At 35.8% G+C, this 72,089-nt stretch overlaps 1 protein-coding gene across 1 annotated transcript; it reads right to left on the reverse strand.

The window, feature by feature from the left end:
- Positions 1 to 29,134: 29,134 nt before the first annotated feature.
- LOC113302245 (DNA-directed RNA polymerases II, IV and V subunit 11-like) lies at positions 29,135 to 32,818 on the reverse strand. The gene is made up of 6 exons (XM_026551133.1): positions 32,691 to 32,818; positions 32,527 to 32,598; positions 32,335 to 32,424; positions 32,155 to 32,233; positions 31,772 to 31,867; positions 29,135 to 29,523 (listed from the first exon to the last, which is right to left on the reverse strand). Exons 2-6 carry the CDS (start codon positions 32,580 to 32,582, stop codon positions 29,485 to 29,487), a joined length of 360 nt encoding a protein of 119 aa, XP_026406918.1. The 5' UTR covers positions 32,583 to 32,598; positions 32,691 to 32,818; the 3' UTR covers positions 29,135 to 29,484.
- Between the last annotated feature and the right edge of the window lie 39,271 nt (positions 32,819 to 72,089).

A 72,089-nucleotide genomic window follows, 5' to 3' on the forward strand; every position in this document is an offset into this window, starting at 1 on the left:
GATGACAATAATACTGTTGAAGAGTTCGGCGTTATACTCTCCGAGATAATTAATTGCTTCTTTCTCTCTTGGAAAGACTATCTCTTTAAAAGATATAGTGTGCAAAATTCTCAGATCTTTGCTATCTAGATACGAATCTAAGAAACATGCAATCATGGAAGCAAATGATCTTTCAACTCTCTCTCGAAGCACACTTGTTGGAAATTTAAAGATCTTTGACCATGAATCACAATCTATTCAAGCTAAAGGAATCACTTTTAAAGCTGAAAATTTTCTAAAATCTCGTGTGGAGAAAAATAAATTGATAAGTGATTATGATGAATTGATTGCAGAAGATTCTGATGATGATGTTGAATTAACATTGTCACTGACAGTTTCGAGATCTTCTTCAAATATGACCTGTCACAAACTCTTGGCAACAAAAAATAAACCTCATAGAAACAATTGAATGAAGCATATACGTTCCAAAGAGATAAATCTCTAGGACAAAAATACTTAATATTCCCAAAGATCAATCATTTCAATTAATGTATTTCATAAAATATTAACATCTTTGTTCCGAAGTTTAAAACAATTGACAACCGACAATTGAACTAAATTGCAACTTTTGAATATCTCATGCAAACAAATAAGAACAAAAAGTTTCTGACAATGTGCTTATGAACTTAACATAGTAATAAAAATAATTCGTGCTTACTATATTATCGTCAATTTTTCATTTGGCGTTCACAGTTTCGACTTGGCTTCTTATATAATTGAGGAAAGAGAAGGGAGGACACTAGCATTAACATCCATAAGGTTGGATAAGTTAGATATATGAATCTCCTCGGAAGAGTTATACCTTTGAAAATATTCATTACAAACAAGATTATTGATGTCCTTTCGTCGCAATTGTGGGGTTTGAAGAGGTTTTTTGATTGTCGTTGTTGTAAATAAAGATTCGAACTCTAAGACTTGTTAAGATTAAATTTAAATATTTAATAAAAAAGGGAGAGCTATTGGGACTAGGATTCCACCGAATTCATATCATAAGGCTCAATTATTCATTCTCAACAATTATTGCTCAATAAAAATAACATCGACTCTTATTTTGCCAAAGTAGATTCTCAAAATATTAGTTATAAATCGTAAGCATGGGACATCAAACATTTAAGCAAGCATGACCCATCAAATAAAATGATAACTAATTAATCAAAATCATAATTCTAACTTAATTAGTGCAAAAGTCAAATAAAATAAATTCACCCATGTATGATATTCGGCTTCCTCCGTCGTCCCAGTGATGGGGTTTAGCTTATCATGATGAAAACACACTCAAAATTCATTTTTATTGCTCCAATGGTGTTTACAAAGAAGAAAAAAGGAGAAAATCAAATTAAACCGGAAATTTGTAACGTTTATAGTCGTTGCAAACCCACTGTTACAAAGAAAAACTGTAAACTGTCGCAGGATGACAGTCTTATCTCTTAAGCATAAACGACAATCTTTTACACCGTCTTTGTCTGTCTGTTCTTCGTGTTCTTCAATATTTTTCTGCTGCAATCTGCAGCAATTTTCTCCACTTTGTATCCTCCCCAATCACTCGATACCCTTATATGTGGTCCGAGCACCTTATTTATACTCCACTGGATCATCAAATCTCTGTCATAAATCAAGAATATTTTCTTTTACTCGGGGATGATATTCTTCCATATTTACATGATTCTTCCCTTGTTTCTTTCCTCCACGCATATGTTTTATCTCAGCACACTCCTTACACGCTGAATACAACTCCAAGACAGACTAAAACTCGTGCAAGCATGGAATATTCACGTAATCTTCTTAGCAGAACCCCATGAAAGTCTCATGCTCTGCTTTATCCAATCCACGTAACCATCCCACTTTTCTCGATTCCAACTCATATACTAGCTCTGTTTTAGTCAAACAGGATATTCTGAACTGATTTCATCGATTCAATCTCCTTCGAAAATTTCCAAATCCAAAACAGCACCTCTCGGGTCTTCAAACTCCCTGATTTGCTTCAAATAACCAATCCAGTCCGAATGGATTGAAGAAATCACCCATATCCTCTCTGTTTAGCCTTAACAGGCCCATAAAGTCCAAAACCCCGAAAGAATCCCCACAAAATCTTCCCAAACTCGATTCAGCAATTATGCAGGTGACAACATATTTCTCCCATGCACGAGCTTCCCTGTTGTGATCTCTTCTATTATCTAGCCAAATTCAGTCGAATCAATTACCCATACAAGCCCTGTTAAGTAGATTCCTGTCCATCCCAATCTAATTTGGTGATTGATTCTCAAGAAATCACGTCCAGAATTCAAACCCTAAAATTCATCCATCGTTGCAAATTTTTCCCACCAAAATTCAGATTTAAAATGTTAAAGATGGATGCCCCTTAACCACATCTCGGTTGCCAATAGTAATTTGGGTGCTACAAATTTGGTTAAACATAACCGTGGGTGCCTCTTAGCCAAATATGGGGTCCGCTTAGCAAGTGTCCTCCGTGGGTGCCTTTAGCAGTTTTTCGAGTTGATTCTTCCAAAAACGTTTATTTCTTAAAACTATATACAAACAAGTCTATTAATGATAAAATGAGTCTCAGCTAATATATTTATGGGCGAAAATGTGTCGTACTTTCGTGCTTATCAGGGTTTTTAAAGATAACTTCTCGGTGATTCAAGATCTATTGTAGGTTTGCAAAAAACAAACAAAAATTAAATTCAACACACAACTACTTATTAAATGTCTTGGGTACTATATAAAAAAGGAGAATGCAAAATATATATTTTACCTCCAAGAGCACGGGAAGAGATGAGGGACTCTTCCCAAGCATAAGACAAAGAAATCTGGAAACTATTGGGAATATATATTTTAAAACATAAATTTATTCTCAATCAAAATGTGTTTAATAGAAATTAAGTTTTTGTTAAAAGAAATTAATTATTGTTTTAACTAATTTGAACGTTCCATATTTCTGGTTTTAATGGGGTTAACTACACCATAATAACTTTAAGAGTTTGATATTGTGGAGGTGTTAAATACACCATAATAATACTTTATTAAATATGTGTTAAAATCTTTTAATATAAAATTAGATTTTGGATGGGAAAACAAAGATGAGAGAGTTGAGTGTTCTTCATATTTTGTTTTTCAAAGGAAAACGTGTTTTGTGAAAGAAAACAATGTGTGGGCATTATTTGTTTTCTATAAGACATATTCTTAGCAAGAATGAAAGTGTAGAAAATTTCATATCCTCTTGCTGTGCAAGAGTGAGAGAGATTGAACTCTGGGTTTTATCATGGGGACGAGGCGAAATGATATTCTATCTGAAAAACCAACAAAATAGATTATTGTGTCTAAAATACATGCATAATAACATGAAAGTTGAGATACAAAAAACAAATCCACTCTATATATAAAAAGGGGTGTTTTCTATGGGGGAACTAATATTAAAACATAATCATAAACAAAAACAAAACTGATTTTTATAGAAAAAAATAGGTGTACTGAAACTAATTTTTAAAAACGTCAAAAGATAATCAGCAACCCTTATTGCTTGCGGGTAAAAGAAAAAACCACACATCTGCAAAGTTAACATGAAAGACATAGCACTTAGATCTGCTTCAAATAGTAAATCTTATTGAAGTCAAATAAAGTTAAAGACTCCTTAAAATTTTGTTTACCTGCATTAAGAAGCCAACCCATTTGGGATAGCCTGATCCTCTAGAAGTGAGGTGATCTGAATGTCAACCCATTACACTCCGAAGAGCCATCCTTAGGAATCGTGGTAACCTGTAAAAACATGGAAATCAAAAAGTTAAAATTGAAGCTCATTATTTAACTATTAGAAAAGAGAAAATCAACAAATGAAAATTAAAAATAAAATAAAAATAGAAAACAGAATTACCTTATATTCAGAAATTAAATCTTTTTACAAGACCATTTAACTTGACATAATTTGAAATTAATTTTAATTTTTGTCCTTGATGATTTAGTCCAGGCCAAGCTAGGAATATAAAGTTTTTCAAGGTATAATTCGTGCTTTGCACCAGCTTGTAAAAGATTGTTGCATGACGAAAAGACAGAAAAGAGAGGAATGGTTTAAGGTTTGTTTTTTTGTTTTTTTTTGCTCAAAATCTACTTTTATGAAATAAAATTGAGCATCTCTGACTTTTTTTTCTTCTAAATAGTTATTTTGTAGGGAGATTAATAATGTAAAGGAAAAATTTAAAAGGTGTAGCGTGCAAGGATTTGAACCTAATAGCTCGTGCTCAATTTAACGCACTCTTTATCGTTGTACCATGCTCCTCCTTGTTGGTGTTATTGAACATATTTTTTTTATCTAAAGTTACTCATACCTCAAATATCAAAACTTCATACGATTTTATTCAACATAAATATTATCTTTGCGATACATGGGGTTCCCAATAAACTTTATTTATTCCACGAAAACAAAGGGGGGACAACAGGTCTACATGTCTCAAAACTCTTTGGTTTATATAATTAAATCGGTGAACCATTAAGAAGAATTGAAGTAGTGATAGTGGAGATGCACTGTCCAATCAAATCGCAATAATCATTAGAAAATCCCAGACTTTCAAAGAAGCAATCAAGAAGCTCCACTCTACTCTATCAAAAGCTTTAGACATATCAAGTTTCACAGCCGTCAATCCATTTTCTTTTTCATAGTATCAATGAGTTCATGAGATATCGTAATGTTTTCAATGATTATCGTACCAGAAAGGAATGCAGTTTAAGATGGAGATATAATTTTTTTAATCAAGGGATTGAGTCTAGTTGTCAAGAGTTTTGATATGACTTTATAGATGAAATTATATAAGCTTATTATTTTGATATCTACAAGACTAGTACGACAAGTTTTTTTTTGGTACCCAAGCAGTGAAATTATGATTGATTTATTTTAGAAGATGTTTAGAGTGAAAGAAAGATTACACAATTCTAAAAATTAATATCCTCATTAAAGTAGGTCACATTTGTTGATAAAAAATAGGGGAAAACCATATGGACCTGGAGTAGTCCATGATTGATAAACATAATATTCTTAATCTCTTCACTAGTATGCATCATGATAAGCATGCTATTATCAACATCAAAAATACAAAGAACAACAAAAGCAGAATACTCCGCGTGATTAATTGGAGAAGTAGTTCTACTCATACTAAAGAAATGGCCTTTAAAGTAGCAGCTATCTCAGCTCTCTCAGGCACCCAAAGTCTAATGAATACTGCACAGTTTTCTAAACTTAACCCTATTATAATAGTGTGCAGTGTTCATTTCTACATTCTTGAGATCCTCATCCATGTTTCTATGTTTGCAAAAATCAGCTTGAGCATCAATCCAATAACTAAGTTTACCTTCTAGTTCATCTAGACTACCAGAATTAGGCACTTGATTATTATTACTGGGAAGAGTTTCTATTTGAGTTTTAGTTTTAGCAATCCGAGTAATTGTGTTACCAAACTAGTGTTATTCCGGTCTATTGGAACTACTAGTGTTATACAAACTTTTAGTGACTCTAAAAGTATGAGATCCAGAATCTGATATAGTCAAATTGTTTTAGGGTTCACGTGTGTAGACCAGATTGGCAGTAGGTACATGAATACTGAAGGAACTAAGTAACTTGGAGTTAGTTTACTTTGTCTCAACTATACAAAGTTAGTAGTAGTCTTTGTATATCGGCTTAATTCTAAGAGTATCCAAAACTGAACTAGTTACTGGTTTTTCTGCATTTGCAGTTTCCTCGTTAAAAAATTCTTGTTGTGTACTTTTATTTTATTTTATGCATTATAGTTATTGTTTTAGTTATAAAAAATTCTTGTTGTGTACTTTTACTTTATTTTACGCATTATAGTTATTGTTTTAGTTATTGATCCCATAGTTGGTTTAGTTTCGGACTTTGACTATATCCAAGTGGACATCTTGTGGTTGCTCTTCTTGACAGTCTATATCTATATTAGATCATTCAAGGTATGTCTTGAATAGGTTGATGCGAAAAGATTATGGTGTACTTGGTACCCTCGGCATTTCAATGATGTTTCAGCTCATTGGATGTACCCAGTGGATGATTACTTTAAGTTCAATTGTGATGTTTTTTCTAATCATTTTAATTATGCCGGTATTTGAGGTGTCATTCGACGATACAACGGTAGTTTTGTAATCTTTTGCAAAACACATGTTCAAGAACGGAAACAATGTGGAGGTATTATGGGTTATTCGAGATGCAATCAAATTAGCTATCAACCTGGGGTTAATAATACTAGGGTTGAATGTGGCTCGGCATATATAATGCGACTTTGAAAATAACAAGGTCACCCTACATGCGTGGTCTTTTAGTGCACATCAATGAAATGTTGATTATCTTTTAAGATATCTCTTGCAAAGATATAGAGAAGCATCTCCGTATTGTTTGCAAACTCAATTTAAGGTGTTTGGACTCTCCAACATCGTAAGGAAATTTTACATTTGTTAAATGGTGATTTTGTTAGTAGGATTGATACTCGTGTTGTTAAAGTTAGTTTATAGCCATGTAGGCAGTGTAGGGAAGAAGAAAAAATAAGCTTTTTAATGAGATTTTGCAATAACAAAAAAATACTATTGGAATTGTTCTTAGAAACTTGTAACTCAAAAACCTTAGCTCTTCAGAGAGTTTCAAGGCATTTTCCATGTTCTTCACTGATATAATGTTCTCTTCTTAGACTTGCATTTGCACTCGTTTAGTTAGTTTATTTGTTGTTATTTTTGAATATATAATAGTAAATTCATGAATTATTAATCTATATCAAATTTTATTAAGATGTTAAAATAAAATTGGAAATATGGTAACAATTTATTTGGTGATGATTTTAGCATATATGTATAGATGTTCAAAATGATTTTTTGTATACTTTGTAAGGAGAAAAATAAGATTGTTAATCATGTATTCTTGCATTGTAAGTATTCAGGTGAAATCAGGATCATTTATTAATGATTTTAAGGTTTCTGATGCTAGAAACAGTTTATCAACACTTTCAAGTTTGGAGATTCAATGTTATAAGGGCATACGCAACTATGCAAGGAATTATTGGACAACGTGAATTATGCTATTTTGTGGCACACATGGAATGAGAGGAATAATCGTGCTTTCGGGTAGAGCTGAGCTAGTTTCTACAACGATTCTTCTCATCAAACAAACTTTAATCCTTTGGTTTTATGAGAATGATACGTTTAGATGAAGGTATGATGTAACTCTATTTTGTTTAAATGGGAGACAGTCCCTCACATCTAGTTAAGTGAAGGTTATATTCTTGATTTATATGTTTTTTTCTCGTTATATAACCTTTTATTTTTTGAAAAAAAAAAAAAGATTGACGCTAAGATGGCCTATATTCCAACAAAAATAAGGAAAAACAAAAATAGACTTCTAACACCCGACGTTAATTGTAACTATCCGATGTTTGTACACAACTTAAAAATAACCAATATCATGAAAGAATAATTGATTTTTTTTTGGGAAAAAAATCTTTTGACTTAATGTTCTTTACATAATTTTTCCACATATCTTCGATATATGATGTTGTCAGAAAAATGCAAGATTTATAAAGGAGTACCAAATCTCTGCGAGGAGCACCGATCCAGAGATACGGTAGTTAAAATTAGTTATTTTTTATGGAATAGTAATATAGTATTCTCATAGAAATAATCATGCCATAACAATTATTTCAGAAGAAAAATCAAATTTCATTTAAGAAATATCTGCATTTATTTTCTAGAAAGAGAAACGTATATGAAAAATCACGTTTTTTAATAAATCCTTTCTCTTCGCCATTTCTCTCTGCGAAAAAATCCTTATAACCGTTTCCTCCTGAATTTTGAGAATCTTTTCTAATTTTCTCATATCTTCTGGTAAGGTTTGAATATAATTGTATCTACTTTTAAATTAAATAATCGATTTTGTAAAATGACTTCCTAGCATGTATTTGTTTTATTATGTAATGGATTTTGTATGCCATCTAGATCACTTCTTAAATGTTTCAAAATAAGAATTTCATAGCCTTCATGGAAATTAGATTGCATCAATCGTCTTAGATATTTCATCAAGGGGAATCAATTTTGGCATCAAATGAGTTTCTATTTATATGAAGAGCAAAGGATTCAAAAAATGATGATGGTAACGTTATTTTACACAAATTATTCCCAACAAGAAAAGTTAAATATTATTGAACAAGAAAACAATTCAAAACGACGGATTACTAATAAATCACAAGCCATTCATTTAATTAAATCACGATCCATTCCATTGACATAAACAAATTTAGTTTTGAAATCCATGTATTTAATACTTAATAATATTTTTATTTTCTTCATGTATGTCGTTATATTTGAAGATGACATATGAATTTTTATTATTTTAATGTAGTAAAAAAGAAATCTTATTCATTCAAAGAAAAAAAATGGAAAAATAAAAGATAATCTTTTACTTCACTCAAACCGTCGGATACATTTCTTCATCGGTAAATCAACAAACTTCAAAGTTTAGCAGGAATAACATACTTGAAATTCTCAACTAATCCTAGCAATTCAAAAATCTCAGAATAAGAATTCATACCAATATCAACATAAATCTCACATTTCCACTTTTTAGATCCTATTTCTTCCCCCAATTTCAAACCAGCTTTCAACGTCTCTTCCAAATTCTCGTAAGCAGAATCAATAATCCCCAACTCCACAGCCTTTGATACTAAGTTTTTTAAATGAGCTATTTTTTAACCGGTAGAACTTCTAATAAGATTGAATGACAATAAAAAAAAGGGATGATATCAAGTAGTGGGTAAGGAGACTTCTATAAATAGCATTCACTCGGGTATTACTGGGTCACACATAATGTGTAGCAGCATAAGAAAATGAACAACAGTTTAGGCTGACCCGCACATGGGTAGTTGTGATGTGCTTCCAGAAAATGGCAACGCTACAGAAATATATGGAATTTTCATTCAAATATTTGCGCAGACGTACTACTAGCATGTGTCTCCCAATATAAAGATGGGTCCGCTGTTTGGATACATATACATCAACCTTATCCAACCCTTCCCGATAAAGTTAAAGTAAAGTTAAATAATTTTTTCTTTTTAACTAGATATATACATCAACCTTATCCTACCCTTCCAATAAAGTTCAAGTAAAGTTAAGAACTTCTCATTTTTAACTAGATATATACATTAACTTTATCCTACCCCTTCCCGATAGGTAATGTTATACTTTAATCGAGAATAGATCCTACACAAGTAGACAAGGAAGAAGTTATCTAACTTTTCCCCACCCAAAGCACCGATTGTTTGTAACCTGAGCAAATGTCCCAGCAAGTGTCTCATTCCTTTTCGTCATGGCCTGACACATGAAATTCTCTATATGTCACTGTTGCCCTAAAGAGCGAGTTTTCTATTTCTATGCAATTCATCACAATGAATGACCACGCAGTGAAATGACTACTCAAAGATTCCCATCATCATAACTTAAATGGATTGTGACCATGATGATACAATATCATTTTTTTCACATCTATTTTACTGTGTTATTAGGAGGATCATTAGATCTGTACATGGGTGAGTGGACTTCTAGAAAATGTAGGTGTGTATAAGAACCATATATGTTTAGGCATCACTTAATCTGATAAAAGTTAAAATTAAAAACGAGAAGTCACTTTACAAGATTAAAAAAAAAAAAAAGAGTACGGGGAGTAGTTTATGTAATCCATCGGCAATTATTAGTAGAGAGTTACTCTTATGTATCGACTATATATATCAAGTCCAAAACTACATTACGCGTTGAGTTAGCCGGTAAATTTGTTCATTTCTTCTTGATTTTTTCACGTGGATTGTGATATTTGGAATTCTTATTATTTTAATATATAAAATCTAAAAGAAATTTTGTTCCTTCAAAAATAAATAATGGAAAATTAAAAGATAATCTTTCACTTCATCCAAACCATTGGATACATTTCTTCATCAGTAAATCAATAAACTTCAAAGTTTAGCAGGAATAACAGACTTGAAATTGTCAACTAATCCTAGCAATTCAAAAATCTCAGATAATAATTCATTCTAACAACAACATAAATCTCACCTTTCAATTTCTTTGATCCTAATTCTTCCCCCAATTTCAAACCAGCTTTCAACGTCTCTTCCAAATTCTCATAAGCAGAATCAATAATCCCCAACTCCATAGCCTGTGATACTAAGTGTTTTAGTGAGCTACTTTTTAACTGGTGGAACCGCTAGTAAGATTGAATAACAACAAAAAAGGGGATGGATGTCAAGTAGTGGGTAAGGCGACTCCAATAAATAACATTCACTCGGGTATTAATGGGTCACACATAGTGTGTAACTGCATAAAAAAATGAACAATCGTTTAGGTTGACCTGCACATGGATAGTTGTGGTGTGCTTGCGGCAAATGGAAACGCTACATTAATATATGGAATTGTCATTCAAAGATTTGCACGGGCGTACTACTAGCATGTGTCTTCCAATATGAAGGTGGGTACGCTGTTTGGAGACATATACATCAACCTTATCCAACCCTTCGCGATAAAGTTCAAGTAAAGTTAAAGAACTTTTCATTTTTAACTAGATATATACATCAATCTTATCCCACCCCTTCCCAATAAAGTTCAAGTAAAGTTAATAACTTTTCCTTTTTAACTAGATATATACATCAACCTTATCCCAGCCCTTCCCGATAGGTAATGTTATACTTTAATCGAGAGTAGATCCTACACAAGCGTACAAGGAATAAGTTATTTAACTTTTCCCCACCCAAAGCACTGATTGTATGTAAACTGAGCGAATGTCCCAGCAAGTGTCTCATGCCTTTCCGTCATGGCCTGACACATGAAATTCACTTTATGTCATTGTTCCCATAAAGAGCGAGTTTTCTGTTTCTATGCAATTCATCACAATGAAAGACCACTCAGTAAAATGACTACTGAAAGATGCCCAACCTCATAACTTAAATGGATTCTGACCTTGATGAGACAATACCATTTTTTTCACATCTAGTTCATTGTGTTATCTGGAGGATCATTAGATATGTACATGGGTGAGTGAACTACTAGATAATGTATGTGTGTGTAAGAAACGTATGTCTTTAGGCATCACTTAATCTGACAAAAGTTAAAATAAAAAACGAGAAGTCACTTTACAAGATCAAAAAGAAAAAACAGGGTACCGGGAGTATCTCATGTAAGCCACCGACAATTATTAGTAGAGAGTTACTCTTATATATCGACTATATATATCAAGTCCAAAACTACATTATGCGTTGGGTTAGTCGGTAAGTTTGTTCATTTCTTCTTGATTTTTTCACGTGGACTGTGAAATAACATTTACTCGGGTATTACTGGGTCACACATAGTGTGTAACAACATAAAAAAATGAACAACTGTTTAGGCTGACCCACACATGGGTAGTTGTGATTGTTAGAGCACTTCTCGGTCGAACTCGCAAGCGTTGCTATCTCAAGCTTGTTTGTCAAGTTTAGTTTCCAAAGTCTTGATTTCTAGTCTACTTATATGCTATGTCTCGGATTAGGATATAATGTGTAGTTGAGCTTTAGACTTCACGACGTTCATCGATTGAAGATGAAGAACTACTAAGGGGAGTTTGTGGAACTTCATCAACAAAAGGTATGTGGAGACTTGAACTCATTTATCACTCAAAATTCTATTTTTATTCTATCTCCTATTGAGACAAAAGTCGTATAACTATATAGACTTTACTTTATACACATTTGATATTTCAAGCTGAGTTTAACTCGCTTACATATTTCTACAAATATGTGTTGGTAAGCTTTCGCTTTAACCAAGTTCATCTTTATTCTTGACGAAAGTCAAAAGATGATCATGTGAATATCGCCTGGTAACATCTTACATGATTTGTGTGAGACACTCATTTGATGTAGACTCGAAATGTTTCGTATGGATTTATTGATCACTTGAAAATTGCTTTGAAGCTGATAGTTTGTGTGAGACAGCTGGTAGGATCGGAAACCTACAATAATATACTGCAAGTGCACAACATCTAACTAGTAGACAATGGAAAGTACAGGTCGTTCCCGAGGAGTGTGAAATACTCGACCAACTAATACCAAAAATTAAGTAATCAACAAGATAATGTTTTAAGGATTTTTAGAAATTCGGAACAAAATGAAATGATAAATAATTTAAAGACAAACAAAATGAGTGTGAGTTATTAGGGTTTTCGGTTTCCACCAATTAATTATGCAAATTCTACTATTCGTTAAAAATAAATTTCATGCATTTTCAAATATTGTTTCCCCGCTATAGTTTTCTTCGCTTCATGGATAGCGATTCTAAAGCATTACCTATCAGTCCTAAAGCATATCACGTCAAAGGATTTAACCAAAGCACGCCATATCAATTGAAAAGCATAAACAATCAATGAAATCACATGAACAATAAAATACCAAGTTATATGAAGAAAAACTACTAGCCATTTAAATCATTATTGAGCATATAAATATAGAGTTTACACAATTTATTGGTTTCTACCTAAACCCTAACATAACGCTAGCTAGAAATGGCTTTCTCAAAAGCCATAAACATATTAAAATTAAACTCTAGCTAATGAAAACTGAAGAATCGAAAACAAAACTTCAAAACCCTTCCTTTGTTGCGGCACTGTGGCCGGGTGCCTCTTCTCTCAAATATTCGACATCCTTCTTATACACCTTCCCTTTCTTTTATTTCATTAAACAAAGTATCAAAATAAATTATTCCATGAAATACTTGCACATAAGTTAGATGTCGTCATCAGTATCTTTCCCCAAATAGTATTGCCACCTCGTTCTTCCAATGAAATAATAAACTTTCCTTATTTCCAAAATCTCCCAAATGAAGAAAGAATTATTTTATTTCCAAAATAATCTCACGTATAAATATTCCTCGATTAATTCTTCACATGGCAAATAAATTATCTTTCCCGGTGGAATATATTTGTAATAAAGTAAGAAAGATAAAATACTTCTCATTTTCAGTTTGCATGTGCCAACCCCATTTTGATTTCAATTCCTTTGTTGCGTCTGTGCCTCGCCTATGAAACAATTTTATGCTGCTGATATATATGGAGATACCAGGCCAGCTACATTTTGTCATTTTTTTCATTGTGGTTGCTGATATATGGAAATACCAGGCCAACCTCATTTCATCATTGTGGTTGCTGATATATGGAAATACTAGGGCAACTCCATTTCATAATTGTGGTTGCTGATACATGGAAATACCAGGCCAACCCATCTGCTGATACATGAAAATACCAGGCCAGCATAATAAGTGCTGCTGATATATAGATATACCAGGCCAACATAATTGATCATTTTGGTTGCTGATACATGGAAATACCAGGCCAACCACATTTCATCATTGTGGTTGCTGATATATGGAAGTACCAGGCCAACCACATTTTTCCATTTTCATCGCAAACACCATTAAGTCTCACATTTTGTTGTTTATTCGCTGGATGATCGAATTCACTTGTACTTTCTACAAAAGCACTAAAATAGTATTAGTAACTAAAATATTATATCATAGCTAATATAAATATGGGTATAAAATGTAGCATATGCATGCCTATCAACAGTTATTCCCGTCCTTTAAGAATTTTTCAATGATTAAAATGGAGTTTATAACAATTAACCATTGATTGTGAAAAAGCGGGGGTACAACAACCACACCCAATATTTCGATTAGCAATATGTATGGACTAACTCTAATATACTTTCAAAAGAATCAACTAGATTCAATCTTAATAAAGTATATCAAAGAGTTATATCTCACTTTCTCGATTCAATACTTACTCAAGCAAATAGAAATCTGCGAGTCTAATTGAATACAAGAGAAATCACTTGACGGTACCAAAGACCAATGTTCAAGTACCAATCAATTTCAATCAACAACCAAAGGTCGGATTTCCAATTGATTGATTTAAATGCCCAACCTGTGATATTTCAATTATATAACAAAATATAATGCGGAAAAGAAATAACACAGACACCAGAATTTTTTTAACGGGGAAACCGTAAATGCAGAAAAACCCCGGGACCTAGTCCAGATTGAACACACATTGTATTAAGCCGCTACAGACAATAGTCTACTACAAGCTAACTTCGGGTTGGACTGTAGTTGAACCACAATCAATCTCACACTGATCCAAGGTACAGTTGCGCTCCTTACGTCTCTGATACCAGCAGGATAGTACGCACTTGATTCCCTTAGCAGATCTCACCCACAACTAAGAGTTACTACGACCCAAAGTCGAAGACTTTAATAAACAAATTTGTATCACACAAAAAAGTCTATGGTAATACTTAAATATGTCTCCCACAGAAATACCTATGAATTTTATTCCGTCTTTTGATAAATCAAGGTGAACATGAACCAATTGGTAAACCATACTTATATTTCCGAAGAACAACTCAGTATTATCAATCACCTCACAATAATCTTAATCGACGCGGCGAAAGAAGATATTGTGGAATCACAAACGATGAGACGAAGATGTTTGTGGTTACTTTTATATCTTACCTCTCGGAGATATCAATCTCAAGCCAATCTTTACGATTGTACTTGTACGATAGAAAAAGCAAGATCAAATCACACAACTACGAGAAACTAGTATCAGTCTGGCTTCACAATCCCAATGAAGTATTCAAGTCGTTAACCTAAAAGGTCTCAAAGAAACCTAAGGTTAAAGGAGAATCGACTCTAGCTTATATAACTAGTATCAAACAGGAGGTGTAAGGATTAGGTTTCCCAGTTTCTAGAGTTCTCCATTATATAGTCTTTCAAATCAGGGTTTGCAATCAATGTTATCTTAGTAAAAAAGCATTCAATATTCACCATTAGATGAAAATCTAATTAGATTCAAGCTAATATCTTTCAACCGTTAGATCGAAAACTTAGCTTGTTACACACAAATGAAATGCACGATTTTAGGTTTGTGTAACCGTACCCAAACATGTACATTTGTTGGTTCCACAATAGTTAACCAAATGGTTAGCCATATGAGAACTTTCATATCAACCATATTCTTCTTCACCATAACTAGTTCAAATGGCTCAAATGAACTAGTTATAGAGTTGTTCAATTGCTTAGATCTTATAGAAGTATACAAGACACATTCGAAGCAAAAACGATTTGATTCACTCGAATCGATTCATGAACTTTATAGCCACGGTTAGCAAATTCCATTCCTTAGTTATATAAGTAAGAGTTCACAAATTATCGTCTTTAGAAATAACCAACCTAAGTACGCGGACTGAGTTCGCGGAATTGAGTTCTTGTAAGGAGTTTACAAACTCCAGCAGATTTTCTCGGGATGAGAACCTCCGACAGTTCGTGGACCGGGTTCGCGGACTCTTGTTCCGGTTTTCCTGATCAACAAAGTACGCATACTTTGGTTCAAGGAATAAGGACTTATACATATATGTGTTACCACACAATGCTTATATCCAACATTGGTTATATATTCTAAACTCTCATTTCAATCATTGAAACATTCTTAGAGGACATTATATAGTTGTTATTCACAAACCATTTTTTGTCAAAGCCATTTTCAAGTGATTGAAACAAAATATGACTTTCGTCACTAGGTAAAGATGAACTTGGCCAAAGCGAAAGCTTACCAACACATATTTCGAGAAATAGATAAGCGAGATAAACTCGGCTCGAAATAGTAAATGTGTATAATCGAAGTCTATATAGCAAATCGACTTTTGTCTCAAGATAAGAGATAGAGTAGATAGACTTTTGAGTGATAGATAGGTTAAAGTCTCTACATACCTTTTAGTCGATGAAGTTCCACCAGTTCCTTGAGTAGTTATTCGTCTTGTATGATGATCGCCATGGAGTTCTTGAGCTCAACTAAACTTTCTATCCTAGTCCGAGACTTAGCTATAGTAGACTAGAAATCAAGACCTATACTTTTGATCACTAACATTGAAAAACATGCTTGAGATAGAAACGCATGCGAGTTCGACCGAGCAGTGCTCTAACAATCTCCCTCTTTGTCAATTTTAGTGGGAAAACTATTAATACATATGGAATACAAAAATAAATAAATAAACTTTTGTATCTCCTATTCCACATGCCTAATCTTCAACATTACTCGAAATCTTCGTCACTTCCAAGTACTCCAATGATTCCAAAGGTTGTAAGTTTAGCATCATCGTTGTTGAAAATTTGTAGCTATAACAATGAGAAAACAAAATTCTCGATCATTGGTATCCAGTGTCAAAGTATCATTATGCAGCATCAAAGTTCAATTGTGTCACAACTTCGGCAACAATACTATGGTGATATGTATCACCCCCCCTTAGTCAATACTCCATCTCACATGGAAACCACTCCCCCTTACATAATGGTCCGAAAACCATATGTATTTGTAGTGTGAACTACACATTAATTCTCTCCCTTTTTGTCAATAAAATTGGCAAAGGTACAATAACGGAATCCTAATGAAAATTTCCATAAAGACATTTCATGATCAAAAGAAAGCACATATCAACTTATGTAGATGCAATCATATAGCCGAAGCTAAATGCTTTCACCAAGGAGTTTATAAAGATACAAGATAACTCCTATAATATTCCACAGTCGTACTCCTCACAAAGATTTGCCAATTAAGCACAAGTTCAATTAAGAACTCTCCCCCATAAAATGTCATTCTAGAAAGAATAACAAGAGCGACCTTAATTTCGTGAGAAAAGAAGGATTTCTTTGGACATAACAAATCACATACGAATATGAATTTGAATCCAAATAATACTCAATTAAACTAACCACAATAGACCCATGATTAATCTAATCGGAAATGCTCAACATAAGAGAACTTACGGAGCCGCACAGTATATACATAAAATATGGATCAGGGAAGAGCAATACTGCGGAATAAACAAGGATTCATTCTATTTTTCATCACTATTTGCACAATGACATACAATAGACATAATCTTCGTAAACAAAAGTTCATCCTATCTTCCATCAATAATAACATAATAGGCATCAAACTTTTGTGATGTCAAAAGTCCATTCATTCTTTTATTAATACATACATATCGACTTATAAAAGACTTAACTTTTGACAAGTATGGGACAATCATAGTTCACGGACGCAAACACACATATCCCATAACATATTGCAATATATAAAACCATAAAGATTAATACTGCAAAAATCATCTTCCAAACAATTTTTTAGAATTTAAACAAATAAACCTAAAAACACGAAGATGAAAACGTTGGACATGGCTATGTGTAATCACAATAATGGCTATTCCAAAACTCTAGACTTTCTTGTAAATAAAACAAGAAAAAATTCTCATAAGTTGATTTACTAGACGTTAAGACCTTTGAAGAATTCTTTATTGTCCCCGAACTCCTTGTCGTCAACAGCCATTGGGACATAAGGTTCATGTAGATAGGAGTTAATATCAATAAACCTATTGACTGATATCGAACTAGGGCCTTCTGATTCTCATGAGTCTTAAATACAAAAGCCTTTATTTGTTGAATCTCCTTTTGCATCTCCTTCACCACTTCAAGAATGTCAGAAAACTTATGAGAATTTGAAGGAACGGCTCTTAGCTTCCTCACATTCCTTCTTTTTCTTTTCAAAGTAGGAGATAACGGAGATTTCTCTTTTTCCTTCATGATTGATGGATTAACAATCATATTAACATCTTTTCCATCAGAAGACATGATGCTTGGAGTATCCATAATAGTATGGGTTCGTGAGAGGAAATCACAATAACTCAACAAGTAGTCTTAAGATAAAAGAGGTTTCAAAGAAGGAAAAATGAATGTAGGGTTACGCAACCTTTTAACAGGTTCGTGCACGCACAACTCTGAACCCTAGAGAGAGTAGAACTGTCGAGAATAACCCTTCTTTTATTGATAGACAGAGAACTCCTAAGAAAAGAAAAACTAAGAAAATAAGAAAACAAACTTTTCCTAAAGCCTGAAAGGTACACAATCATGTCTCTTTTGAACAGGCACATGAGACAAGATTTGCAAGTCAACACAATCAAGTTGCGTTGCGGTGAACAACAATTTGTCCACCATGTTCCTCTTGAGAGAAATCTACAGACTTCTGTCTATCAAAAAGATTTGACCATACTTTATTTTCTAATGGTCTTGTTTTATCTTTGGAAACTAACTTCTTAGACGAAGATAAAATCTTACATACCTCAGCAGTCTTCTGAGCAAGTTTGAGCTTGTTTGCTAATCGATTTGCTCTTCGTTGAAGTTTGTTGACATGCTTCAATTTATGTTTGTACTTGTAATACTTTGATAGTTCATGACCCTTGAGTTAACAATATGAGCACGTCAATCTTGGATAAAATTCAGGCATCTGAGATGTGCAAGCTGTTAGGCACATAGTAGAACCTGAAACATTATACACAGAGTTTCCAATAGAAAGGTAAATTTCATCTTCCAGATTGGTTGAGTTTTCTTCTGGAAGAATATCAAGATTGATGTATGTAGTGCTATAGTTATCAAAATTCATATTTTCACAAAGAAGTGCAACGCTTGATTTCTCGTCTTCATTAGACTCATAGCTGTCAGACATTTCATCAAGAGTTGCAGCAAGACCTTTGTTCCCAGTGTATTTCTTTCGATTTTGACACTCATTTGCAAAATGACCAAAACATTTACACTTAAAGCACTGAGGGATATCCTCGTCATCAGTTTCATCAATATCCCTATTTTTTGGAGGAACACGATTATGAGGTTTATCCGACGACTTGGATTTATCTCTTGAAAACCGTTTACTTATCTTCAAAAGAAGATCCCTAAACTGCCTTGTGATTAACGAGACTGACTTGTCAAGATCTTCATCTGATGAATCGGCCTCAAAAAGATCATCTTCAGAGATATAAACACTTTTACTTTTATCAAGTAATTTAGTGTTCTTTTGTGCTTTGAAAGCAACATCCTTACTAGATTGGACGTATGCTCATGATCAAAGATCTTTAGCTTCCCAACCTGAGTATTTCTGGAAAGCGTTGCGAGATTATTTCCTTTAACTATGGCATGCTTCTTAGAATCGTATCTAGATGGCAGTGATCTGGGAATTTTCATCACAATGTCCTTTTCAGGAATAGTCTTACTCAATGCAAAAGATGCATTAATAATTTCAAACACTTTGTGATTAAACTCATCAAATGTTTCTTCATCTGCCATACGAAGGTTTTCCCATTCAGAACATAGGTTTTGAAGTCTAGTTTTTTTCTCATTGGTATTTCCTTCAAATACGGTTTCTAATATATCACAGACTTCTTTAGACTGTGTGCACATAGTTACATGGTGTTGAAGATCTGGGGTAATGGCATGTATGATAGCATTTAAGCCGTCAGAATTTTTCTTTGCAACAAGAACTTCTTCTGCGCTATATCTACCAATATCCTTCGGTATAGTTACATCGCCTTCTGTAATAACCGGAGGTTCATAGCCATTAACAACATGTACCCACGTTTGAAAATCACGAGCTTGAAGAAAAGCACGCATAGAAATTTTCCACCATATGTAGTTTGAGCCATCGAAGACTTGTGGTACGTTTATGGGGATAAAATCTCTGTCCGTAGAGTCAGATCGCTACAAACACAAACTTGTAAGGTCTTTAAACGTGTTTGCCTGCTCTGATACCAATGAAAAAGTGGGGGTACAACAACTACACCCAATATTTCGATTAGCAATCTGTATGGACTAACTCCAATACACTTTCAAGAGAATCAACTACACTCAATCTTAATAAAGTATATCAAAGAGTTATATCTCACTTTATCGATTCAATACTTACTCAAGCAAATAGAAATATGCGAGTCTAATTGAATACAAGAGAAATCACTTGAACGGTACCAAAAACCAATGTTTAAGTATCAATCAATTTCAATCAACAACCAAAGGTCGGATTTCCGATTGATTGATTCAAACGCACAACCTGTGATATTTCAATTATATAACAAAATATAATGCGGAAAAGAAACAACACAGACACCAGAATTTTGTTAACGAGGAAACCGAAAATGCAGAAAAACCCCGGGACCTAGTCCAGATTGAACACACACACTGTATTAAGCCGTTACATACACTAGCCCACTACAAGCTAACTTCGGTCTGGACTGTAGTTGAACCCCAATCAATCTCACGTTGATCCAAGGTACAGTTGCGCTCCTTACGTCTCTGATCCCAGCAGGATACTACACACTTGATTCCCTTAGCTGATCTCACCCACAACTAAGAGTTGCTACGAACTAAAGTCGAAGACTTTAATAAACAACTCTGTATCACACAGAAAAGTCTACGGTAATAGATAAATCTGTTTCCCACAGAAATACCTACGAGTTTTGTTCCGTATTTTGATAAATCAAGGTGAACATGAACCAATTGATAAACCAGACTTATGTTCCCAAAGAATAGCTCAGTATTATCAATCTCCTCACAATAATCTTAATCGATGAGGTGAAATAAGATATTTTTTGAATCACAAACGATGAGACGAAGATGTTTGTGATTACTTTTATATCTTGCCTATCGGAGATATAAATCTCAATCCAATCTTTACGATTGTATTCGTACAATAGAAACAACAAGATCAGATCACACAACTACGAGAAAGTAGTATCTGTCTGGCTTCACAATCCCAATGAAGTCTTCAAATCGTTAACTTACAGGGTCTCGAAGAAACCTATGGTTAAAGGAGAATCGACTCTAGCTTATACAACTAGTATCACATAGGAGGTGTGGGGATTAGGTTTCCAGTTGCTAGAGTTCTCCCTTATATAGTCTTTCAAATCAGGGTTTGCAATCAATGTTAGCTTAGTAACAAAGCATTCAATATTCACCGTTAGATGAAAACCTGATTAAATTCAAGCTAATATCTTTCAACCATTAGATCAAAAACTTAGCTTGTTACACACAAATGAAATGCACGATTTTAGGTTTGTGTAACCGTACCCAAACATGTACATTTGTTGGTTCAACAATAGTTAACCAAATGGTTAGCCATATGAGCAATTTCATACCAACCATATTCTTCTTCACCATAACTAGTTCAAATGACTCAAATGAACTAGTTAGAGAGTTGTTCAATTGCTTAGATCTTATAGAAGTATACAAGACACATTTGAAGTAAAAACGATTTGATTCACTCGGGTCGATTCATGAAATTTATAGCCACGGTTTGCAAATTGCATTCCTTAGTTTATATAAGTAAGAGTTCACAAATAATCGTCTTTAGAAATAACCAACCTGAGTACGCGGACTGAGTTCGCGGACTTAAGTTCCCGGAAGGAATTTACAAACTCCAGCAGATTTTCTCGGGATGAGAACCTCCGACAGTTCGCGGACTGGGTTCGCGGACTCTTGTTCCGGTTTTCCTGATCAACAAAGTACGCATACTTTTGTTCAAAAATAAGGACTTATACATATATGTGTTACCACACAATGCAGATATCCAACATTGGTCATATAATCTAAACTCTCATTTCAATCATTGAAACATTCTTAGAGGATGTTATATAGTTGTTATTCACAAACCATTTTTCGTCAAAGGCATTTTCAAGTGATTGAAACATAATATGACTTTCGTCAATAGGTAAAAATGAACTTGGCCAAAGCGAAAGCTTACCAACACATATTTTGAGAAATAGATAAGCGAGATAAACTCGGCTTGAAATAGCAAATGTGTATAATCAAAGTCTATATAGCAAAACGACTTTTGTCTCAAGATAGGAGATAGAGTAGATAGACTTTTGAGTTATAGATAAGTTCAAGTCTCCACATACCTTTTAGTCGATGAAGTTCCACCAGTTCCTTGAGTAGTTCTTCGTCTTGTATGATGATCACCATGGAGTTCTTGAGCTCAACTACACTTTCTATCCTAGTCCGAGACTTAGTTATAATAGACTAGAAATAAAGACTTATAGTTTTGATCACTAACATTGACAAACATACTTGAGATAGCAACGCATGCGAGTTCGATCGAGAAGTGCTCTAACAGATCTGATATAGCACAGTATGTGTACTTGTATGTTAACTAGTGCAAGTTACTCCAAGTCCGGGAACCATAGTATGCATACCCGTATGCGTGCTGGTTTAACAGTTGAATTCCGGAAACTTAGTATGCATACCTGTACTAAGTTTGCATACCTGTATGCGTACTGGCATAAATTTAATATGCGTACCCGTCCGCATACTAATTCAAGTGTGTTCGTTCGTGAACGACAATATGCATACCTGTTCGCATACTGGCGGACAGACCAGGACCGGGAACTCTAGGTATGCGTACCCATTTGCATACTTGAGTGGGCTAAGTTCTAAAAATGGTTTGTTCATGAACAAATACATTTATATAATAAGGAATGCAATCTTTTGCAAACCGTGGCTATAATGTTCATGAATTGATTCGAGTGAATCAAAATCGATTTTGCTGTGTCTTGAATACTTCTATGAGAATATAAACAATTGAACAACTTTATAACTAGTTTCATTTGAGTCATTTGAACTAGTTGTGATTCAGATGAACAAGGTTGATATGAAAGTTTTCATATGGTTAACTTCGGTTAACTATTGTTGAGCCAACTAAGTGTAAACGTTTAGGTACGGTTACCCATATCTAAATATAGGTACATTTCATTTGTGTGTAACAATCTAAGTTCAATCTAACGGTTGAAAGATATTAGCTTGAATCTAATCAGGTTTTCATTTAACAATGAATATTGAATGCTTTGTTACCAAGGTAACATTGATTGCAAACTATGATTTGAAGACTATATAAGGGAGAACTCTAGCAACTGGGAAACCTAATCCCCACACCTCCCGTGTGATACTAGTTGCGACTAGAGTCGATTCTACTTTAACCTAGGTTTTTCTAAAACCATTATAGGTTAATGACTTAAAGACTTCATTGGGATTTTTGTAGCCAGTCTCAATAATTTTCTCTGTAGTTGCCTGTTCTGATCTTACTTTGTTCTATCGTATTGAGTATTATCTTCTCTAAGATTTGCTCGAGATTTAATCTCCGATAGGTAAGATAAAAGTAGTCACAAACATCTTCGTCTCATCGTTTGTGATTCCACAATATATTGTTCAGCTTCCATACAGTTAATATCATTGTGAGGTGATTAATATTACTAGGTTGTTCTTCGGGAATATAAGTCTGGTGTACCAATTGGTTCGTGTTCACCTTGATTTATCAAAAGATGGAACAAAAACTTGTAGGTATTTCTGTGGGAGACAGATTTATCTATTCAATAGATTTTTTTGTGTGAGACAGATTTGTTTATCAAGTCTTCGACTTTGGGTCGTAGAAACTCTTAGTTGTGGGTGAGATCATCTAAGGGAATCAAGTGTTAGAGTCCTGCTGGGATTCAGAGGCGTAAAGAACGCGATTGTACCTTAATCAGTGTGAGATTGGTTATGGCTCAACTACATTTCAGTCCGAAGTTAACTTGTAGTAGGCTAGAGTCTGTAGCGGATTAATACAATATGGTGTTCAAATCTGGACTAGGTTCCGGGGTTTTTCTACATTTGCGGTTTCCTCGTTAACAAAATTTCTGGTGTCTGTGTTATTTCTTTTCCGCATTATATTTTCTATATAATAAGAATATCACAGGTTGTGCGTAGTTCAATCAATTAGATAATCCAACCTTTAGTTGTTGATATAAATTGATTGGTACTTGAACATTGGTCTTTGGTACCGTTCAAATTGTTTCTCATAATAATCAGGCTCGCGGATTTCTATCTGTTTGATTTGCTGATTACATTGAGAAACAAAGATATAACCTTAGATGTATTTTCCTTGATTGAGTCTGACTGTCTATTTGATTCTCTTGGAAATATATTGGAGTTAGTCCATACAGATTGCCGAAACGAAATATTGGGTGTGGTTGTTAGACCCCCACTTTTTCAATTGGTATCAGAGAAGACAAACACGCTAACACCTAATAAGTCTGTATTTGACACAATCTGACTTTTTATGGACGAGTCTATTTCTAATAATATACCAGTTCAGAAATTACCAGATTTTTTTCAAAGCTTGGATTCACCTGAGAGAACTCTCATATCTAAGTTAATATCTAAATATTCTCTTGATGTAGAAACTGCTGATTGGGAAACACGCCTAGAAGAACAATTGGATGAACTTTCTGATGAAGGTGATTCAGATATTGATAGAGATGTTGATGAGGAAGTCTCAGAGTATGTTAAGGTTTTGAATTCCTTAGAAAATAAGAAGATGAGAACTTCTCATGTCACACCTCTTCTGTCTCCTCTCTGTCGAGAAAACAAGAAATTGAAAAGGATTTACGGAGGTCTTTATGGTTGGAATCGCTCTTGTGAATCGATCCCCAAAGATTCCGAGGAAATATGAGTAGAAAGTCACTTGAATGTGATAATGTTTATCAAAAATACTTCTTGTTGGAAGAGAAACTTGCAGAAACTGAAGCAAGGAATAACTCTCAGCAAGCAAGTTTTGATGACAGAGAAAGCGTTTATCTCGCTCGAGAAAAACGCCTTGAGGCTGATTTAGCTGCTGCTCTTGATAAAATCAAGATGCTGGAAGATGACTTTAAAAAGTTCAATACTAGTTCAAGCAAATTAAACACTATGCTAGGAGCAAGTAAAAATCATCGTGATACACGAGGATTGGGCTATAAGGGAATAAATGCTCCAAGTACTAGCAAGGAGGTAAAACTTATCAAGGCTAGCGATTCTTCTCAACAAAAGGTTTCCACTGAAGGCAAAAGTGAATTTCCTTCACCGACAGTTAAGGTTCGAAAGAGCAAAGTATAACAACCTCTAAAAATAACACACATGAATCCGGGTAAGAACGTTCTTATATTTGTCATTATTGCGGAAACAAAGGTCACCTGGAAAGGAGATGTCATTTTCGTATAAGGAATGAGAAACTTCATGATGTTCTTGGTTGGGCATCACAAGAAGTTGTGAAACCAAGATCTTATGTTAAGGCTAACCCCCTTAACATTACAAGTTGTAACTATCCAACCTTTAGGCAAAGGAATCGGTGTTGTGATAAACCTAGATTTTCCTATAAACGTCATACGAATCCTTTTCACAATCGTAATGGTTATCAAAAGGATAATTTCGTAAAGACGAAGACAAGATCCGATGCTCCCAATTGGAGAAAGACTAACTTGCAAAAGAACAGTCAATCCAATTTTCTTCCGAGAATTCTAGAAGACAGTAATGGGAATAAGGTTCTGGTTATTCCTGAAAGCACTCAGAAGTGGATACCAAATAAAGTCAATGATGTTTTGAGTGTGAAAAGGAATGATCTCCCAGAAAATTCTATGACTATGGAGAAAGCAGTTTCCATGTTGTTGGAACTTAAAAATTTCTTTGGAAAGATGGATTTGGATGTGAAAGGTTCTAAAATCTATCTCTTTCATGATAATCCAAAAGTGAAACAGAATAAGCCAAAAACTATAGATGATGAAAAATCTATAGTTGCAGAAAAGTATATTTCAGTCACTTGTGGTGAGCAAGACCTTGTTCACCTCAACATATGTTAGATATTCGGGTTGGATCCGAATATGGTCGCCCATATTGTATGTGGCAAGTCCGGTAGGGTCCTTATGGTTTGGAACCTATATAAACATCTCTAACATGTATGTAGAAAGTAATTGATTCCCACCGATATCACACATAAGTTTATCATTAGAAAAGTGGTAACTCTAACCCTAAAGAGAGTTACCTTAAGGAGAAAAGGTTTTAAGTTCTTAGCCTGTGAATCAAGTTTTTGCTCATCTTTGGAGATTGTAGTACCTGCTGATCTTCGTGTCGAAACGTTGTTGTTGCGGCTGCTGCTGCTTGTTCTTGCTAATCGGTGCTCAAGTTCAAGGTACGAACTGATACCCGCTTCCGCTTTAAATGTATAAACTCTGATATTGGTGTCAGAGCTATTGGTTTTCTGCGTTTTCGTGCTTGATATAACTTGCTTTGGTTGCTTGAAAGTTGCTGATAACATAATAGTATCATGATTAGGGTTCTTGTTGTTTTTTTGGCTAAAAACCATTAATGGATGTATAAATATTTTGAATCTTGATAAGGGTGTTTTTTTTAAAATATTTAATTGGGTATGTTCATTATTGATTAAAATGATCTACTGGAAAGTTTTGTATCGTTTGAACGTGTGGTTTGAGAGATATAACAAAACCCTAGTTTTATATCATGTTTGTGAGCAGTGGTTTGATGATTGTTTTGATGTATATATGTCGATCCATGTTAATCAAAATTAATATAAATAGATAGTTCTCTTTGAGACCTTTCATTTGACATATTATTTGCTTGAATCGGAGTTTGTATGAGTGAGATATCGTCTCTCGAAGTTGGCCATGCGCGTCTGTACGCTGCTGAAATTTGGAGAAGACGATGAACAGTAACCGAGTCAAATCGGCGAGTCAACCCGATCTAGAATCGGTGGTTCGGTTCGCGGTTCAGACCGGTGGTTCGGTTCGCGGTTCAAATCGGGTTATTTGTTTTTTCATTTATTTCTCTATTTGTCGTTGTCGGATCAACTCCAATTTTGGTACCCTAAGGTTTTTCGACTCTCCGAATTCAATAAAACTATTTTCAGATCCTAATTAGATTCACATGATAGAGTTTCTTTGAAATTATATGGATAATCGCTTTATCCATGATAACATGTGAATGGTTCTATGTTGTGATTGTCTAATTTCTTTTATATACAACATGTGTGGTGCTGGATTGAATTCATAATCTTACTGAATTGTATGTCTAGATAACATGTTGATTGATTAGATAATCATCTTGGTTTGATAACATGTTTGATTGAATTATTTTCTTGATTGAATAATATGTTAAAACAATTGAGTGGGAGGTTGTTTGGTTGAGTTTTGTTTAATTCCCCAAAACCATTAACTTGCGCATATATTAAATAGATGTAGAAAATATTACTTGTGGCGCGAGATATGATTAGGAGTTTAACAAATTTTTGATCTTGCGACTTGTAATGTTGTTTTGCTATTTATTTAGATTAATGTTGCAAAGTTATTTTTTGAATATGTGTATAATGCCATAAGTTTAATATCCTTTTTTCATTTTTCGCATGCTATGTTAGAATAAATGGCTTCCAAGAACATCATTGTTGATTTGAACAAGGGAGAAAAACTTGACGGATTTATCTTGCATGATGATCGGCTGCAGGAAATAATTGAGCATGTGATGCCTCGGCCTGAGGAGGGTACGACGGCTCAACACCTTCGCAACCTCGAGGCTTACCATGAATGGATTAAGAAGGATCGCAGTGCTCGTCATATGATCCTGAGCTCAATGCACAATGATTTAATTGGCGAGTTTGAGAACCACCAGTTTGCTCATGACATGTTATAGGCAGTCAAGCATAAATTTGGAGTTACCTTTGTGTCTAAGTTGGACGCTTTAACTATGAAGTTTGACACTTGTCAAAAGAAGCCGAATGTTACAATGAAGCAACATTTGAGGACAATGTCGTCAATGATACACGAACTTGAGGCTACAGGTCATCACTTGACAGACGAACAACATGTACAAGTTGTTATTCGTTCATTACTTAACTCTTGGGATCAGATGAAGCAAAAGACACATAATGACAATGTCCGCACTTTTGAGGATATTTCTCGTCGTGTGGAACTAGAAGTCGAGCGCTTGGAAGCTGCTAAGACTGACAGTTCTATTTTCGCTGCTAAATCTGTTTCGCATAAGACCAATGGGTCTAAGCGCAAGAGCGGTAAGGGTTCTTCTGCTAAGAATCCTCGTGATGGATCTGGGCCATCCACTACCAACGCTCCTAAGCGCAAAAGAGGCAAGCGTGCTGGTAAGAAAGACAAAGCAGAGATGAAATGCTTTAACTGTGATAAGAAATGACACTTTGCTCGTGAATGCACTGAGCCAAAGAAGGTAATTTCTGAACCTATTCCTCGCTATGGATGTTTTGTTTCTAGTCAAGCATTAGTTGCTCATTCTCCTCATTTATGGGTTGTAGATTCGGGAGCAACCGACCATGTAGCGAGGGACCGAGATGAGTTCCTAGATTATCGTCGAATTCCTGCTGGGAGCATGAGAGTTTATATGGAGAACACAACTAGCATAGAAGTACTTGGAATCGGAACCTATATGCTAAATCTGCGACAAGGGCACACGTTAATCCTCCATGATGTACTTTATGCTCCAGATATTCGACGAAATTTAGTTTTTGTTAATAGTATGTTGCGTCTAGGCTTTAGTTTTCTTTTCGAGGGTAATTATGTTAAGATTTGCTTGGCAACTGAGTTTTATGGTTTTGGTTTTATGTCGGATGGTTTTATGGTTTTGGATGTTGACCATTCTAGTTCTTATGATGCTAATAAATCTATCTCATTAGTTGCATCTTCCTCAGATGTTAATAATGATTATGTAATCTGGCATGCTAGATTAGGTCATATCGAGCAAGAAAGGATGACTAGGTTAGCCCGAGAAGGCCTTTTAAGCCCCATTGCTAAAGTTTCCTTGCCTACCTGTAAACATTGTCTTGCAAGTAACGCCATTAGAAAACCGTTTGGGACATCAAACCGTTTGGGACATCCAAAAGGGTCTCTGAGCCTTTGCAATTAATTCATTATGATATATGTCGCGCAATGAACGTTAAGGCAAGACGAGGAGCGATGAATTTACGCGATATGGTCATAGGGTGAATGAACCCTCTTCTATGCATGCAATGAAATATAGGTACACCATTAAAATGGGTAACAAGGGGTCATCCTTTTTTGGTAGCTTAGCAGAATGTAGCAGAATGCAATATAGTACTAACCCACCGTACAAACTAGTCACAAAACCCAAAAGCCTAAAGACTTCCAAGAAGGAATTCCAGTTCAAAACTGAAAAGATTTACGAATACCATAGTTTGGAGCAATATTACCTCCGTATACCTAACTATCCAACTAAGATTAATTCATTCAAAGATACTTGTAACTTGAAAAAATCTTTGTTGTGTAGAGATAATTCGTGAAGCAATAAGACTCAGTCTACATGTTAGCAACAAAAAAGCCTATCAACAACAGTATGACAAATTGAACGATAATTTCAACCTTTTTCATTCAAAAGATACTTCTACCCTTTCATACATTCCAATGGCAGTAAGACAAATTTCTGGCGCAACAAGACATATTAACATTGTCGATACTGTTAGCACCAAAAAAGTCTGCCGTTTGTGCAGGGTTTAACCGCTTCCACAGAACCTATCATTAAGACATATATACAATACATTCGTTCCAGACTAAAGGTCTAACGGATTTGAGTTTGTTTGTTTGTTTGCAGTACAGTACATGCCGATAGAGAGGGTCACGAGAGAAAACATAATTAAATCAAAAGGTGCATTACTCAACCACTCAAGTTAAAGGAAGAGACCTCCAACTAGTAATCTCTTGGTTGCTTCATCATCTCAACCTGCGCCTGCAAATCAGAATATTTGTAGCATGTTAGAAATAGCCAGAATAATGCATATGCACGCAGGAGTAATGGAATGTAAGAGAAAAAGAAATGGTAGTCCCTTTCTAATTTCCTTTCATGATATTATTCTCTGAACACTAACGGCGTTGAATTCTCTAGTCCAGAAAAATAAAATTCAGTAGCCAAAATTATCATCAAATTGATTTAGTCACAGAAGATCTTCTCAGATAGGACTAGCCAATCGCAAACGGTACAAGAATTTCATTTATTACTTCCATTCCTAAACTAGTTTTCCTATCTTCAACTGTCCCAAATTCTAATGAGGATGCCTTCTTCTTGGTCTTTCTTATAAATCCCACCATTGTCATTAAGACTTTCCACTTAGACTACCATTGCTGGTAGCTGCCATTCCAATTGCTCACAAAATTGAGATCTTGAAAAAGGTTTGGGGTGGTGGGTTAAGAGGCGCAAGTAGGAGAGGCCTATTACGTCATAACATGGGTTCATCCTTGTGTTGTTTTGTTGGTCACGGATGGAGCCATCTGAAGAACTGTAACCACATTGAAAACCTACAGCATGTTTTACAGGTCCTAAAGGAAAAGGAATGCACCCCAGAATTGGATGTGGTTTAGTGTAAACAAAATTTGTGAGTTTCACTACAGTTGAGCTAGTGACATGTCATGTTGGTATAGTCAACCTGTAAAGATTCTTCAGCAAAGCCGAGTTGTTGATGACAGACAGCTTGATATATAGCATTGCCGCAACCTACCATGGTCCTTAATATTTAAAAGTGCGTGAACCACAAATCAAAATGTAAGGACTTTTTTCCTCTAAAGAAGTTCAAAGTAGAGAAATAAATAAAAAAGAAACTCAGTAGAGAAACAATGAACATTTTCAGATCATAAAAAAACAAACTTTTGATAGATAATCGTAACCGTGATCTTTCATTCTCGAATTATTGCTCCCGGGACGGGTTTTGGATGCTGGGTTCAATGAACCCTCTTCTTTCCGGTAACAAAATTCATCTCTCATTACCATTATCAATTAAAAGCTTTGTTTCTTGATGATCTGAAAATGTTCCTAGTTTCTTCACCAATTTATTTGTTTCTCTATCTTGAACATTTTGAGCTTCCAACACATTTTAAGTTTTAACTACTATCATAGGGTCCCACACTGCTACATATTTAGCTGTTTCTAATCAACGGTCAATTTTACTAAATAGATTTTAAATAGGTCTCAAAGATGAGGATACATAAGAATTAGCTGTTACCCAAATTTTGCTGTCTATACTCTTTGTGACATATTTACAATCTTGATGAGACAAAAGGCTAAAATTCCTTGTGAATGACAATTCATTCTTCCCTGTTCTGTAATACCAAACCCTAAATTAAAAGCTCACTTAGTTTCTAATATATTCGACCTCATGTGTTCAGCATGAGGTGAAGCTGGTGGCTTGAGAATTGACATGAATCTCCAGCATTTTGTCCTGCATTTCTATTTTAACAGATCTAAATTGAATACATCACATAACAAAATAGCCTAAGACCACGAATCTGGGTACAATGATTTCATGTGCATGAAAAACACAATTTGGTCTAGATGTGTATATCTAGCACTTGAGCAATCTACCTTCTAACACCAACACACACCTTCAATTCTCTGTCATAAATTGAATCTCATCCTACTCATTTCACATACAATTTCAGGATCCTTTAACCCCTACTGAGGATGGATGGTATTGGATAAAAATGTCTACAATCTAATAAGTGAATATTTGGTAAAACGCTAATAGGAACTTGAGTGGCATAAAATGTGCTATTGTTATGATTTAGTGGCAGATTTCATTACGAGCAGTAAACTGAACACTTTCAGTCGTCAACTTTTGTGTAAAATCCAAATAATTAAGGTTGCTAATAGCTTAGTGTAAATATGACCCAACCAATTCCCTGAACACAGTTTCCTAAACATGCCTTCAACTGTGGAAAGGGGCTTGACATAAGAAACTAGTACTACATGTCATCAAAGGACAAAATATCAACTTTCAGAGGATAACTTTATTTATGTGGTATGCCTTATCTGAAGCTCATCACGTCCTGCAAGACTCTGTAGTAAACAAAGATGGGTGTTTCCCATTTCACTACCATGGAAAGGATATATTCTTGTGAAATGAATTCAGCAGCATCACATAACTTCGCAAACTAACCGAGATGATATGTGCGAAATCAATAGGGCAAAGGCTCTAAAGTCTAACCTCAAAAGCAGTCTTCAAATGATTAAGCTCCTTGTCAAGATCATTGATGGCTTGATTATATGCCTGCATTGGTGAAGATTGGCTCGTCGTATGAATCTGAAAGAAGAAACGAGAAACACCAAAGTTTTCAAAATTAGTTACTCTCAAAATGAGGGACCTGATGGTCACTTACAGCCTTGTAAAAAGGGGAAGGCCTTTAGACTTTTAGCCTAGATAAAATTTACCTAGTTGATAAACATAATATACTTTTAGAAATCAGTATTCTAGAGTACCATTTGAATTTGGTAAAGTAGTTTCACTAATACATTTTCCACATATCCCAAGCAGTAACATCTAGTAGTCATCAAAAAACAGGAACTGCAACGAAATAATTAAGCACTAACCCTAACAATGATTTTGTACTGAAGAGGGTGCGGAAGCTTGTACCCAGCAAACAGCACATTTGCGTCCCTATGCAATTGCCTGTTAACAAGAAACAAAATTTCAACAACAACAAAAAAAAAAAAAAAAACTATTCAATATCAAACCAAGGGTTAGCGATTAAGCGATTACTGAGTTCGTACATGCGCACAACATTCCCAACGGTATGATCCTCTCTCTCGATGACAAAAGAAGCAGCATTAATGATCTTTGTATCTCTTTCATAAGAAACCCTAATTCACAAATCACAAAAACAAAACACTTTATTATTTTTAAACAGAAATACATACCCAGGGAATAAAACCCAATAACGGTGAAGTAAAATGAAGACTTACTTTTTGGTTCCTTCAGGAAGAACAAAACGTTCGTATCGTTGAGGAGCGTTCGTCATTGAAGCAAACTAAAAGCTGCAGAGTAATAAACAACCAACAATAAGTTACTCATAACATGGGGTTGAGCATATCAAATGGAAACAGACCCTAAAATGGAAGATGCTTGCCTGATCTCTTACAGATGTATGAGGAGATGAAAATTTTAGGAGGTAAGAAGAAAAGAGGGAAGAAAAGTAGAAGAAGCTATGTGGACTGTGTAGAATATATGACTAGTGGAGAGAGTGAGAAGTCAGTCAATGACGGTCAAAATTGGGAACCAAGTATGCAACTTTCTGCACCCCTTATAACCGAGGTGGACATTCCCCACCTTTTAAAATGGTGGTGCATTGTTTTGGAAAATGGAGATGTTTGAAGAACTCGCCAATCAGGCTATATACCCAAATTGATTGGAGTACACCATAATTTAAATGCACTTAAAAGGGGTGATGAAATGTGGTAAAGATATCTTATTGTTGTTCTTGACCTAGATAGAACTAAATCTAACTCGCATTTAAGGCTAAGTCTTATGAGTTAGATTTGGCTGCCAAATTAGCCAAAAAATGTTGTCTATTTGTTAACACTAATTCTCTCTCCTACCATTTGCTCGCAGGTGAACTAGTAGCGAGATAATTGTGTTGAATGGTTCAGCGCAGAGAAAATATGCTTTTCGTTGTTTGGTTCAGGGTTGAGTGGAATATTCCATAATATCTGCTTTGAATGGTAAATAACAAGAAAAAGAAAACTAGCGAGAGAGATGGGAGGATTCTTGGAGTCGGACATATGCTTTTGTATTTTATGTTTTTAATTTAATTTCATCCTCGGTATTATAATATACATGGAGAGCACCGACGTGTTTTCCATTTGCATCTCTTTTTACTTTTCCTTCTCTGCTACTCAAGGGCTTTAACAACTTAGAAAATGACACGTGTACGAATTTCTATTTTATACTATAAAGAAGCGAAACGTTCCCAAATGCAAAACGTCAGGTCCATTCACCGCCTCTTTCTTCTAATCTACAATCTGCCTTTTTGTTATTTTCATACGAGAGAAAAATAAAAGTTTTTGGTCATGCGTTGTTTGGTTCAGCGAAAGGTGCAAAAAAAAATTGCGCTGAAGGATTCAGCGCGGCCTCGCTGTTTAGTTCTACGACTAGCATACTAGATTAGCACTACCATAGGACTTAGGAGATTGTCCTAGCTGACGTGGACTGCTAATCTAGCTGCTAGATTAGCACACCATAGGAAAAAGCCTAATGAACTCATTTTAACCTAAAAATTAAAACCTTCTTTCATTTTTTCCACTCATTCATCTTTCATCATTCATCTCAAAAATTGTCGTTTTTCAATCTCCTGAAAAATTAGTGGTCAGAAGCAATCAATTAACAATCCTAAAGTTATAGTTGATATCAAAATCTCCAAATCAACATAAAAAAGTAAGAGAAAAATTGGAATTAGTGAAATTGGTGAAGCCAAACATGTAATCCCTGAAAATGTTGAAAAAAACCCATCAACTGCGAGAACAAGACTATAAGTGGTAGTCTAAACTCAATCCCATTACTCTATTGTTATATTAGGTTAGATTACTGAAAATGGTGATTTGCAGGGTGTAGGTCGTCATGGTTTATGTACTAGTATCATGACGACCTCTGATATTTAGTGGTGGTCGTCATGGTCGCATGATGAAGTTCATGACGACTTTTAATAATGTTAATGGTGACTGATAAACCAATATCCAGGATCGTCATGGTAATTATCCTCAAACATGACGAACGGTGATAGTTATTTTGTTTGTCATCTTTGTATTGTATTCCTTATAACATAATGACTTAATGTCATGGGAACTTTGTTGTTTCTGTATAAATTTTAGGGTGTAGGTCATCATTGTTTTGAAAAATAAACTTGACGACTATGTAGTGACACTTATGGTCAGCACGATGGATTAAATTACAACATGACGACTATTATAGTTTCAGCTGTCTCTTATATGTCCATAAATTATACTTGTCTATACTGGAACCTCCGTATATTGATACTCCATATAGTAATAACCTCTACATATTAATAAAAAATTATGGTCCCAACTTGGGCCAGTTATAAATAGTAATAACCTCTACATTTTAATATTAATATTTTTTTTTACAATATCGTCGCCTTAAGGAATTTACCTCCATATATCAATAATCGGCATTATATTGAAGAAATATAAATCTTGTTAAATGAATTTATCAATCTTATAAGTTACTTTCCTAACATTGGGTAACATTTTGATTTGCTGAAAAGAAACTACATTGATGAACTATCTTTTACTATACCTAAAAAAGTTTATAGTCGCGGAAAACGTCAAAAATTCCCTAGCAACCTTACAGGTTTCTGGATACATAGATGTATCCATGTGTGGAACAATTAAAATGTATGTATGTTATCTAATACAACTATAAATACAATGAACATATACCTAACTTTGAATATTACATTCTTTATGTGTACCTCTTTATACTAATAACCTAAATATGTTAATAAGTTTACGAATGCACAAGAGTATCAATATAAAGAGGTTATATTGTATTATTTAGGGTCCAATATTGTATTATTTAAAGTCCAATAGAATAACAAAGAAAAAGAAAGGATTACTCCTCCTTCAAACCTCCTTATGATATAACTAAAGAAGACCATGTAGCATAATTGTTAAGCGCGATGGATAGTCATCCAAAAGAATTCCTAAGTTTAATGAATAGTTATCAGAGTCCCCTCAACTATGTTGAATCAGAGGAAGAAGAGGAAGAAGAATGAGATTATGACCAAAGAGTTTGTTTTTTTCATCAGAGAATCAAATTATTCAGGTGTACAAACCCGTATTGCAATGAAAATGTTGACTACATGGGTCCACCTGAGGAGTTAGAAGAAAAAGTTGTTGAGAAGAAGTTAGAAGAAGTTGTTGAAAAGAAGGTGGGTGCTGACGAGAAGGTGGCAAGAGCTGATGATGATGAAAAGCATGATGAAGTGGAAGAAGAAGATGACATTAACATTAATCCATTTTAATGTCTTTGATGTGTTTGCTTTTAATTCCTTGTTGCTGGGTGCTTTAAAGATATTTTAGAGAATATTGTGTACTTTCAGTTTGCGGTCATGGTTTGATACATTTTAGTAGCTTAATCTAATTTCAGTTACTCTTGAATTTTAGTCGTTTTTGCAGTTTCAAACAATGTCACGCTAGTAGTTGTTAGAGCATTGCTCGGTCAAACTCGCAAGTGTTGGTATCTCAAGATTGTTATCAAATTTAGTTGTCAAAACTATATCTTGATTTCTAGTCTACAATTAATTAAGTCTCGGATTAGGATAGAAGATGTAGTTGAGAAACGGACATCACGGTAGTCATCATTGTGTTCTACCGTTTGAAGGCGAAGATCAACCGAAGATTTTGGAGAAATTTTTCGACAAAAGGTAAGTGAAAACTGAACCACCTATATCTCAAGTTATATTCATCTTTCTATCTATGAGACGTTGTTGCGTAATTAATTAGACTATCATAAGCATATCAAGAATTTCGAGTCAAGTTTATCTTGTAATTATTCCTCAAAATATATATGACTAGTGATGGGATTTTAATTGTACCGCAAGCGTATGGCTGCCGATTGGAATGTATACAGATGCGGGTTCGTTCCACAGGTACTAAAACTGTTACTTTCAATTTCTAACTAAATAACATGATAAGTAGAATAATATAAGATAATAAAAATAGAAAATAAAGAAAGATATCAGGGCTTCCGACTCCACCACAATTGTGTACACTAGATAATTTAACCAATCTCTATAAAATTCTTTTAATTACTTCAAGATGATTTATGACACATTTGATGCCTTGGAAGATGAAACGTTTAAGCCAACTATTGCATTTTCTAAATACTAACAATTCTGTTCATTTTAAGATGCTGGTCTCTACACAAGAATATTAAAATCATTTATCAAAGCACAAGGACACATGAAGAAAAATTGTTATCGTGGCAAAACAAAAATATGGGACCAAAAGAGTTATTAAAGAAAATTAATTAAATTCTCTTATATAAATCATCGGGTTTCATCGTGAACTCTAATAGAGAGATTATTTAACCATTACAAAAGGATAAAAAAGGCTAAGAAAAAAAAACGAAACTATACTAATGCTCGCGGAACCAGACTCCCTCTTCTTAGCCAAAACTCCTCTTTTATGGTTAACCTTCTCTTTTTCCTTCCATTAATTATTTCAATTACAATAAAAGATAGAATATATTTTTTAAGGAAAGTGACACCTTATTCTTTCAAAACCGTCTTCTCATATATATTTGCATGCATATCTCTTGTTTCCATAAGTACGTAAAATATCCATTTTCCACATTAATGCCATATAATTTCCAACTCCTCCTTTGCATGTAAATATATTGACATCCTTTTTGCTTCAAAAATGTGGCATTATTACCTTGTGTTCAGAAATGAAATAAAATCCCTTCATTAAACACGTCCATGCATAGTAATATGGAAAGATAATTGTATTTTTGTCAACTCCGGATTTTTTACGTGGTTAGTTCCCACACTTGCGCTTTTATAACTTGGGCCATTAATTCTAAAATGATATCAACTCATTTTCATACTTGCATCTTATGCGCACCATAATGGGCTCGACTCACTAACCTGTATTGCATGAATTGTACTCAACTTCCCGGTTGGCCACGTTCGTTCATCGGTATCTTGAGATAATTGATTTTTCCTTCATTTTTGTTGGCCAAGTCCGGATTTTGTCCAATCGAGGTTTATTCTTTAAATTCTACAAAACTAAACAAAATCATTAATATGCACAAAATAGAGAACAAAACAAATGTAAATTAAGATGTAAAAATGACGTGTTTACACACTTATCAACTAGCTTAATGAACATTTGTCCATACTTTATGAATTTCTATTAAGAAAAATTTATTGTTCACAATCAAAATCATGATTCAAGAATTATCGTTCGAAAATAGCCTGGACACTGACGTCATTGATGTTATTCGGGAATGTTTCGAATCGATTTAGAGAGAAATATAGAACTACTGTAAATTCAGATACAAGAATGTGTACATACCAGTCTTACAAACTGGGAAAATGTTGTAGGTCTGAAGCCGTAATGCATGCACTTAGTACACGTAACGGAGTAGCTATATGTCGACAAACATATTTTTGGTACGCATATTATTTTGCACACCTTTAAAAGTCCGTGAACTCGTGAATTTACGCGTACTAGAAAAGAACTGTTGGTTACGAAACTAGTTCGGTATCCATACCGGTACGCGCACCACAAAAGTTTTATGGACTCTGGAACTTGGTTATGTTTGAATGCTATCCATACCGTTTCGCATACCATAAAATTTATGTGGACTCCGAAACTCGGTTATGTTTAAATGGTATCCATACCAGTACGCATATCGAAGGGGCGCGGTTGAGACCTAACCAATTATATGGATCAACAGGCGTTTCAATTGGTATCCATACCAGTTGTTTCAACTCAATTGAGCCATATATTTGTGTTTCACAAATCCATTTCCTTCTTATGAATCATGGAGGCTCCAAGCACAACATCTTCTCGCGAAATCTATGCTCCAATGTTTTTTGATACTCATCCAACTATAAAGGAACAAGAGATGTCCCTTCATTTGGTCTCATCTCTTAAGAGGACAAGGAATAATAAGAAGAAACCTAGAGCGGTTCGCAAGAATCGCAAGAAGGAGGTGCAGGGACTAAAGAAAACCAAGAAGGAGGTGCAGGGAAACTCTTATTGGGGAACTTAAGAAAACCAAGAAGGAGGTGCAGGGTCTAAAGAAGATTCTACAAAAATCTCTTAAACTGAAAGAAGCACTTGTCCATCGACAACCTATCAGGTTTGCAGGAACTAACTCTTTCATCATGAACCGTATGTTCCTAAACCCGTCGTTGATAAGGAGTTTGGAGATGATAAATTATTTTTTTAAAGATTTTAAATACTAGGAAACTTGTTGTGAGAATTTATTCCTACTTTTAAGAAGGATAACTAGGGTTTGGTATAGCAAAAATTGTGATTACACAAGCTATTTCCAAATATTTTCATCTTGCATGTTTTTAGATTTATTTTATAATTTCTGGAAGATGAACTTGCAGTATGTAATCATTATTGGTTTAATTATTGCAAAAGTCTTATGAAATAATGTGCATTTACGTTTTCGTGAATCGAGCTAATATTTCATATATCCTCAGAAATTAAATATATTATGTTTTTTATAAACCTAAAATAGAACAAACTCTTTGAGTATTTTATCGTAGTATCGATCTACTCGTGATCACACTTTTGTGTTATTACTGCATCATACACTCCGTAAGATTTTCTTATGTTGAGTCATACCGATTAAAATTATCTATTTGTTCGTAACTGGCATAGAGATTAATTTAAGTTGATATTCAGGATACAAATCCATGTGATTTGTTAATGTACGACAAAATCCTTTTTTTTCACTAAAGAAAGGTCACTCATGTTGTTCTCTTGGGAATGATATCAAATTGGGGAGAGTTCTTAAATGAACTTGTGCTTAATTGTTATATCTTTGTGGGGTGTGTGGATGTGGAATTTACAGGGGTTGCTTGTATCTTAAATTTCCTAGATGAGCTCTAAGTATTTTCTTACTATGTGATATCATCTAAACTAAGTTGATATGAGGAGTTACATTTTAACCATGTTATGATGTAGTATCTCTAACTTCCTTAAAACTTGAAATATCTTTTGGCTGTACGCATTACGCTTCCATGATTTTCGTACCTTTGCCAATTTTTATTGACATAAAGGTGGAAAATTAATTAGTAGTTTCGTATTACATACATATGGTTTACAGATCATTATGTAAAGAGGAGTGAATCAATAATCTATAGGTTTCACCTATTATGCAAAAGATTTAACTATTAATCAAGGGGGGAGAAACATATCATTGTAGTATTACTTCAAGGTTGTGATACAATTGAGCTTTCGAGAAGATACTAATACAACGATGATTGAGAATATTTGTTTTCAAAAGTTGTTATAACTGAAAAATCAGGGGTACAACAACCACACCCAATATTTCGATTAGCAATCTGTATGGACTAACTCCAATATACTTTCAAGAGAATCAACTAGACTCAATCTTAATAAAGTATATCAAAAAGTTATATATCTATTTCTCGATTCAATTCTTACTCAAGCAAAATAGAAATCTGCGAGTCTAATTAGATACAAGAGAAATCACTTGAACGGTACCAAAGACCAATGTTCAAGTATTAATCAATGTAAATCAACAACCAAAGGCTGGATATTCTAATTGATTGATTCAAACAAACAACCTGTGATATTTCAATTATATAACAAAATATAATGCGGAAAAGAAATAACACAGACACCAGAAGTTTTGTTAACGAGGAAACCGCAAATGCAGAAAACCCAGGGACCTAGTCCAAATTGAACACACACTGTATTAAGCCGCTACAGACACTAGCCTACTACACTAACTTCGGTATGGACTGTAGTTGAACCCCAATCAATCTCACACTGATCCAAGGTACAATTATGCTCATACGTCTCTGATCCTAACAGGATGCTACGTACTTGATTTCCTTAGCTGATCTCACCCACAACTAAGAGTTGCTACGACCCAAAGTAGAAGACTTTAATAAACAAATTTGTATCACAAAGAAAAGTCTACGATAATAGATAAATATATAAAAGGTGAACATGAACCAATTGATAAACCAGACTTATATTCCCGAAGAACAGCTCAGTATTATCAATCACCTCACCATAATCTTAATCGACGCGGTGAAAGAAGATATTTTGGAATCACAAACGATGAGACGAATATGTTTGTGATTACTTTTATATCTTGCCTATCAGAGATATCAATCTCAAGCCGATCTTTACGATTGTGCTCATACGATAGAAACATCAAGATCAGATCACACAACTATGAGAAAGTAGTATGGGTCTGGCTTCACAATCCCAATGAAGTCTTCACGTCGTTAACCTACAGGGTCCCAAAGAAACCTAAGGTTTAATGAGAATCGGATCTAGCTTATATAACTAGTATCACACAGGAGGTGTGGGGATCAGGTCTCCCAGTTGCTAGATTTCTCCCTTATATAGTCTTTCAAATCAGGGTTTGCAATCAATGTTAGCTTGGTAACAAAGCATTCAATATTCACCGTTAGATGAAAACCTGATTAGATTAAAGCTAATATATTTCAACCGTTAGATCGAAAACTGAGCTTGTTACACACAAATGAAATGCACGTTTTATGTTTGTGTAACTGTACCCAAACATGTATATTTGTTGGTTCAACGGTAGTTAACCAAATGGTTAGCCGTATGAGCACTTTCATATCAACCATATTCTTCTTCACCATTACTAGTTCAAATGACTCAAATGAATTAGTTAGAGAGTTTTTCAATTGCTTAGATCTTATAGAAGTATACAAGACACAATCGAAGCAAAAACGATTTGATTCACTCGAATCGATTCATGAACTTTATAGCCACGGTTTGCAAATTGCATTCCTTAGTTTATATAAGTATAAGTTCACGAATAATCGTTTTTAGAAATAACCAACTCAAGTACGCGGAATAAGTTCGCGGACTTAAGTACCCGGAAGGAGTGTACAAACTCCAGAAGATTTTCTCGGGATGAGAACCTTTGATAGTTCGCGGACTGGTTTCGCGGACTCTTGTTCCGGTTTTCCTGATCAACAAAGTATGCATACTTTGGCTCAAGGAATAAGGACTTATACATTTATGTGTTTCCACATAATGCTTATACATAACATTGGTTATATAATCTAAACTCTCATTTCAATCATTGAAACATTCTTAGAGGACGTTATATAGTTGTTATTCACAAGCCATTTTTCGTCAAAGTCATTTTCAAATGATTGAAACTTAACATGACTTTCGTCACTAGGTAAAGATGAACTTGTCCAAAGTGAAAGCTTACCAACACATATTTCGAGAAATAGATAAGCGAGATAAACTCAGCTCGAAATAGCAAATGTGTATAATCGAAGTCTATATAACAAAACGACTTTTGTCTCAAGATAGGAGATAGAGTAGATAGACTTTTGAGTGATAGATAAGTTCAAGTCTCCACATACCTTTTAGTCGATGAAGTTCCACCAGTTCCTTGAGTAGTTATTCGTCTTATATGATGATCGCCATGGAGTTCTTGAGCTCAACTACACTTTATATCCTAGTCCGAGACTTAGCTATAGTAGACTAGAAATCAAGACTTATATTTTTGATCACTAACATTGACAAACATGCTTGAGATAGAAACGCATGCGAGTTCGACCGAGCAGTGCTCTAACAATCTCCCCCTTTGTCAATTTTAGTGGCAAAACTATTAATACATATGGAATACAAAAATAAATAAATAATCTTTTGTAGCTCCTATTCCACATGCCTAATCTTCAACATTACTCGAAATCTTCGTCACTTCCAAGTACTCCAATGATTCCAAAGGTTGTAAGTTTAGCATCATCTTTGTTGAAAATCCGTAGCTATAACAATGAGAAAACAAAATTCTCGATCATTGTTATCTAGTATCATTATGCAGCATCAAAGTTCAATTGTATCACAACTTCGACAACAATACTATGGTGATATGTATCACTCCTCCTTAGTCAATACTCCATCTCACATGGAAACTACTCCCCCTTACATAATTATCCGAAAACCATATGTATTTGTAGTGTGAACTACACATTAATTCTCCCCCTTTTTGTCAATAAAATTGGCGAAGGTACAAGAACGGGACCTAATGAATTTCCATAGAGACATTTCATGACCAAAAGCAAGCACATATCAACTTATTAAGATGCAATCATATAGCCTAAGCAAAATGCTTTCATCAAGGAGTTTATAAAGATACAAGATAACTCCTATAATATTCCACAACCACACTCCCCACAAAGATTTGGCAATTAAGCACAAGTTCAATTAAGAACTCCCCCCCATAAAATGTCATTCCCGAAAGAACAACAAGAGCGACCTTACTTTCACAAGAAAAGAAGGATTTCCTTGGACATAACAAATCACATACGAATATGAATTTGAATCCAAAAATACTCAATTAAATTAACCACTAGAAAACCCATGATTAATTCAATCGGAATACACAACTAAATTACCACAAGAGTGTGATCAATTTAATTGGTTATGCTCAACATAAGTGAACTTACGGAGCCTCACAGTATATACATAAAATATGGATCAGGGAAGATCAATACTGCGGAATAACAAGGATTCATTCTATTTTCCATCACCATTTACACAATGACATACAATAGACATAATACTCATAAACAAAAGTTCATCATATCTTCCATCAATAATGACATAATAGGCTTCAAACTTTTGTGATGTCAAAAGATCATTCATTATTTTATCAATACATGCATATCGACTTACGAAAGACTTAACTTTTGACAAGGTATGGGACAATCATAGTTCACGGACGCAAACACACATATCCCATAACATATTGCAATATATAAAACCATGAAGATTAATACTGCAAAAATCATCTTCCAAACAATTTTAGAATTTAAATAAATAAACCTAAAAAACATGGAGATGAAAATGTTGGACATATCTATGTGTAATCACAATAATGGTTATTCCAAACTCTAGTTATTCTTCTAAATAAAACAAGAAAAGAAGATTTACTAGGCAAATAAAAATCAAAGTTCATTGAGAACCTCATACCGTTCAGTGAATCCATCAAAGAAAGTATCACTGATTTCCTTTACTCTTTTGACCGTATACACACCATGTTCGTGAGTTATAACACCAACTTTATGATTAACAACCCGAGCAAGTTGTCTAGCCTTGACGTAGTCCATGATGAGCTTCTTTTGATTCCGTATCAGAATATTCTGATTAGCAAGGATTCTGGCCTGACCATTTAAGAGTTGGTTTATTTGCAGTTGAAGATTTGCAAACTCAACCTTTGAATCGTTCTGAAAACGCATTAAATCCTTGACGGAATCATCAATCTAAGAGTTGTGATCCTTTCTTTCAAGCATCTTCTTTAGAACCAGCTCTTGAATTGATTCACGTCCTTGAGTTTCGTCCTCCATATCAAGATGCACAATCTCTTGAGATTTTGTAGAGTTATCCATGTAATTTTTTGTTAGGGATGGAAAAAGCACCATATAGAGTGAATATATATAGGTGTTTTGTAAACAGGAGAAGGAAACTCTTGTTATAGAAACCATATGAACTCACAAGAGGAGGACGCGAAACTTTTATGGACCGTCAGCACAAAAACTCAACAGAAAAATAATATCCAACATACTTGAGAATTTCTCAATAATTTTCCTTGCACCTCCCAAGTTAGAAACAAGGAAAAGAATACCTGGAATCAGGTGGTAGAGTGAGAAATAATCCTACTATGATAATTGAGAAAGGAGTTGTACATATCATATGACAGTTTGATCTTTGTGTTCTTTGCCTTTCTTTGGTTGTCTTTCATCCCAGAAGAGTAAGACACGGCTTGTTTAACATATCCGTCAGAAGGCTTTCTCTGAGGACTAAATCCTGATCCTCTTTAGTTTGGTTCAAGAGGGTCAGGATAGAAAGGGATCCATTTTCTAGACTTAGATTTACCAGATTCATTCTTATAAACACATGGAATGTATTCATTAGTGGCACAAGAATTTATACCATTTGGATGAACTTGTACCCTGTGATGATTTCTAGAAAGGGGATCATTTTTATAAGATTTCTGGTTTTCTGCGGGTACGAGATTCACTGTAGAAGTCGACAGACTATTTACTCCATTGACGGTAGAAAGAAGCTAATTATGAAGATTACAGATTTGTTTCCTCCTGGAAAAACAATGAATAGCATAATGATTCTTTTTCCCACAGAATGTACAGGTTCGTGGAGGAGAAGCAATAATTGGCACTTGTTTTAACTTCATAGCCATATGAGAAGATTGTAAGTCATATAAACCTTTCTTGACACAACCTTCTTCTGGAGGACATCTCTTCATGTGTTGTAATTCATGAGAATTAGTTGGTACGGAAGAATTTCTCCGTAAGACAGAGTTTTCCTTTTTCAAGGATCTGCATTGTTCATAGGCTATAATAAGAGATGCGCCTAGTTTCTCTTTTTTAACACGGAGTCTGTTTAGATCTGATGAATGTGTCTCGATCAAACGCTTTTCTCTAATTGAGTCTTCCTTGACAATATTCCCAAGACTACTAATTTTTTCACGCTGTAGAGTAGTTTCTTGGAGAAGTTTTTCAATATTGTTAGAGAAACACTCAATGATATTATAGAGTTCACGTTCCCAATCAAGAGACTTTTCAAATTCATCAATAAGCTGAGCATGATCATGAAGATCAATGGCCTCAGTATAATTTTTTGAGATTCGGGTGAGCTCCATTTCAGCTTTTGTCATAATGGTCTCATTGGAGGGAGAGATGTCAACCTTCTTACCTCGGTATTCAGAGGAATCAGCTAAGGAGCAATCCTTTGAGGTATTCCCAAGACATTTTTCATAGTTAAAAGCTTTAGGAGACATCTTAGTATGCGTATATGCCAGAGAAGAGACTTTGTCCTCAGACTCAGATTGCCACAAACACAGACTTGTAAGGTCTTTAAACGTGTTTGCCTGCTCTAATACCAATTGAAAAAGCGGGGGTACAACAACCATACCCAATATTTCGATTAGCAATTTGTATGGACTAACTCCAATATACTTTCAAGAGAATCAACTAGACTCAATCTTAATAAAGTATATCAAAGAGCTATATCTCTCTTTCTCGATTCAGTTCTTACTCAAGAAAAATAGAAATTTGCGAGTCTAATTGAATACAAGAGAAATCACTTGAACGATACCAAAGACCAATGTTCAAGTATCAATCAATGTAAATCAACAACCAAAGGTTGGATATTCTAATTGATTGATTCAAACACACAACCTGTGATATTTCAATTATATAACAAAATATAATTCGGAAAAGAAATAACACATACAACAGAAGTTTTGTTAACGAGGAAACCGCAAATGCATAAAACCCCCGGGACCTAGTCCATACTGAACACACATTGTATTAAGCCGCTACAGACACTAGCCTACTACAAACTAACTTCGGTCTGGACTGTAGTTGAAACCCAATCAATCTCACACTAATCCAAGGTACAATTATGCTCCTACGTCTCTGATCCTAGTAGGATGCTACGTACTTGATTCCCTTAGCTGATCTCACCCACAACTAAGAGTTGCTACGAACGAAAGTCGAAGACTTTAATAAACAAATTTATATCACAAAGAAAAGTTTACGGTAATAGATAAATCTGTCTCCCACAGAAATACCTTCGAGTTTTGTTCTGTCTTTTCATAAATCAAGGTGAATAATAACCAACTGATAAACCAGACTTATATTCCCGAAGAACATCTTAGTATTATCAATCACCTCACAATAATCTTAATCGACGCAACGAAAGAAGATATTTTGGAATCAAAAATGATGAGACGAAGTTGTTTGTGATTACTTTTATATCTTGCCCATCGGAGATATCAATCTCAAGCCAATCTTTATGATTATACTCGTACGATAGAAACAGCAAGATCAGATCACACAACTACGAGAAAGTAGTATCGGTCTGGCTTCACAATCTCAATGAAGTCTTCAAGTCGTTAACCTACAGGGTCTCGAAGAAACCTAAGGTTAAAGGAGAATCGACTCTAGCTTATACAACTAGTATCACACAGGAGGTGTAGGGATTAGGTTTCCCAGTTGCTAGAGTTCTCCCTTATATAGTCTTTCAAATCAGGGTTTGCAATCAATGTTAGCTTGGTAACAAAGCATTCAATATTCACCGTTCTATGAAAACCTAATTATATTCAAGCTAATATCTTTCAACCGTTAAATCGAAAACTTAGCTTGTTACACACAAATGAAATGCACGTTTTAGGTTTGTGTAACCGTACCCAAACATGTACATTTGTTGGTTCAACAGTAGTTAACCAAATGGTTAGCCATATGAGCACTTTCATATCAACCATATTCTTCTTCGCCATAACTAGTTCAAATGAATCAAATGAACTAGTTAGAGAGTTGCTCAATTGCTTAGATCTTATAGAAGTATACAAGACACAATCGAAGCAAAAACGATTTGATTCACTCGAATCGATTCATGAACTTTATAGTCACGGTTTGCAAATTACATTCCTTAGTTTATATAAGTATAAGTTCACGAATAATCGTTTTTAGAAATAAACAACTCAAGTACGCGGACTAAGTTCGCAGACTTAAGTAACCGGAAGGAATGTATAAACTCCAACAGATTTTCTCTGGATGAGAACCTCCGATAGTTCGCGGACTCTTGCTCCGGTTTTCCTGATCAACAAAGTGTGCATACTTTGGTTCAAGGAATAAGGACTTATACATTTATGTGTTGCCACACAATGCTTATATCCAACATTGGTCATATAATCTAAACTCTCATTTCAATCATTGAAATATTCTTAGAGGACTGTTATTCACAAACCATTTTACGTCAAAGCCATTTTCAAGTGATTAAAACTTAACATGACTTTCGTCACTAGGTAAAGATGAACTTGGCCAAAGCGAAAGCTTACCAGCACATATTTCGAGAAATAGACAAGCGAGATAAACTCAGCTCGAAAATAGCAAATGTGTATAATCAAAGTCTATATAGTTGTTTGAGGGTGAAAACGGTTTATGCTGATTTTGGTAATTTCTGGTGTGTGGGTGAGAAACGAATTTAAACCCTACAAAATGTACTGCAAGGGAGTACTTTAGATTTGAGAGATCAGTCTGTACAAATCCGACCCAAACTAAGAAATGGCCGTTCCAAACTTGCTTCCGTCACAAAGTGAAGGAGAATGGTTGGTTTTGGAGAGGGAAGCGAAGAAAGTGTTGAGACCAGAATAGTTGATTCTGGAAGAGTAGTTGTTTCACGACTTGTATCAGAAAGTGGGAAGCTAACATATGGCAAGCTAGCAAAAATTTTTTTGAGTATTATATCCTCTTGACCTGAACTTGTCGTTCGGTGGAAATAGGTAATGCCTATTTATACAAGTCGAAGTGAAACGTACTCTGGTATCATTAAGAAATGGAAAACGGGTGAGTAAATGGGAGGAGGTGGTAACCAGTAACGCTTGGAATTGATGTTCCATAAAAGAAAGCGTTTCACCATTAATCCCTGTATTTACTAACCGCCTCATCCTTATGACACTTTCTTATAACGAGCGTAGTGTACGCCGCACGCTGTAAACCGCCAAACCAATACCCAATAAACATCCCCCAGTTTGTGACATGTGTTGATGTCTCGAATGTTTTCGTCGAAAACATGTAGCATGTTGTTGTTGTCTGGCAAGTTGAGCTTGGGATACTTGCCGGCTTGGTGGTGACCTTCAACGGTCGAGATTTTGCATCTTAAGAGGAAGGTAGCCGTTGATTATTGCAACCTTTCGTTTGGTAGCCAGTGGCATGAAAGTATGATCATTATGGCTTTAATATGGCCCAGTTTAGGTGCGGCCAAAAGTTAGGGTTTTGGCTTTGTTTAGGCGCGACCAAACTAGAGCCAAAGGTTGCCATGTGTTAGTTGGTAACCTTGGACGGCTAAGATCTGCATCTTAGATGAAAAAGTGGCCGTTGATTGTTGCAGGCCTTCGTTTTGGTAGCCGCATAGGGAAGGCCGACATGGTATGGCGCGACAAGGTGGTCGGCATGCCATTGGCACATGTGGCATGGCATGCCTTGGCGCCATTTGGCGTGGCCAAAACTAGGGTTTTGGGCCAAAGGTTACCATGCGTTGTTTGGCGACCTTGGACGTCTAGGATTTGCATCTAGGATGGAAGGGTGGCCGTTGATCGTCGCACGCCTTCGTTTTGGTAGCCGCATGGGGAAGGTCGGCATGGTATGGCGCGACAAGTTGGTTGGCATGCCATTGGCACATGTGGCATGGCATGCCTTGGCGCGGTTTTGCATGGCCAAAACTAGGGTTTTGGGCCAAAGGTTACCATGCTTTGTGTGGCGACCTTGGACGGATATGATTTGCATCTAGGATGGAAGGGTGGCCGTTGATCGTCGCACGCCTTCGTTTTGGTAGCCGCATGGGGAAGGCCGGCATGGTATGGCGCGGCAAGGTGGTTGGCATGCCATTGGCACATGTGGCATGGCATGCCTTGGCGCGGTTTGGCATGGACAAAACTAAGGTTTTGGGCCAAAGGTTAACATGCGTTGTTTGGCGACCTTGGACGGCTAGGATTTGCATCTAGGATGGAAGGGTGGCCGTTGATCTTCGCACGCCTTCGTTTTGGTAGCCGCATGGGGAAGGCCGGCATGGTATGGCGTGGCAAGGTGGTTGGCATGCCATTGGCACATGTGGCATGGCATGCCTTGGCGCGGTTTGGCGTGGCCAAAACTAGGGTTTTGGGCCAAAGGTTTGGCGACCTTGGACGGCTAGGATTTGCATCCAGGATGGAAGGGTGGTCGTTGATCGTCGCACGCCTTCGTTTTGGTAGCCGCATGGGGAAGTACGGCATGGTATGGCGCGGAAAGGTGGTTGGCATGCCATTGGCATGTGTGACATGGCATGCCTTGGCGCGGTTTGGCGTGGCCAAAACCCTAAGGTTACCATGCGTTGTTTGGCGACCTTGGACGTCTAGGATTTGCATCTAGGATGGAAGGGTGACCGTTGATCGTCGCACACCTTCGTTTTGGTAGCCGCATAGGGAAGGCCGGCATGGTGGGGCCAAGGCCAATGGCGCGGATGGCTTGGCATAGTGGGACCAAGGGTTTGTTACGGACGGCTTGGCATGGTGGGGCCAAGGCAAGGTGCGGTTGGCTTGGCATGGTGGGGCAAAGGGTTTGGCATTCCATTGGCGCACGGTGCGGCTAGCATGGTTGGGGCCAAGGCAAGGTGCAGTTGGCTTGGCATGGTGGGGCCAAGGGTTTGGCATGCCATTGGCGTATGGTGCGGCTAGCATGATTGGGGCCAAGGCAAGGTATGGTTGGCTTGGCATGGTGGGGCCAAGGGTTTGGCATGCCATTGGCGTATGGTGCAGCTAGCATGGTTTGCATGCCTTGGCGCGGTAGACGTGGCTGGCATGGTTTTCCATTGGCACAATGGTGCGGGTGACATGGTTGGCATGCCTTGGCGCGGAGATGTGGCTGGCATGGTTTTCCATTGGCACAGTGGTGCGGATGGCATGGTTGGCATGCCTTGGCATGCCTTGGCACGGAGATGTGGCTGGCATGGTTTGCCATTGGCACAGTGGTGCAGCTGGCATGGTTGGCATGCCTTGGCGCGGAGATGTGGCTGGCATGGTTTGCCATTGGCACACTGGTGCGGATGGCATGGTTGGCATGCCTTGGCGCGGAGATGTGGATGGCATGGTTTGCCATTGGAACAGTGGTGCGTCTGGCATGGTTGGCATGCCTTGGCGCGGTAGCATGAGAATTAGGGTTTGGCATAGATGATGTCAGTCAATGTTAAGGGTTCTGCCGTGGAGCATGACACATAAAAAAAAGGTACCTGGTAATTCTTACTTAGGCATGCTGATGATTCAATAAATGTGTTAATGGTCATAGCGACGTCATGTCAGTTTTACGATTTTATGATTTTAACCCTAAGCTAAAAACCACCATCAACATTAAGTCCCCTGCTTATCTCAGAACATGAGCATTGTTGTGAGGTAAGCATAAGATGGTGACGGGCAAGGACAACAATCGAAACGACAAGTCGTGGAAAGATGGTCAGGAAGGTCCATGTAACCTTTTCGAGAGGTAAGGAGAGTCCATGATCCTCGTGTTTGGCGGCCTTGCGTAGATTCTATTTGTGGTGTAGACTGTGAAGTGGTGAGATGAAGATCGTCGGCTTAGTCTGGATATGCATCACCTTGGCTGGGTTAGGGAACATCATGACGCTGGCTTGGCGAGTTGTCGGTCAATTTGAATTTGTGTTTTTGGCGGGAAATGAAGTTTTCAACTGGCAGAATTTTGATTGTCAAAATGAATGGGTTAGAGTGTATTCAATCGCTGAAAGTTGGCAGAAAGATGTGATTTGGCATAAGGAACAAAGTTTGGGTGGTGGTTTCGATCAAATTTGGCTGGAATACGTGTTTTGATTCTCGAGTTCAAAACAGGGCAAGCATGCACTGGAGGATGATAATCACGCGTCATGGAGAGTTATGGACGTGTTCTGATGATGTGGAATGGCTCGAGCATCACTTTGGGTCGTGAAGAATCGATTTGGAGCGTGGAGGGAGGAAGTTTACGCAAGAAATTCCAAGTTTGGTAAGAAAATATTCGGAAAATATTGTTATTCACTGCCCGCATAATGAAGAATTATATTGGAGTTATTGGCGAGATTTGGAGATGTTGTTGGGTATAAATAGGCTCTTTGGGTCTACTAGAGAGGGGGTCGAGAGTCTGGGGGGCTGAGGAGAGCCAGAGAAGAAGAAATTCGAGTTTTCCCAAACTTGGTTTCTGCTGCTGCTGCTGCTGAAGAACATGAAGAACACGAAGAACGGACCTGCACCAGCAGTCGTTTTTCTACAGAAATAACGACTCACACCTGTGGGTCGTACATAAGGCAGACTTATTTGCTACATCGTTTGCGACACAGCTGCAGCAGTCTTATTTTGTCACTGAGGGTCGTAGTTCTCTGGTTTGTAACAAATATAATTGTTACAAACCCGGTTTTATTGTATTTCTCATATTTTCATCATTTGTAAACCATTTTTGAGCATCAATGAAATATTTTGAGAGGTTTTCCAACATGATGAGCGGCTAATTCCCTCGTAACCAAGGCAATGGAGGAAGCTATTCACACAACATGAATGGATAACTATTTCATTTAATTATATAATTCACCTAATCGCTGCTTTTGCAGAGTTTTAAATTATTTGAATGATTGTCTTAATTATTTGTTATTCAGTTTGATAGGTTATGCTTGGTTTAATCTCTTGATAATCTATGCTTAAGGTTTACAAATAATGTTTGAGAATCTGTATGATTGATAGTGAATTAAAGATAAAAGAGGACTTAAGAATTGAATAGAGTTTTGAAATATTTATCATTCAATTTTGCATAATAGTGGAATCTAGTGTCTTGGTTACCTCTCGCACCCATTGTTAATAATTTTGTATATAATTTTATTAAACCTTTAAATTTAATCTTCACAAGTCCGAGAGTTTGAACCTCATTACTACAACCACGAAAAATCATTAATCAGCTGCGCAGTTCCCAAAGGAACGTGGGTCAGCTGAGGTGGCAGAGCCTGATTGGATAAAGCTTGCGGTGAACGAAGGTACCATTGGTACGTAAGATGTATCGGGATACGATGGACCCAAAGACAACAAAGATATATCTGGAGCAGAAGAGGCTATAAATACCAAACTTCACCAACAAAGAAGGGGGATTTTGGGGTGAGTTAGGATTAGAGAAAAGACTCATCTCTCTACTTTCTCTCTTATTTACCAGAGCTTCATACTTTCTTTAATGGAGTTCTTCCACCCAAATGTAACAAGATCAATAAACTTATCATCTTTACCCGTGGACGTAGGTTAAGATTAACCGAACCACGTAATCTCTTGTGTGTTGATAATTTAGATGCACTTACATTATCTTCTGAAAAAGCGGGGGTCTAACAACCACACCCAACATTTCGCTTAGCAATCTGTATGGATAAAGTCCAATATACTTTCTAGAGAATCAACTAGACTGTCAGACTCAATCTATATAAAAGTACATCAAAGAGTTTTATATCTCAATCTCTCGATTTGATCTATACTCAAGCAAATAGAAATCTGCGAGTCTTTATCAAAGAGAGATAACCTGGATAGTACCAAGGACCAATATCCAAGTGTCAATCAATTTAAATCAACAACCAATGGTTGGATATTCTAATTGATTTATCCTAACGTACAACCTGTGATATTTCAATTATAAAGATAAACAATAGAATGCGGAAATAAAAATAACACAGACACCATAATTTTGTTAACGAGGAAACCGCAAATGTAGAAAAACCCTGGGACCTAGTCCAGATTGAACACACACTGTATTAATCCGCTACAGACACTAGCCTACTACAAATTAACTTCGGTCTGGACTGTAATTGAACCCCAACCAATCTCACACTGATCCAAGGTACAATTATGCTCCTAAGTCTCTGATCCCAGCAGGATACTACGTACTTGATTCCCTTAGCTGATCTTATCCACAACTAAGAGTTGCTACAACCCAAAGTCGAAGACTTTAATAAACAAATCTGTATCACACAGAAAAGTCTACGGTAATAGATAAATCCGTCTCCCACGAATATACCTATGAGTTTTGTTCCGTCTTTTGATACAAATCAAGGTGAACATGAATCAATTGATAAAATGGACTTATATTCCCGAAGAACAACCTAGTATTATCAATCACCTCACAATAATCTTAATCGACGCGGCGAAAGAAGATTTTGTGGAATCACAAACGATGAGACGAAGATGTTTGTGATTACTTTTTATCTTGCCCTATCAGAGATATAATCTCAAGCCAATTCTTTCAATTGAACTCGTACGATATAAAATGGCAAGATCAGATCACACAACTACGAGAAAGTAGTATCGGTCTGGCTTCATAATCCCAATGAAGTCTTTAAGTCGTGAACCTGGTTTAGAAGAAGAAACCAACGGTTAAAGGAGAATCGACTCTATATTAGCACAACTAGTATCACACAGAATGTGTGGGTATTAGGTTTCCCAGTTGCTAGAGTTCTCCCTTATATAATATTTCAAATCAGGGTTTGAAATCAATGTTAGCTTGGTAACAAAGCATTCAATATTCACCGTTAGATGAAAACCTAATTAGGTTCAAGCTAATATTTATCAACTGTTAGATCGAAAACATAGCTTGTTATACACAAATGAAATGCACGTTTCTAGGCTTGTGTAACCGTATCCAAACTTGTACATTAGTTGGTTCAACAATAGTTAACCAAATGGTTAGCCATATGATCACTTTCATATCAACCATATTCTTCTTCACCATAACTAGTTCAAATGAATCAAATGAACTAGTTAGAGAGTTGTTCAATTGCAAGGTAATCTTATGTACTACACAAGACACAATTGAAGCAAAAACGATGTGATTCGCTTGAATCGTTTCATGAACTATATAGCCACGGTTTGCAATTGCATTCCTTAGTTTATATAAGAATAAATTCACAATCATCGTTTTTAGACATAACCTACTCAAGTTCGCGGACTGGGTTCGCGGACTTAAGTTCCCGGATGGAGTTCACAAACTGCAGCATAAACTCTCGGGTCGAGAACTTCCACCAGTTCGCGGACTTAGATCACGCACTACTCCGGTTATCTTGATCAACAAAGTTCGCAAACTTCGGTTCAAGGAATAAGGACTTATACATATATGTGTTTCCACAATAATGCTTATATCCTCCAATGGTTATATAATCTAAACTCTCATTTCAATCATTTGGAACATTCTTAGAGGACTTTATTATATAGTTGTTATTCACAAACTATTTTTCGTCAAAGTAAGCAATTTCTAAAGTGATTGAAACTTTTCATGACTTTCGTCACTAGGCAAAGATGAACTTGGCTAAAGCGAAAGATTTACCAACATATATTTCGAGAAATAGATAGGCGAGATAAACTCGGATCGAAATACCAAATGTGTATAATCTAAGTCTATATAGCAAAACGACTTTTGTTTCAAGATAGGAGATAAATATACTTTTGAATGATATATAAGTTCAAGTTTCCACATACCTTTTAGTCGATGAAGATCCACCGGTTCCTTGAGTAGTACTTCGTCTTGTATGATGATTTCTATGGAGTTCTTGAGATCAACTACACTTTTCTATCCTAGTCCGAGACCTTAGCTATAGTAGACTAAAAATCAAAACTTATAGTTTTGATCACTAACATTTACTAACATGCTTGAGATAGCAACGCATGCGAGTTCGACTGAGCAATGCTCTAACAATCTCCCTCTTTGTTAATTTTAGTGACAAAACTATCAGTACATATGGAATACAAAAAATATATATTGTAGCTCCTATTCCACATTCCTAATCTTCAACATTACTCGAAATCTTCGTCACTTCCAAGTACTCCAATGATCCCAAAGGTTGTAAGTTTAGCATCATCGTTGTTGAAAATCCGTAGCTATAACAATGAGAAAACAAGAGTTCTCAATCATTGTCATACAATGTCATAGTATCATTACACAGCGTCAACGTTCAATCGTATCACAACTTTAACAACAATACTATGGTGATATGTCACTCCCCCTTAGTCAATACTCCATCTCACATGGAAACCACTCACCCTTACATAATGATCTGAAAACCATATGTATTTGTAGTGTGAACTACATATTAATTCTCCCTCTTTTTGTCAATAAAATTGGCAAAGGTACAAGAACGGGATCCTAATGAAATTTCCGAAAGAGACATTTCATGACCAAAAGAAACCATATATCATCTTATTTAGATGCAATCATTAAGCCGAAGCTAAATGCATTCATCAAGGAGTTTATAAAGATACAAGATAACCCCTATAATATTCCACAGCCGTACTTCCCACAAAGATTTGGCAATTAAGCACAAGTTTAATTAAGAACTCTCCCACATAATATGTCATTCTCGAAAGAACAACAAGAGCGACCTTAATTTCAAAAAGAAAAGAAGGATTTCATTGGAAATAAAAAATCACATACAAGTACGAATTTGAATCCAAAATATTCAATTAAATTAACCATAAGATAACTCACGATTAATTTAATCAAACATGCTCAACATAAGTAAACTTATGGAGACTTAAAAACACTCAACAAGATTAATCACAAGAAAACCCATAATTAATCTAATCGAAATACATAACTAAACTAATCACAAAGTAATCAATTTAATTGGTCATGCTCGACACAAAGTATCTCATGGAACAACAACTATGCCAAAACAATGACTCAGATGATAGAGCTCAACACAAGACACCTTATGGAACAACACAGTAATACATAAAAGATTATGGATCAAGGAAGATCAATACTGCGGAAACACAAGGATTCATTCTATTTTCCATCACTATTTGCACAATGACATACAATAGACATAATCCTTGTAACACAAAAGTTCATCCTATCTTCCATCAAATAATGACATAATAGGCTTAACTTTTGTATTTGTCAAAAGTCTATTCATTCTTTTATCAATACATGCATATCAACTCACGAACGACTTTACTTTTGACAAGGTATGGGACAATCAAGTTCACGGACGCAAACATACATATCCCATAACAATATTGCAATATATAAAACCATAAAGATTAATACTGCAAAAATCATCTTCCAAACAATTTTAGAATTTAAATCAATAAATCTAAAAAAATGAAGATGAAAACGTTGGACATAGCTATGTGTAATCACAATAATGGCTATTCCAAACTCTAGTTATTCTTCTAAACAAAACAGGAAAATAGAAGATTTACTAGGCAATAAGACCTTTGAAGAATTCTTTATCGTCCTCGAACTCCTTGTCGTCAACAGCCATTGGAACATAAGGTTCATTAAGGTAGGAGTTTATATCAATAAACCTTCTTGGCTGATGTTGTCGAGCCAGGGCCTTCTGAATCTCATGAGTCTTATACACAAAATCCTTTCTTTGTTGAATCTCCTTTCGCATATCCTTCAACACTTCAAGAACATCAGAAAACTTCTGAGAATTTGAAGGAATGGCTCTTGGCTTCCTCACATTCCTTCTTTTCCTTTTCAATGTCGGAGCTAACGGAGATTTATCTTTTTCCTTCATGATTGATGGCTTGACAATCATATTAACATCCTTTCCAACAGAAGGCATGGTACTTGGAGCATCCATAGGCGTATGGGTTTGTGAGAGGAAATCACAATCTCAACAAGTAGTCTTGAGATAAAAATAAGTTTCAAGGAAGGAAAAATGAATGTAGGGTTTCGAAACCTTTAAACAGGTTCGTACACGTCCAACTCTCAACCTTATGAAGAGTAGAATTATCGATAATACCCTTCCTTTATTGATAAGAGAAAGACTAACAAAAAAAGAAAAAAAACTTTTCCTAAATACTGAGTACAAAATCATTGTCTCTTTTGATCATGCACATGAGACAAGATTTCAAAGACAACACAATCAAGTTGCGTTGTGGTGAACAACAATTTGTCCACCATTTTCCTCTTGAGAGTAATCGACAGACCTCTGTATATCAAAACGACTTGACAATACTTTCTTCTCTAATGGTCTTGGTTTATCCTTGGAAACTAACTTCTTAGACGAAGATAAAATCCTACATACCTCAGCGGTCTTCCAAGCAAGTTTAAGCTTATTTGCTAATTGATTTGCTCTTCGTTGAAGTTTGTTGACGTGCCTCAATTGGTGTTTGTACTTGTAAGACTTTGAAAGTTCATGACCCTTTAGAGAACAATACAAGCACGTCAAACTAGGATAAAATTCAGGCTTCTGAGATGTGCACACAACTAGACACATAGTGGAACCTGCAACATTACATATAGAGTTTCCAAAGAACGGGTCAATATTTCCTTCCAGAACAGTTGGGTTTTCTTCTGAAAGAATATCGAGATTGATGTATGTATTGCTACAGTTATCAAAATCAATATTTTCACCGAGAAGTGCAACACTTGATTTCTCGTCTTCATTAGACTCATAGTTGTCAAACATTTCAACAAGAGTTGCAGCAAGATCTTTGTTCCCAGTGTATTTTCTACGATTTTGGCTCTCGTTTGCAAAATGACCAAATCCTTTACACTTAAAGCACTAAGGCATATCCTCGTCATCAGTTTCATCAATATCCCTGATTTAGGAGGAACACGATTATGAGGTTTGACTGATACCTTAGGCTTATCTCTGGAAAACCGTTTACTTCTCTTCGGAAAAAGATCCCTAAACTGTCTTATGATCATCGAGACCAATTTGTAAAGATCTTCATCTGATGAATCAGTCTCAGAGTGATCGTATTTAGAAATATACACTTTTTTTTTTACTTTTATCAAGTAATTTAGTGTCCTTTAGTGCTTTGAACGCAACATCCTTAGATTTGGATGAATGTTCATGATCAAAGATCTTAAGCTTCCCAACCAGCGTACTTCTGGAGAGATTATCAAGTTTATTTCCGTTAACGATGGCATGCTTCTTAGAATCGTATCTCGATGGCAGCGATTTGAGAATTTTCATCACAATGTCCTTTTCAGGAGTCTTACCCAATGCAAAATATGCATTAACAATTTCAGACACTTTGTGATTAAACTCATCAAATGTTTCTTCATCTTCCATACGAAGGTTTTCCCAATCGGAATTAAGGTTTTGAAGCATAGCTTCCTTTTCACTGGTATTTCCTTCAAATACGGTTTCTAATATATCCCAAGATTTTTTAGACTTAGTGCAATTTGACACATGGTGCTGAAGATTTGGGGTAATGGCATTCAAACGATCGAAATTTTGCTTTGCAGCATTTATCTCGGCAGGGGTGTATTCACCAATGTCCTTGGGAACGTTTACATCTCCAACTACCACAACGGGAGCATTATATCCATTAAATACATATACCCATGATTAAAAATCATGTGCTTGAAGAAAAGCTCGCATAACAATTTTCTACCATAAGTAATTAGAGCCATCGAAGACTGGTGGTACGTTAATAGAGATAACACCTCTGTCCATAGAGTCAGATCGCTACAAACACAGACTTGTAAGGTCTTAAACATGTTTGCCTGCTCTGATACCAATTGAGAAAGCGGGGGTCTAACAACCACACCCAATATTTCGCTTAGGAATCTGTATGGACAAACTCCAATATACTTTCTAGAGAATCAACTAGACAGTCAGACTCAATCTAGATAAAAGTACATCAAAGAGTTTTATATCACAATCTCTCGATTTGATCTATACTCAAGCAAATATAAATCTGCGAGTCTTTATCAAATAAAGATTACTTGGACGGTACCAAATACCAATATCCAAGTGTCAATCAATTCAAATCAACTACCAAAGGTTGGATATTCTAATTGATTGGTCCTTACGCACAACCAATGATATTTCAATTATAAATATAAACAATATAATGTGGAAATATAAATAACACAAACACCAAAATTTTGTTAACGAGGAAACCGCAAATGCAGAAAAACCCCGTGACCTAGTCCAGCTTGAACACACACTGTATTAAGCCGCTACAGACACTAGCCTACTACAAATTAACTTCGGTCTGGACTGTAGTTGAACCCCAACCAATCTCACACTGATCCAAGGTACAATTATGCTCCTACGTCTCTGATCCCAGCAGGATACTACGTACTTGATTCCCTTAGCTGATCTCACCCACAACTAAGAGTTTCTACGACCCAAAGTCGAAGACTTTAATAAACCAATCTGTAACACACAGAAAAGTCTACGGTAATAGATAAATCCGTCTCCCACGAATATACCTATGAGTTTTTTTCGGACTTTTGATAGAAATCAAGGTGAACAAGAACCAATTGATAAACCAGACTTATATTCCCGAACAACCTAGTATTATAATCACCTCACAATAATCTTAATCGACGCCGCGAAAGAAGATATTGTGGAATCACAAACGATGAGACGAAGATGTTTGTGATTAATTTTTATCTTGCCCTATCGGAGATATGATCTCAAGCCAATTCTTTTAATTGAACTCGTACGATAGAAAATGGCAAGATCAGATCATACAACTACGAGAAAGTAGTATCGAAGACTGGTGGTGCAGGCATGATTTATTTGCTTCCAGAACAGTTGGGTTTTCTTCTGAAAGAATATCGAGATTGATGTATGTATTGTTACAGTTATCAAAATCAATATTTTTACCGTGAAGTGTAACACTTGATTTCTCGTCTTCATTAGACTCATAGCTGCCAGACATTTCATCAAGAGTTGTAGCAAGACCTTTGTTCCCAGTGTATTTTCTACGATTTGGGCTCTCGTTTGCAAAATGACCAAATCCTTTACACTTAAAGCACCGAGGCATATCCTCGTCATCAGTTTCATCAATATCCCTGTTTTTAGGAGGAACACGATTATGAGGTTTGACTGATGCCTGAGGCTTATCTTTGGAAAACCGTTTACTTATCTTCGGAAGAATATCCCTAAATTGTCTTGTGATCATCGAGACCGATTTTTCAATATCTTCATCTGATGAATCAGTCTCAGAGTGATCATCTTCAGAGATATACACTTTTTTACTTTTATCAAGTAATTTAGTGTCCTTTAGTAATTTGAACGCAACATCCTTAGATTTGGATGAATGTTCATGATCAAAGATCTTAAGCTTCCCAACCAGCGTATTTCTGGAGAGATTATCAAGGTTATTTCACTCAACGATGGCATGCTTGTTAGAATCTTATCTCGATGGTAGCGATCTGATAATTTTCATCACAATGTCCTTTTCAGGAATAGTCTTACCCAATGCAAAAGATGCATTAAAAATTTCAGAAACTTTGTGATTAAACTTATCAAATGTTTCTTCATCTGCCATACGAAGGTTTTCCCAATCGGAATTAAGGTTTTGAAGCCTAGCTTCCTTTTCACTGGTATTTCCTTCAAATACGGTTTTTAAGATATCCCAAGCTTCTTTAGACTTAGTGCAATTTGACACATGGTGCTGAAGATTTGGGGTAATGGCATTCAAACCTTCGGAATTTTGCTTTGCAGCATTTATCTCGGCAGGGGTGTATTCACCAATGTCCTTGGGAACGTTTACATCTCCAACTACCACAACGGGAGCATTATAGCCATTAACTAAATATACCCATGATTGAAAATCACGTGCTTGAAGAAAAGCTCACATAGCAATTTTACACCATAAGTAATTAGAGCCATCAAAGACTGGTGGTACGTTAATAGAGATAGCACCTCGGTCCATAGAGTCAGATCGCTACAAACACAGACTTGTAAGGTCTTAAACGTGTTTGCCTGCTCTGATACCAATTGAGAAAGCGGGAGTCTAACAACCACACCCAATATTTCTTTTAGCAATCTGTATGGACAAACTCCAATATACTTTCTAGAGAATCAACTAGACAGTCAGACTCAATCTAGATAAAAGTACATCAAAGAGTTTTATATCTCAATCTCTCGATTTGATCTATACTCAAGCAAATAGTAATCTGCTAGTCTTTATCAAAGAGAGATAACTTGGATGGTACCAAAGACCAATATCCAAGTGTCAATCAATTTAAATCAACAACCAAAGGTTGGATACTCTAATTGATTGATCATAACACAAAACCTGTGATATTTCAATTATAAAGATAAACAATATAATGCGGAAATAGAAATAACACAAACACCAGAATTTTGTTAACGAGGAAACCGCAAATGCAGAAAACCCCGGGACCTAGTCCAGATTGAACACACACTGTATTAAGCCGCTACATACAATAGCCTACTATAAATTAACTTCGGTATGGAATGTAGGTTAACCCCAACCAATCTAACACTGATCTAAGGTACAGTTATGCTCCTACGTTTCTGATCCCAGCAGGATACTACGTACTTGATTCCCTTAGCTGATCTCACCGACAACTAAGAGTTGCTACGACCTAAAGTCGAAGACTTAAATAAACAAATCCGTATCACACAGAAAAGCATACGGTAATAGATAAATCCGTCTCCCACGAATATACCTATGAGTTTTGTTCCGTCTTTTGATAGAAATCAAGGTGAACAAGAACCAATTGATAAACCAGACTTATATTCCCGAGGAACAACCTAGTATTATCAATCACCTCACAATAATCTTAATCGACGCGACGAAAGGAGATATTGTGGAATCACAAACGATGAGACGAAGATGTTTGTGATCACTTTTTATCTTGCCCTATCGGAGATATAATCTCAAGCCAATTATTTTAATTTAACTCGTACGATAGAAAATGGAAAGATCAGGTAACACAACTACGAGAAAGTAGTATCGAAGACTGGTGGTGCAGGCATGATTTATTTGCTTCCAGAACAGTTGGGTTTTCTTCTGAAAGAATATCGAGATTGAGTATGTATTGTTACAGTTATCAAAATAAATATTTTTACCGAGAAGTGTAACACTTGATTTCTCGTCTTCATTAGACTCCTAGCTATCAGACATTTCATCAAGAGTTGCAGCAAGACCTTTGTTCCCAGTGTATTTTCTACGATTTGGGCTCTCGTTTGCAAAATGACCAGATCCTTTACGCTTAAAGCATTGAGGCATATCCTCGTCATCAGTTTCATCAATATCCCTGTTTTTAGGAGGAACACGATTATGAGGTTTGACTGATGCCTTAGGCTTATCTCTGGAAAACCGTTTACTTCTCTTCGGCAAAAGATCCCTAAATTGTCTTGTGATCATCGAGACCGATTTTTCAAGATCTTCATCTGATGAATCAGTCTCAGAGTGATCGTCTTCAGAGATATACACTTTTTTACTTTTATCAAGTAATTTAGTGTCCTTTGGTGCTTTGAACGCAACATCCTTAGAGTTGGATGAATGTTCATGATCAAAGATCTTAAGCTTCCCAACCAGCGTATTTCTGGAGAGATTATCAAGGTTATTTCCCTCAACGATGGCATGCTTCTTAGAATCGTATCTCAATAGCAGCGATCTGAGAATTTTCATCACAATGTCCTTTTCAGGAATAGTCTTATCCAATGCAAAAGATGCATTAACAATTTCAGACACTTTGTGATTAAACTCGTCAAATGTTTCTTCATCTGCCATATGAAGGTTTTCCCAATCAGAATTAAGGTTTGGAATCCTAGCTTCCTTTTCACTGGTATTTCCTTCAAATACGGTTTCTAAGATATCCCAAGATTCTTTAGACTTAGTGCAATTTGACACATGGTGCTGAAGATTTGGGGTAATGGCATGTATAATGGCATTCAACCCGTCGGAATTTTGCTTTGCAGCATTTATCTCCGCAGGGGTGTATTCACTAATGCCCTTGGGAACGTTTACATCTCCAACTACCACAACGGGAGCATTATAGCCATTCACTACATATACCCATGATTGAAAATCACGTGCTTGAAGAAAAGCTCCCATAGAAATTTTCCACCATAAGTAATTAGAGCCATCAAAGACTGGTGGTACGTTAATAGAGATAACACCTCTGTCCATAGAGTCATATCGCTACAACCACAGACTTGTAAGGTCTTAAACATGTTTGCCTGCTCTAATACCAATTGAAAAGGCGGGTGTCTAACAACCACACCCAACATGTCGCTTAGGAATCTGTATGGACAAACTCCAATATACTTTCTAGAGAATCAACTAGACAGTCAGACTCAATCTAGATAAAATTACATCAAAGAGTTTTATATCTCAATCTCTCGATTTGATATATACTCAAGCAAATAGAAATCTGCGAGTCTTTATCAAAGAGAGATAATTTGGATGGTATCAAAGACCAATATCCAAGTGTCAATCAATTTAAATCAATAACCAAAGGTTGGATATTCTAATTGATTGGTCCTTACGCACAACCTGTGATATTTCAATTATAAAGATAAACAATATAATGCGTAAATAGAAATAACACAGCCACCAGAATTTTGTTAACGAGGAAACCGCAAACGCAGAAAAATCCCGGGACCTAGTCCAGATTGAACACGCACTGTATTAAGCCGCTACAGACACTAGCCTACTACAAATTAATTTCGGTATGGAATGTAGTTGAACCCAACCAATCTCACACTGATCCAAGGTACAATTATGCTCCTAAGTCTCTGATCCCAGCAGGATACTACGTACTTGATTCCCTTAGCTGATCTCACCCACAACTAAGAGTTGCTACGACCTAAAGTCGAAGACTTAAATAAACAATTCCGTATCACACAGAAAAGTCTTCGGTAATAGATAAATCCGTCTCCCACGAATATACCTATGAGTTTTGTTCCGTCTTTTGATAGAAATCAAGGTGAACATGAACCAATTGATAAACCAGACTTATATTCCCGAAGAACAGCCTAGTATTATCAATCACCTCACAATAATATTAATCGACGCGATGAATGAAGATATTGTGGAATCACAAACGATGAGAGGAAGATGTTTGTGATTACTTTTTATCTTGCCCTATCGGAGATATAATCTCAAGACAATTCTTTTAATTTAACTCGTACGATAGAAAATGGAAAGATCAGGTCACACAACTACGAGAAAGTAGTATCGAAGACTGGTGGTGCAGGCATGATTTATTTGCTTCCAGGAAAGTTGGGTTTTCTTCTGAAAGAATATCGAGATTGATGTATGTATTGTTACAGTTATCAAAATCAATATTTTCACCGAGAAGTGTAATACTTGATTTCTCATCTTCATTAGACTCCTAGCTGTCAGACATTTCATCAAGAATTGCAGCAAGACCTTTGTTCCCAATGTGTTTTCTACGATTTGGGCTCTCGTTTGCAAAATAACCAAATCCTTTACACTTAAAGCACTGAGGCATATCCTCGTCATCAGTTTCATCAATATCCCTGTTTTTAGGAGGAACACGATTATGAGGTTTGACTGATGCCTTAGGCTTATCTTTGGAAAACCGTTTACTTCTCTTCGGCAGAAGATCCTTAAATTGTCTTGTGATCATCGAGACCGATTTTTCAAGATCTTCATCTGATGAATCAGTCTCAAAGTGATCGTCTTCAGAGAAATACACTTTTTTACTTTTATCAAGTAATTTAGTGTCCTTTAGTGCTTTGAACGCAACATCCTTAAAGTTGGATGAATGTTCATGATCAAAGATCTTAAGCTTCCCAACCAGCATATTTTTGGAGAGATTATCAAGGTTATTTCCCTCAACGATGGCATGCTTCTTAGAATCGTATCTCGATGGCAGCATTCTGAGCATTTTCATCACAATGTCCTTTTCAGGAATAGTCTTACCCAATCCAAAAGATGCATTAACAATTTAAGACACTTTGTGATTAAACTCATCAAATGTTTCTTCATCTTCCATATGAAGGTTTTCCCAGTCGGAATTAAGGTTTTGAAGCCTAGCTTCCTTTTCACTGGTATTTCATTCAAATACGGTTTTTAAGATATCCCAAGCTTTTTTAGACTTAGTGCAATTTGACACATGGTGCTGAAGATTTGGGGTAATGGCATGTATAGTGGCATTCAACCCGTCGGAATTTTGCTTTGCAGCATTTATCTCGGCAGGGGTGTATTCACCAATGTCCTTGGGAACATTTACATCTCCAACTACCACAACGGTAGCATTATAGCCATTAACTACATATACCCATGATTGAAAATCACGTGCTTGAAGAAAAGCTGCCATAGCAATTTTCCACCATAAGTAATTAGAGCCATCGAAGACTGGTGATACGTTAATAGAGATAGCACCTCTGTCCATAGAGTCATACCGCTACAAACACAGACTTGTAAGGTCTTAAACATGTTTGCCTGCTCTGATACCAATTAAAAAAGCGGGGGTCTAACAACCATACCCAATATTTCGCTTAGCAATCTGTATGGACAAACTCCAATATACTTTCTAGAGAATCAACTAGACAGTCAGACTCAATCTAGATAAAAGTACATCAAAGAGTTTTATATCTCAATCTCTCGATTTGATATATACTCAAGCAAATAGAAATCTGCGAGTCTTTATCAAAGAGAGATAACTTGGATGGTATCAAAGACCAATATCCAAGTGTCAATCAATTTAAATCAACAACCAAAGGTTGGATATTCTAATTGATTGGTCCTTTAGCATAACCTGTGATATTTCAATTATAAAGATAAACAATATAATGCGGAAATAGAAATAACACAGACACCAGAATTTTTTAACCAGGAAACTGCAAATGCAGAAAAACCCCGGGACCTAGTCCAGATTGAACACACACTGTATTAAGCCGCTACAGACACTAGCCTACTATAAATTAACTTCTGTATGGACTGTAGTTGAACCCCAACCAATCTCACACTGATCCAAGGTACAATTATGCTCCTACGTCTCTAATCCCAGCTGGATACTACTTACTTGATTCCCTTAGCTGATCTCACCCACAACTAAGAGTTGCTACGAACCAAAGTCTAAGAATTTAATAAACAAATCTGTATCACACAGAAAAGTATAGGTAATAGATAAATCCGTCTCCCACGAATATACCTATGAGTTTTGTTCCGTCTTTTGATAGAAATCAAGATGAACGGTAACCAATTGATAAACCAGACTTATATTCCCGGAGAACAGCCTAGTATTATCAATCACCTCACAATAATCTTAATCGACGCGGCGAAAGAAGAAATTGTGGAATCATAAACGATGAGACGCAGATGTTTGTGGTTACTTTTTATCTTGCCCTATCGGATATATAATCTCAAGCCAATTCTTTAAATTGAACTCGTACGATAGAAAATGGCAAGATCAGATCACACAACTACGAGAAAGTAGTATCGGTCTGGCTTCATAATCCCAATGAAGTCTTTAAGTCGTTAACCTGGTTTAGAAGAAGAAACCAACGGTTAAAGGAGAATCGACTCTAGCTTAGCACAACTAGTATCACACAGAATGTGTGGGGATTAGGTTTCCCAGTTGCTAGAGTTCTCCCTTATATAATATTTCAAATCAGGGTTTGAAATCAATGTTAGCTTGGTAACAAAGCATTGAATATTCACCGTTAGATGAAAACCTGATTAGGTTCAAGCTAATATTTATCAACCGTTAGATCGAAAACATAGCTTGTTATGCACAAATGAAATGTGCGTTTCTAGGATTGTGTAACCGTACCCAAACTTATACATTAGTTGGTTCAACAATAATTAACCAAATGGTTAGCCATATGATCACTTTCATATCAACCATATTCTTCTTCACCATAACTAGTTCAAATGACTCAAATGAACTAGTTAGAGAGTATTTCAATTGCAAGGAAATCTTTTGTACTACACAAGACACAGTTGAAGCAAAAACGATGTGATTCACTTGAATCGGTTCATGAACTATATAACCACGGTTTGCAATTGCATTCCTTAGTTTATATAAGAATAAGTTCACAATCATACTTTTTAGATATAACCTACTCAAGTTCGCGGACTGGGTTCGCGGACTGGGTTCACAGATGGAGTTCACAAACTGCAGCAGAAATTCTCGGGTCGAGAACTTCCGCCAGTTCACGGACTGAGTTCGTAGACTTAGCTCACGCACTACTCGGGTTCTCTTAATCAAAAAAGTTCACAAACTTCGGTTCAAGGAATAAGGACTTATACATATATGTGTTTCCACAATAATGCTTATATCCTCCAATGGTTATATAATCTAAACTCTCATTTCAATCATTTGGAACATTCTTAGAGGACTTTATTATATAGTTGTTATTCACAAACTAATTTTCGTCAAAGTAAGCAATTTCTTAAGTGATTGAAACTTTTCATGACTTTCGTCACTAGGCAAAGATGAACTTGGTATTTCAAGCCGAGTATACCTCGCCTATCTATATATCAAAATATGTATTGGTAAGCGTTTGGCTTCGAACATGTTTATCTTTACCTAGTGACGAAAGTCGTGATATGTTTTAATCACTTTGAAAATTGTTTTGACAAGAAATGGTGTAACAACTATATAACGTCCTCTAAGAATGTTTCAATGGTTGGAATGAGAGTTTAGATTACATAACCAATGATGGACATAAGTATTGTTGTGGAAACACATATGTGCATAAGTCCTATCCCTTGAACCAAAGTTTGCGAACTTTGTTGATCAAGATAAACCGGAAGAATAGCTTGTTGCCAAGTCCGCGAACTGCCAAACTTCTCATCCCTAGAAATTCTGCTGGAGTTGACAAACTTGTTGCATGAGTACTAGTCCGCGAACCGGCAGAAAGTCTTTGACGAGATTTTCTGCTGGTGTTTGTAAACTCTTCCCGGTTGCTTAAGTCCGCGAACCTAGTGTGCGAACTTAAGAAGGTTATATATCTGAAGATGATTTCCGAACTTAAACTTATAAAGACTAAGGAATGCAGTTTTCAAACCATGGCTATAAAAGTTCATGAACCGATTCAAGTGAATCAAATCATCTTTGCTTCAATTGTATCTTGTGTAGTACATAAGATTTCCTTGCAATTGAAAAACTCTCTAACTAGTTCATTTGAAGTCATTTGAACTAGTTATGGTGAAGAAGAATATGGTTGGTATGAAATGCTCATAAGTTTAACCTTTTGGTTAACTATTGTTGAACCAACAATGTACACGTTTGGGTACGGTTAACAAACCTAGAAGCGTGCATTTCATTTGTGTATAACAAGCTAAGTTTTCGATCTGACGGTTGAGAAATATTAGCTTGAATCTAAATCAGGTTGTCATCTAACAGTGGATATTGTTTGCTTTGTGACCAAGGCGAAACCCTGATTTGAAAGACTACATAAAGGAGACATCTAGTATTGTGCAAAACTAATCCCCACACTAAACGTGTGATACTAGTTTGCGTGCTAGAGTCGATTCTCCTTTAACCTTTGGTTTGCTTCTTCTAAAACCAGGTTAACGACTTAAAGACTTCATTGGGATTGTGAAGCCAGACCGATACTAATTTTATCGTAGTTGGGTGATCTGATCTTGCATCTTCTATCGTACGAGTACAATCAAATTGATTGGCTTGAGATTAATATCTCCGATAGGCAAGATATAAAAAGTAGTCACAAACATCTTCGTCTCATTGTTTGTGATTCCGCAACATCTTGTTTCGATACCATACAATTAAGATTGTTGTGAGGTGATTGATTTATCTAGGCTGTTCTTCGGAAATATAAGACCGGATTATCAATTGGTTCATGTTCACCTTGATTATTATCAAAAGAAGGAACAAAAACTTTAGGTTTTTTTTTGTGGGAGACAGATTGATCTTTTGATAGACTTGTCTGTATGAGACGGATTTATTTATTATCAAAAGCCTGCGATTTTGGGTCGTACCAACTCTTAGTTGTGGGTGAGATCAGCTAAAGGAATCAAGTGCGCAATATCCTGCTGGGATCAGAGGCGTAGGGAGTACAAGTGTACCTTGCATCAGTGAGAGACTGCTTGGAATTCAACTACAGTCCAGTCCGAAGTTAGCTTGGAGTAGGCTAGTGTCTGTAGCGGCTTAATACAGTGTGTGTTCAATCTGGACTAGGTCCCGGGGTTTTTCTGCATTTGCGGTTTCCTCGTTAACAAAATTTCTGGTGTCTGTGTTATTTCAGTTTCCGCATTATATTGTTATATCTTTATAATTGAAATAATACAGGTTGTGCGTTAGATCATCAATTAGAGTAATCCAACCTTTGGTTGTTGATTGTAATTGATTGATCCTTGGATATTGGTCTTTGGTACCATCCAAGTCATTCCTTGTATTTGATTAGTACTCGCAGTTTCTGTTTGAGGAAATCAAATCAAGAGAGAGAGACATAAACTCGTTGATGTACTTTTAATTGATTGAGTCTTGTTGATTCTCTTAAAAGTATATTCGAGTTTGTCCATACAGATTGCTAAGCGAAATATTGGGTGGTGTTGTTAGACCCCCGTTTTTTCAATTGGTATCAGAGTAGGCAAACACCTTAAACCTCATAAGTTTGTGTTTGTCCGATCCTCAAAATTCTATCCCTATGGATAATCTTTTTGGGAGGTTTGCTCATGGCATCTGTAACGCACACCAGAGTTCCTTGAAGATTGTTTGGAGATTATCAAACCTCATTCCTATGGGTGCACGTGATAATCCTGTACCATCTAGCATGTCAGAAAATCTAGATGTGAAGAAACGATCTAAGGAAAATAATAAAAAGAATTGTCGAAGAAAACATGGTCAACACTCAAGGGTATGTACTCTCACAAGAATTACTCTTAATCTTTTTGAGGAATACTACCATAAAGGTTCCATTGACAACGAGCTGTTTAGAGCGTTTGAAAGTGTTTTGCAATTCTTAGAAAATCTTAATTCCATAGAGAATTTGAATTATTCTGACAAGAGTTTTGTGCCTGTCAAATCATTTTCTAATGATGCACAAACAGTTCTCAACACCGATTCATGTGAAGCCGATAAAAAGGATTCGTATGAATTAGGCAGAGGAACCATTTGTCAGAAAAGGTCATGTCGTTGTCATAAGAAAAAAAAACCCACACGACTCTAAGTATTATCATTACGATTATAGTCCTGACTTTGGGTACAAATATCAACCAGAAAAATTGCGTGGGAAATTGTATGCAGTTTTCAACACCTGATTTCAGGATTGGCTCTACCCCATTTGTATATAAATTGAAATGGGGCAAGTAACAGGTTGATTTTTTTTTGTTTTAATCTCTTTTTTCTTATGTTTTTGTGATAAGAGATTTTCAGTAGGTACTCTTCCTCCTTTTGGTTGTACTTTTAAAAATCCTACTCCTCAAATGGGTCACGGTTCGTGCACGGGTCAAAGCCCATGTAAGGTATATAAAAGAAGTTCGCGGACGTCTTCATCATCTTAAACAGTCCGCGTACGTGAACCTCAAAGGTTTTATTGCTTTCCTCCATTAAAGCTTCTTTGGAGAAATTAAAAGGAAGGGTGTTCAAGATTCACTCCAAGTAAGTAAATTTCTTTTGATCCTTTCATATTTCTAGATCTATAATGAATCCTAGAAGCACAAAAAGGAGTTCTAAAAGCTCAAAATCTTGAATTCTCCTTGTGACCAAAACTCTCTTAGAATTAGGTTTGTGGATGATTCTTGTGATAGAATATTTGATAAGATTGCTTCAAAAGGTTTCATTCTAGAAAAGAAATTGGATTCTCTAGTGGGCATGAAGAGGATTTGGTATGCTTTAGAAAATTCAATATTGGAAATATCTTTGATGGTCTTGGTCAAGGATTTGTTTCTCTTACAAGGATTTTCTATGCCAACATTCATGATGTTGATTACAACAAGATGGAGTTCAAATCCATGATTGGTAGAGAAAGGTTTCTTGTTGATAGAGAATTAATTTCAAGGATTACCAAAATCCCGTCGGGGAACGTACGGCTTCCTAGACCAAGTGATGAACGTCCATCATGTGATGATATCTCAGCTGGGCTTTGTGTCAAGAAGGTCGTTTGGAGTCAAGGAAAGTTCCCTACTAATGAAATTAGTATTGCTGTGATGGCTTTTGGAAAACTTGGTATCCCCAATCTTTGTCCCTACATAATTGAAAATTCTTGGTGGAGTCATGAGTTTGCAGAATTGGTCTATTTCCTTGAATCGGGTATTCCAAGTCTCGATATTTGTGGTTTTATTATCTTTCAAATGATTTCGATGACTTCACCCGTCAAGATGTTAGGGTAACCTTGCTTGATTAGTCAAATTTTTCGTGATCGTGGGTTTGATTCAATAGGCAACTCTCTTGGGGTCCCCAAACCGGTTCGTCCGTGTACCTTTAGGCGCATAAGGGAAAATGCTTGCAAGCGACAAAAAATTATTTCTCTTGATTTTAGCGACCCTACTACCATAAGCTTTCTTCAAAAAATTCATAAAGGTGTGTGTAAGGTTGATTTAAGAGTAAAGTGTGTTCAAGAACAATTGTCCTTGATTGCAACAAAGTTTCCCGAGCTCAAGGAAGATTTGAACGCAATTCAAGCATCTTGGAGTATCTCTGATGAAGAAGAAGATGAGTAATTCGTATTATTTGCCTGGTATGTATTCTTTTTGATTTAGTTGGAATAATAACTAGTGCTTGAATAACAATGATTGTGACTACACATAGCTATTATTTTTCATCTTCTTGTTCTCTTTTAGGTTTATTGGTTTAAATTCTAAAAATATTTGGAGGATAATGGTTTGCAGTATTTAATCTTAATGATTTGTTATATTGCAATTTTTTATGGGATATTGGTGTTTACGTCCGTGAACTATGTTGTCCCATATTTTGTCAAAAGTAAAGTCGTTCATGATCGGTATTCATGTATTGATTTAAGGATGAATAGACTTTTGACATATACAAAAGTTAAGCCTATATTTTCAATTCTTTGATGGAAGATAGGTTAAAATCTTTTCTGTTCAAGGATTATTTCTATTAAATATCATTATGCAAATAGTGATGGAAGATAGAATTAATCCTTGTGTATTCCACAGTATTGATCTTCACTGATCCATATTTTATGTAATACTGTGAGGCTCCGTAATGTGTCTTATTTTGAGCATGATACAACCAAGTTGATTAATTTTTGATTAGATTTGTTGGTTGTTCCGTAAGGTACTTTATGTTGAGCATTCTTGAACTAAATTAATCATCTTGTTTGGTTATTTAGTTATTGCTCCATAAGTCTTTTTATGTCGAGCAAAACAAATGACAATTAAATTGATTACTTTTGTAATTAGTTTGGTTGTGTATTCCAATTAGATTAATTATGGGTTCTCTTGTAATTAATCTAGTTGAGTATTTTCATACTCCATAAGATTTCTCTTATGTTGAGTATATGAACAACTATCCTATTCATTTTCTAATGGTTATGTTAGT

This window comes from Papaver somniferum, chromosome 8 (assembly GCF_003573695.1).
Source record: "Papaver somniferum cultivar HN1 chromosome 8, ASM357369v1, whole genome shotgun sequence".
Classification (NCBI taxonomy): domain Eukaryota; kingdom Viridiplantae; phylum Streptophyta; class Magnoliopsida; order Ranunculales; family Papaveraceae; genus Papaver; species Papaver somniferum.

Bases quoted from the DNA above. Each gene is read 5' to 3' on its own strand.
- LOC113302245 (XM_026551133.1), bottom strand. From the start codon at position 32,582: ATGACGAACGCTCCTCAACGATACGAACGTTTTGTTCTTCCTGAAGGA. The intron at 32,234-32,334 runs GTACGAACTCAG...TCTTGTTAACAG, and splicing joins GTTGGGAATGTTGTGCGCAT to GCAATTGCATAGGGACGCAA. The intron at 31,868-32,154 runs GTTAGTGCTTAA...TTCTTCTTTCAG, and splicing joins AGTACAAAATCATTGTTAGG to ATTCATACGACGAGCCAATC.